The sequence below is a fragment of the Camelus dromedarius genome, unplaced genomic scaffold (assembly GCF_036321535.1).
Source record: "Camelus dromedarius isolate mCamDro1 unplaced genomic scaffold, mCamDro1.pat HAP1_SCAFFOLD_179, whole genome shotgun sequence".
In the NCBI taxonomy this organism is placed as follows: domain Eukaryota; kingdom Metazoa; phylum Chordata; class Mammalia; order Artiodactyla; family Camelidae; genus Camelus; species Camelus dromedarius.
In genome coordinates this window covers 2,669,859-2,741,947 of record NW_026989756.1, presented here as the reverse complement: position 1 = coordinate 2,741,947, position 72,089 = coordinate 2,669,859, and the positions used below count along the sequence as shown (strand labels likewise).

Genomic DNA, 72,089 nt, shown 5'->3' with positions numbered 1-72,089 from the left:
AGACTTAGCCGATGTGTGGACTGAATGTTTGCATCCCCTCAAAATCCATATGTCGAAACCCCATCTCCCAGGGTGATGGTATTGGGAGGCGGGGCCTTTGGGAGGTGATTTGTAGGATAAAATGATGTCATGAGAGTAGAGCCCTCATGAATGGGATTAGTGTTCTTATACAAGCCCCCAGAGTGCTTGCTTCTCTCTGCTCTCTGGGATATGAAGATATTGGGAAGACAGCCATCTTCGAGCTGGCAATCCTCTCAAGGATACATTGACCTTGAAAGTCTCAGCCTCCAAACCATAAGGAATATGCTGGTTGTTTAAGCCACCCGACCCACGGTAATTTGTTACAGCATCCCAGACTGACGAAGCCAGTGGAGAATGCCTCTGAGTTTGGCACTGATTGACTGGAGAATGCTGAAACCCAGGGAAGTGGGCAGCACAGACGTTTACTCATTTAATCCTGCCAACACAGTAGGAGATAGAGTCTACATATTCCTCGCTACTTAAAAGGTAAGGAAAAAGAGGCACAAATAATAACAACGACAACAAAAACAACAATAATTTGTCCAAGATTCACACAGAACCCCCTGGAGGCAGAGTGAGAATTTATACTCAGGCAGGCTGGCCCCAGAGCCCCTGCTCATAACTAATAAGTCAGATCACCTTGCTTATGTGGATCAGTTTTTTTCAACTGTGATATGAGGATACTGTGTCCAGTAACTTATAATTTCAAAATACTTCACTGTAACGGAATCATTAGTCACAGGCCTTACAAACCACAGAAACCTACACATACAAAAATAACTCGTTAGGTCAAGATAACCAATAACGTTTTTAAATATTATACCTGCTGGGCCTTTGCAATAAAATGTCTTTTTATAATTCTGTCTGGCTACAGAATAACTTCATAATCCTGCATGTTGCTGGTGGCTCCCATGTTGGACAGCACGGGCCTAGAGATTTTAAATTACTTGCCCAGACTCGCCCAGGAAGCTCGTGGTGGGATCCGAGCTATAGTCTGGGACTTTTCCTTCCTATCCAACAAGTTCCTCATGGAAGTTTAGAAGCTTCTCCTTTGGTGCCCAGCTGTCTATCCGTACTTATAACATCTTGTCAGGTGTTCCAGCCTGCTCCTGAACATCAGCCAGAACCCTCTTCTGCTCTATTTTGTCCAGGTAATACCTTCTAGCAACTTCCATTGCCTTCTTGGCATCAGTTCTTACCTGGAAGGGTAGTGGCTAGAGGTGGAAATGTGTCCACATGACAGGTTTTTCATAAACATAGCAGGAGTGGTCAAGAGAATAAAACGTCAGGAAGATGAGTAGAAGCAGGTCATTTAATATACCAAATGGGTACTTTCAATGTCTGTGTTTCCGAGTCCAGGCTTGTTCTGCTCGTGCATTACAGGCCAATAAATCAGGAGACCAGGTTTTGGGGCAAGAAATAGCGACTTTAATTTGGAAAGCCAGCTGAGAAATGGTAGAATAATGTCCTGGGGAACCATCACCCCAAGTCAGATTTCAGGCTCTTCTTATATTAAAAATGGGAAGTGGGAATGCTTGGTTGTTGCAAACTTGGTGTATGAATTCTTTGTTGTTAGAATCCTTTGTTCTTGCAGCTCTTCACCTGGGTCACATCCGTGTAAACCTCCAACAAACAAATGTTATTTTCTATTCTGTAACTTGTTATCTTTATGTGAATAGAAAAGTGTTAATATCCTTCAAAGTCAGAGCTTTGAGAATAGGTTCTCCTGTATATTTCAGGCTCTAGGCAACATTGTTTTACAAAAGGTGCAGAACCAACAAGACTAAGCCTAGGAAACAGGGCACAGGGTTAAAGTCAAAGGAACAGATCTAATATGGAGTCAGATTTTTTCTTTCCTATTTCAGTAGTGCCATGGAGAAGGCAGTTTTGGCAGCTTTTTGTAGGGTCCTGGAGGCTTTCTCTCTCAGCCTCTGTGTGCCTCTGTTGAAAACCCTTCATAGCTATCTGGCCTGCTGGAAAACCACTCCGCCTGTTTTGCCCTGAAGATGTGTTCTGTTTATAACTGATCTCTACTTCTTGGAAAACAACTCAATAAAAACTCAGTTGGTTTTCCACCAGCCGTGGGCAGGGGTGAGTAATAGCACTTTATTATTTTATAAAAAAAATAATAAAAGAAGTCTTAAAACAGCACTGGGCACATAGGAGAGAGTCAATAAATGCTTCCTGGCTAAAATCAAAATTGATGGCTCAGTGATTCCATGGCTGCTGTATTTGCTGAGCTTGCTACTCCTTTGCTCCATTACACATTTTTTTAACTGAAAAAGAAATACATGCATGTGGTTAAAAAAATTCAAACAGAGCACAAAAATACACAAGTGAAAGAAGTTTTCCCTCATCCTCTCTTCTTTCAGCCCTCCCTGGAGATGCCACTGTTTACAATCCTTTGTGTGTTTTCCAGATATGCTACGCACATTCCGACCTATGTATGTAAATTCCTTTAAAGTATTACTTATTTTTAACATAAAGGGATTTAAATCCTCAAGTGTCTTCTGCCCTGGTAATAGAAAAGAACAAATCTGACTCCATATTAGATCTTTTCCTTTGACTGTAACCCTGTGCTCTGTCTCCTAGGCTTCATCTTGCTTGTAAAACAATGTTGCCTAGAGCCTAAAATATACAGGAGAGCCTATTTTGAAGGCTCTGACCTTTAAGGATATTTAACACTTTTCCATTCATATAAAGATAACAAGTTACATAATAGAAAATAACGTTTGTTTTGTTGGAGTTTTACAGTTATCTGACCCAGGCAGATAGCTGCAAGAACAAAGGATTCTAACAACAAAGAATTACTACATCAAGAAGATTGCAAAAACCAAGCTCGTAGGAAAGAATCCTGAATTCTGACTTGGGGAGATGGTTTTCCAGGACATTAATTTGCCATCTAGGTCTACAGAAAGTTGCTACTCCATGCCCCAACACCTGGTCTCCCAACTTACTGGCCTGTCCTGCACTAAGGAGAATGAATTTGGACTCAGTAACACTCCTATCTTCCTAGCAAGCTGGGCACTGGAATTGAGGGCAGCTATCCCACACCCAGGGACATACTGTGTGCCCTTGATGGTTCCCCGAGGGTGGGGTGTGGTTTACCCAGGAAGGATGGGGACTATGCACCAACACTCAGGCAGTATGCTCCTTCTGGGATCTGACCTCGTACCTCCCGCTCCCCGCCAGCACAACACCTGGGACAGTGGAGCTAAGGCAGAGATCTTGCCTGCCTGTGTCCCAGCGTGTAAAAGGGGAATATGTAGTCTTTCCAAGGTAGTTCTGAGCGACAACACCTGCGGGTGCTTGGTTCCCAGAGCAAAAGGAAACCCAGCTCCACTTGGGGGCAACGGGTGTGATCCCCGTAGGGGTTCTGCAGACGCCTTGGGTGGAGGGCTGGACCAGGGAGGTAAAATATGAGCTGTGGGCCTTAAAGGGTTAGAGAAGTGTGCAGAGGCAGGACTGCTGCCTCCTTCAGGATGCCCCCAGAGTTAAAACTATTTCTCTCCATCTCTGCTACTCTCCTCCACCCTCCAGATCCCTGCCTTCTCTCTGCTCCTCCTGTCCATGTCTCTCCCTCCACTTTTCCCCTTCTCCCGTCCTCCTCCCATCTTCTATATCCCTCGCTTCCCCACCTTCTCTCGCAGAACTCGGAGAGGATCGCTGGCCCTCCTGCGCATGCGCAGTCGTTGCCAGCTGGAACGAGGGTTGGAAGCTCCAGCTCCGAGCCGGGGATCGGCCCCAAAGGCTGCTCAGCTCTTTCGCCCGGTAGGACTTTTGCTCCTGCCCCGGCGCCCCGGCCACAGCTATCCAGGGCCAGGTGTGCACCTGCCGCCTCTCGCCCCAGCCGGGCTCCCCTCTGTCCGTGGCTGGCGTCCCTTTCCCCTCTCCCACCCGCGAGTCCTCTCCACCCGGGCTGCCTCTCCTCGGCCGCCGGCCCGTCCCCGCCCCTGGGCGGGCTGTGTCCCGGGCGGGCGGGGTCTGCGGACCCGGATGGGGGCGGGCGGCTGGGGCTGGGGCTGGCCTCCGAGCGGGGCTACAGCCCGCGTCCCCCCCCGGCTTTCCCTGCCCCGCGACCACGGGGCTGCCCTCCTCTCCCTTTCCCGCTCCCTCAGGACCAGCTCAGTGGTGTGGGCGCTGCTCCCCGGGCTGAGAGCCTCCGGCTGTGAACCCCAGCTTCTCCTGGTGGAGTCGGGAAAAGGGAGCGTCAGTGCTGAGCGAGCTTCCGTCTCCTCCCTCAGTGTTTCTGCCCCAGGTAAGTACCTTGAACACTTTCACGTGTTATGATGGCGGTGCTTGATGATGTCACTGTTTTTATAGTGAGAGGGATTACAGTGTTGAAAGCAAGGCTTGGTTCAGTTAAAAATCAGCTGAAGGCATGAGGCTGTGACATCCTCCATCCTTCCCTCTCCCAGGGTGAAACGTGTGACCGTCGATGTTAAAAAAATAGTTACAGTCCCTAACTAGCCCAATCCAGCTAGGGTGTGTTAACAGGAACAGCACCACCAGAGGCTTTGGAGACTCAGGGACATTGCATTCCTAAAGAGCTCCTGGCAAAATTTGGTTGGTTTTGGTTTTTTTGTTCTTCTTAAATTGTGGGGCAGACTAGTTGTATAGAGGGAAAAATAATTGTCAAGAAATATTTTTTCATTTAACATCTTTATTGTGATATTGTTCACACACCATGAAGTCCACCCACTTAAATGCTACAATTCAGCAGCTTCAGCATATTCACAGTGGTGCAACCATTAATATTCCAGAACGTTTTCATCACTTCAGAAAGACCAGTGGAAATGAATGACCTATCCACCCCTTCCCAGTGCTGGTTCTAAAGAAGTTTCTTGGCTGTTCCTGACCATAAATTATCTTGTTACCCATAAAAAATCTGGTAGGAAATCTAAACAGAATTGTATTGAATCTGTCTATCAAAGCAAGAAGAATTAATGTCTTTATGGCATAAATTTCTTCTACCCATGAATATATCTCGGACCATATATTTTCATATTTCCAGAGCCTGGCCCATGTGAAGTCCTCATTAATTGTTGGGTTAGTGAATGATGAGATTCTATACATCGTTAGTTGCAACTGAAGCCTTTCACAGAAGAGAAAATAAACTCACTGAAGCCAAGTGACTCTCTGATGGTCAGAAAGAGTGACAGCCAGTGCTGGAGTGATCCAGTGGACTTGGTGTTTGTAACCAGAATTCTCCATCACCTACAGCTAAGGGGATCAGAGTATTCTTTTATTTTTTCTAAATGGCATTGCTTTTATTTTTACTTATTTTTTAAAATTATTTTTTATTGCAGTGTAGTCAATTTAGAATGTCAGTTTCAGATGTACAGCAGAGATTCAGTTATAAACATATGCATATGTATCTACATATGTTTTAGATTGTTTTTAGTACAACTCATTAAAAGAAATTGAATATAGTTCCCTGTGCTATATAGTAGGTCCTTGTCATTTATTTTATATTTATTAATGTGTATCTGTTAATCCCCCTTTTCCTGCCTGCTAACCACAGTTTGCTTTCTATGTCCATGAGTCTATTTCTAGCAGCACCATTTTTCCTAGTAATATATGCTGGTTGGCTGCTTTCAGTTTCAGTAATTCCACCTTATCTGTGGGCATTTTCCTTCTGGTGGGCCTGTGTGTGGTTTGCACACGTGATATAAGAGTTGTGTATTTGGGAGAACTCCAGGCCTCGTGTAGTGCCTGGTACAGAGCACCCACTGAGCTGATGCATGAACTGGGAAAAAAAACGTAGTAAATGTTGGAATTTCCACTATGGTTGAGACTTCCAGGTCTCTATAACCGGTTTAGCCCACCTTAATGTTGGCTGCACCCATACTGGGTAATTTGGTGGAACTTCATGGTATGGTGGTGTAGAGACGGGGCCTTGTATGCTTCTTCTCTTTCCTTTTTCTAAGACTCATTCTCCTGGGCCTTCCAGATCCTCCCCCAGAAGTGCCCAAGGCTGGCTTGGTGCTGTGCTGAGGCAATATTTGTTAATAAGGCCCTTTCCTCATCTCTTCTGAGCCTCCGTTTCCTTCTCTGCACAATGAAGACTTAGACTAGAAAAGTGCTTTTCAGTTTCTTTTAAGCCATGTTTCCTTTGAGAAACAGAAAATACAAATCTCTCCTCCCATTCAACATATATATTTTGACACATCCTCCAAGGAGTGACATAGCTCTTTGTGGAAAATTGAAGTGATTGTGATTCCAGGTGGCACAGAAAAGACTCTTCAGACATTTACTGCAGGGAGACGGCAGGAAAGGGGCAGTATATCCCACTTTCTAGTGTGAGCACTGGAACAGGGGCTTGGGTTTAAATACAGTGTCCGACGTGGCCTCTCTCTAATCTTGCACAATGTTATAAACCTCTCTCCCTCAGTTTCTTAATGCGTCAAGTTGGGGTGATAATAATTTAAGTCTTTTGTGAAACATTATACACATAAGACATTTGTTTCTTGGTAGAAACAAAACCTGCGAGAGAATCAGGGATTTCTTTAAAAAAAAAAAAAAAATCTTGTCCACAGCACTCTGTCTGTGTCTATTTTGAAGTTCCTTGAGGGTGAGGGTTGGGTCTAAAGTCCATCGTGGGACAGGTGGCCCATGGTTCTGTGTGCCGCAGATGGCCCCCTCCTCCCCAGGCCTCTTCCTCTCAGTCCAGGTTGAAGTTCCCTAGTAGATTTACACAGAGATCTTGTGGAAATGGCTTTTCATTTTATTGTTTCATGAAGAAGGGCTGCCATCATGATCTCTGTGGTCAGGTTTTGGTGACCTGAAGGCTATGCAATTACGTTTTTCTATTTAATAAAAAGAAAAAAATTACAAGTACAAAATTAGGCCTACGGTGGTGGCAGGGGCTCTTGAAAGTGGGGACCATTAGCTTTGTTAGCTTCAGGTGCAGGGGCCTCTGGCCATGAGGACACATCATCGTGCTCTGAAGTTGGAGGGACCAGTGGGCTCAGTGGGAATGTTTACTGAGTGTATCTCATGGGCTGGGCTTTGACCGATTTGTACTGTGTGTTCCTTATTTGAGACAGTGAGCTCATTTAACCTCAATAGCCTCTTTAATAAATTAGACTTTTTAATTTTGAGATATAATATAGATTCCCATGTAGTTGTAAGAGATAATATGGAGAGGGCCTACGGAATTTTTGCCCAAATTTCTTTAAAGGTTCCATCTTGTAAAGTTGGGATACAATTCAGTAATGACTCACTAACCCTTTGAGGTTTGTGTTATTGCCCTCATTTCTATTCATGATTAAACTGGGGTTAAGAGGAGCACACAGGCCTGCCCAGGTCACCCATGGTTAGTGTAGAGTCGGGTGAAACGTGGGCTTGGGATTTCCTGGCAGTATCATCATGATTCTCTGTGGCAGGGAGCAGCATTCACTTTGCTTGTTTATTCATTCATTCAACAAGCATTTATTGAGTAAACTCTGTGGGTCAGATGCTATCATAGGTTTATCTGATTCTTCAGCAGTATGGAGAATCCGGTAATGTTTCCTTCTTTTTTTAAGCTGAGAAAATTAGCTCTGAGATGTTATAAACCGCCCAAAGGAAATATAGCTCATAAATGAGGGATAGTAAATTTGTACAGTTCCTTCTTCTTATGCAGGTGGTACCCTAGGCATTTTACATTTGTAAACTTCCATAATCCAGATATATTCTTGTAAGGCAAGGATTTGTTTTTAATTGAAGTATACTCATGTTTACAATTTTGTGTCAATTGCAAGGTGTTTTTTTTTTTTCCTTGAATTTGGAATTCAAAATATTTTTTTGAGGGGGGTAAATAGGTTTATTTATTTGTTTCATTTTTTTAAAATGAGGTACTGAGGATTCAACCCAGGACCTCATACATGCTAAGCATGTGCTCTACCACTGAACTGAACCCTCCTCCCCAAAGCAAGTTTTCTTATCAAGCATTCTGCAGCTTAGGAATTCAAATAAATTGGAGTTGAAATCCAGGTCTTTTGATCCTACTGTGTTTCTTTGCATTATATCCTGCTGAGGGGTGTGGAAGCAGTTCCTTTATTCATTCCTTTATTCAGCAGTTTTGAGCACTGACTTTGCATCAGGGCCTGGCTAGGTGCTTGGAAACAGAAAACAAGAAATGACCCTTTCTGCAGAGGTCGGAAGCCTAGACCAAAAGCTGCGTAATGTGATCCGACCTGCGGTAGCCATGTGCAGATGCTGAGGACAAACTGTACCCCCGGCTTTGCTTGGGCTTTCCCTGCCTTCTGACTGGTACACACCAGGTCACCGCAACCCAGTGAGGCCCACAGCCCGCAGCACAGTATGTACCTCTGTCTCCTCTTCCCTCTAGTCAGGGCCTGCAACATGAGCATCCCTGACTACGTGCAGTGTGCTTAGGACCACCAGACTCTCCCCGTGGTGGTCCAACCCATGGGGATCATCTCAGAGGAGAATTTCTTTTGCATCTATAAGCGAATCTCCTTGGTGAGGCAGATCATCCCTTGCGGCTCGCTGTGGGCACTCTGTATCCACTACAGTCACCACTATGCACCCGAGAATGGGTGGAGCGACTTCCAGACCCACCGCAAGGTCGTGGGCCTTGTCACCATTACCGACTGCCTCTTGGCCAAGACCTTCGAGAAGCTCCACGTGCAGAGGAGCTGTATGGCACCACGCTCTATGACTCTCGGCTCTTTGTCTTTGTGCTGCATGGGGAGGTGGCCGAGCAGCCGCGCACCGACGTGGCCTTCAATTTACGAGGACTGCAGGGTGGTGGAGAAGAGGATCGAGGAATTCACTGAGTCTCTCTTCATCATGCTCAAGTCCAAGTGGCTGGACTGTGCATCCGACAAGACTGGGGACAAGATCCTCCTGCTCTACATCCTGTTTGAGAAGGAGGACTTTGTGGGATTGGACACAGAGAACAGGAAAGTCTACCTGGATGCCAGGCCACCCTGGCTGTGTGAAGGGTTGCTTCCTTACATCCAGAAAGGGATCAGCAAGGAGGAGGGCTGTCTTGTAGCCAAGGCGTGAGGGAGGTGAAACCCGCCGGTTTTCAGACGTTTAAAAGTGAATCCGCCTTTGTTTCAGAGAGATTCTTTTAGAGTTATTATGGACTCTTACTCCCGCTTTTCAGCCAATTCCCCTGGTGTGACCCCTGGAGTTGCTGTCCAATAGAGTAGCCAAAGCCACTGATGCTAGGAGAGCTGGGGAGGAGGCTGCTCTGAGCTGAGATGTGCTCTAGGTCAAATGCACATCAGACGCTGAGACTTGTCTAGTAAAAAGAATGTAAACTATCTTGTTTCTTTCTTTATTGATTACATGTCAAAATGATAGTATTTTACATACTGTAGAATAAGTAAGATATGTTCTTAAAATCAGTTTCTAGGGTTTTTTTTTGGGGGGGTTACATTTTTAAATGTGGCAACTGGGAAACTTTCTTTACATGGCTGTCATTTCATTCCTGTTGGACAGCCTGTCCTGGGACAGTCTCATCCCTTTGCTTATAGATGTCATGCTGAATCCTGAGACGCAGAATGAGGTGCTGGTTGAGCTGGGGGTGGAGCCAGTGTCTCCTGCCTCCCAGGTCCAGCACCTGCACGGCTCAGGCCCTCTCTCCCTGCCTGACAACCACCATGCCAATTTAGGACAACAGAAACACTGCCAGGGGCTTCCAAATGAGCTCCTTCCGCAGGGAAAGGCGTGTCACGGAGCATGGGGCACAGCAGTGAAAGATTCGTCCTCACTTTGTCCCTGTGATTAGGTCAACGGACCCACTTTGCCTTGGAAGTGCAGACGAGCTCTTCTGGGCTGCCTACCCCCCACCTTCTGCTCTGTTTCCCTGTGTATCTATCGAGATGTCCCTCGGGCAGAAGAAGGTGAGATGCCTTTGCCGAGAGGTGGTCCCCATTTGCTGGGGAGAGTGTGGAAATCTGTGTCCCCCCGACCTACGGCCTCGGGCCTTGAGTCTGGAGAGGGCTCATGGCATTCCCACAGGAGACGGTGGGAGGGCCTGGCACGTGCTGCCGGGCCTGATGTGGAGGAGGTTTTCTGCGATTCTCTGTGAGTCTAAAATCAGATTCTACTTTCTGGTTGTTGGTAAGTTGGAGGAGAAGATGCCAGAGAATTGATAAAAAGAAAGTCCAGACCAGTCCTGTGAGTGACAGGCACAGGAGACCCGAGTCCCACCTGCTTGTGGTGCCTGGCGGGCTCTGGATGAATTTTCACTTCCTCCCCGGACATACCTCTATATCTTAAGGAAGGGGCGAGGCATGTCGTGGCCATGACCTGTACTTGTCCTCGCAGGGCCCCGTGATCTACACGGCTTTCTCACCTTCTGCTTCTTGTAGATGAGCTGGCAGATGTAGTGGCCTGGGCAAAGCTGAGGACACAGATGCCAGCACCGTGCCACTCCCATGCTGGCTCCATTCCCGTCACCTGTCACCTCCTGCTGAGTCCCCAGGCGTCAGTCAATGTCGGTGCATTGGTGCAACGTAAGCAGGGACCACCTTCTCCCCCTGGACAAAATGGTGGGTGAGCAGTGGAAGCCTGGAGCCCTGCCCCAGCCCCCTGACCAGTGCCTCCTCTTTTGTCACAGGAGGCACTGGTGACATGTTTGCTCAGCAACTGCTTGGCTCTGAGTCTGCAGACCCACCAGAGAATGCCAGCTTGTTTTTGCCTTTTGAAGTCTGTCCTTGGGATTTGGCGGAGTAGCTGGTTGTGTGCTTAGCCCATAGTGGTTGACACTGTCACCATTGTTTACCCAGAACCTTGTGTACCAGGCATGGCTCCCGGCATCAAAATACAGCAGCGCATTAAACCTCCCTCCTGGTGGGTCTGTCTGTTTTGGTACCGTAAGGGCTCAGCCAGCATCTGAAAGTCAGTGAGATAACGCGGCCAGTGAGCTCGGGTCAAGTAAGTTCTCCTCCAGTCACTTTTACTCCATTGTTGCTTTTACTATTACACAGTCATTAATTTTTTAAACAATGCTTTGGTGCAGGAACAGAGCCTAATTCTCTCCTGTTACTCTTGGTGGGAATGAGTAAAATTGTCCAGCTTGAAATGCGACCACATTTTGTAGCTCCAAAGCTGTCTACACGCATCTAGGTGAAGTTTAGGTTTGGGGAGCTGACCACGTTGGGGTCCCCCGGCAGCGCTGCTCGCCTCAGGCCCCTGCCTTCCCTGGAACAATAGTTGAGGGTGGGTCTCACCATCCCCTCATTCCTGTCCTCACCAAACTCACTTAAATTCTTGTAATTGCTCTCAGTTATTTTTGTTCTCATGTGTTTCTAATTTTCGCTGTTCCTCTTTTCCTTTTTCTATTTCCCTTTCTATCTTGTACCGCCCTGTGAGCATGTTGTTGCGTCTGAAAAGTGGGCTGTGCACACCCTGCATTGGAAATAGCCAGATTGTCCTCCATGCTGTCCCCATCGCTTTAAAAAGCAAAAACTTAATAGTTGCCTTGATCCATATATTATCCTAGTCATCATTTTATTTTCTAGTTTTTTGGAATTTTTGCTTTGTTAGCACATCACCCACTGGTGTTTGATACCTGTTAAAATCCTTGCTTTGAGGAACCAGTTTGGTCCTCCTTATGTTTGGTGACAAATGCGCCCTTATTAAATTTGTTTGATTGTTTTGAAGAAGTGAGATGTGAATTGATTTAGGCGGCTGCTGAGGGATTTTTTTCAAGGAGTATTTAAACTTGGAGAGTCAAAATCTGCAGCATCTTCCTTGATTCTGGCTTTCACACAAACGTGCTTGGCACGCGGTTCCGGGCTGTCGCTGTGTGACGTGCGTGACGGAGCTTCCTGGCCGGTGGTCACTGGTGAGAAAGTGGCAGGCTTGGGGGTGAGCAGCTGCAGGGGATGCTGTTGGAGGAAGCAGTCACCGGTTTTTTGTTTTTTGTTTTTGCATTCACCTTCCCCGTGCCATTTACTTTACTTTGCCTTCATAGAGAGGCAGGAGCGGGTCTAAACTCCATGCCACTCTTATTTTCCCTTTACGAGGCTGGTTTTTCTGAGTATAGAACAACATGGCCTTCTCCTAAGTAGCTGGCTCACTTGGATCTTGTGGACACAGGGACCACTAAAGGGGACTGTAGCTTCCTCTCTGCTCCAGCCAGTGGGCATTCAGAGCCGGGTCTGTGGTTTGCCTCAGCAGCCATGCAGGCCTCCCTGCACCGGCCTTTACTATTAACCCATTTTGGCAGTAAATAGCTGACTCCGTGTCTGTTGCAGCTGACGTCCACCACTGACGGCCGTGTCGTTAGTTTGCGGTAGTGAGTCTCCAACACCCTAGTCAGCTGTGAAGTGACCTTGCATTCTCACCCACACCCTGGTTCATCTCACCCGGGGGAAGGGTTTGGCCACCACCGTCATGCTGGCCATGAGACCTTGTTTCTCCTTTCATGCCCTGGTCCAATTGTGGACACTTCATTCTTCACTGACTTGGTCTCGCTTGAGACAGGCCAGACTTTCTGAAAGAGCCCATCACATTCTGGGGGGGAACAGAACAGAAGAATCGCAAGTAGGAGTCTAGGCTATCTGGGTTGGCAAATGCAGGCTGGGATCTGTGAAGGCTGGGCTGTGCCCTGAACACAGGCCTTTCCCGTGGCTCCTGAGAGCCCAGGGGTCGGAGTGAGAAGAGCATTGCCTGAGTTACCCCATCCTCATCTGCTCACTGGCAGGTGTGTCTGCTAACTAGGAACTCCCCCAAACCTCGGGCCCGTCAAAGTTCAGACCACAGGAGAACCTTGAGTCCCTTCTCCTGGTCCTCCTTTGTGAGAATCCAGTGCCTTCTGAGGTCACCAGAGGCAGGAGATGCCTCTCCCTCCAGGGAGCTCTCTTCGGAGGACTGTGACGCACTGCACCTTGCTGTGAGCTTGTGGGGTTCCATCCGTGGTCCTTGCAGAACCAGACTTGAGACTGGCTTAGCAATAGAAATGACAAGACTGATTCCAGGGCAGGGCCGGGGGGAGGAACAGGGGAAATTGAATGTGACCTCAAACACCTAGGTGGGTTCTGGGTCTGTTACTAAAATCGGGAGCCTGGGAGGTACCTGCCAGGAATCGAACTCTAGAGTAAATGGTGGACATGAGGCATTTTTAAGATTCCATTTGTCATCCAAGTTAGGACTTCAAACAGGCACTCGGGTCTATGGCCCCGGGGCTCAGGTGAAGGAGCCGGACTAGAGATACACGTTGGGAGTCGTCATTCTTAGCTGGTGTTCACAGCCGTGCAGGTGGATGAGCTCATCTTGAGAGGTGCAGACTGAGGCTGAGGCGGGGCAGGGCTGTGCCTGGGTTGGAGGAAAGCCCAGACCATGCAGCTTTGGCGTGTCACACAGTGGCGTTTGGGATTTTCAGAGCAATGGCATTTATCCTTAAGGGTCTTGGGGGTGGGCAGGGCCACCCAGGAAGAAATCTGACGGGAGGGTTGTGGCCACGCGTGTGCGTCTTGGGATGATGCAGAGGCTGCATGGTCCAGGATGGGAACCTCCTCGGAAGCTGGAGTCGGAGTGGGGAGTGGGGAGAAGGTAGTCACACTCACCTGTGAGGGAGGGACAGAGGCCTAGGGAGTCTCCACCCTAGCGGACTCTCTTTCCCACGAACAAAAGGCCAGCAGACAGAAGATTTGAGGTGAGAAGGGACGGGCGCTGGGAGAGGAGCCAAAGTGGAGAATGGTGGTTGGACAGTTCTGGAATAGTCTCCCTGCAAAATAGAGTTAAAAAAACCCAGACTCTTAAGAACATTGATAGTGACGTTGGAGGAGATAGTTCTTTTTCTGGCCTCCTAAGGGTAAGGCATGTATCCGGGGATACACAGAAGAATCGGGCAGTCTGGTCCGGGGGCTTGACCCTTACCAGGGGGAACAGGGCAAGTTTAAAGGGGGAGAAGGGCAGCGGAGGGAAACTAGCCAGGTCTTGTGTCAGGTAGCAGTCGGCCTCACTACTTGCGTGTTGCATTCACATCCGTGCCTCCCAGGTGGGCGGTGGCAGCCCCCTTTTGCAGATTGGGAAGCCTTCTCAGAGGGGTTAAGGAATTGGTCCGTTTAGCAGCTAGTAAATGCAGTAGCAGGATTCAAGCAGGGCCTTGTCAGACTTCAAGGGCATGTTCTCTCTACTAATTCTGGTACCTCCCTGTTGTACGTGGATTGGTGAATTGGGTCAGTATTGGAGCCTTTCACAAAAAGTACGATTTAAGTGCCTCAGGACTGTTTCACAAAGCTCAGTGTTCTTTAATGGTTCAGAAGCACCGCAGTGCTTTTCACCCCACAGAGGTAAGGTCTTACGCCTTTGACGATGACGTGGTTGCAAATGACGTACAGGTGCAAAACCAGACTTAGCAGCTTCTGAAGGGAAACTATCCAGTTCTCCCTTGATCGGCTTTCTTCCACGGGATGTAACTCTGCTGCAGCGTAGGTCTGAGCTTTCCGTATGGAGTGAGGGTTTGATATCCAAAGTTAGCAAATAAGGGTCAGATGGAGAAAATCGACGTTAACAATTTATTTTGGGGTTTCATTAGACAAGATGCACTATCTCTTAATGGCCCATATAACGTATGTAATTGAGTACAGAACATTGCATTCCTTACTTTCTAATGAGAGCTGTCTTGCATCGTAAGGTTGTCTGCTTTGGAACTTCAGCTCAGCCAGTAGGGCACCTGTCAGTGTGTTGGTGTGATTGCATTTACACAGTGCATGTAATCTGGGCTTCCTCAGCCCCAAACACTCCAGTGCAGAATCATAGGCTGTAGCCATCACTTAGTTATACAAATACTTCTACAACTATATGATACAAAAAAAAAAAAGAGAGAGAGAGAGAGAGATTGCCTTTATCAAAGTTCCTTTGATTTTAACTGCAAACTGTTGTTGAGCAGCTCTGGTTTCCTTTGGATATGAATATGTATATTTCTTTGCATGTAACTTGGATTTTAAACTAGAACACCAACCTCTTGCTTTCCAAGAGCCACAAAAATCATAGCCAAATGACATACGTATTAAACATTTTATTCTTTTCTTCTGAGACAGAATCCTTGAATTTGGGGACTTGGGCTGTGATTTTGCTTTTTGCTCTTCCCACCCCTCTTATCGTCTCACTCCTTTTTCCCACGTGGCCTCCAAGAGTTCATGGTCTCAGAGGAGCAGGTGGACAAACACCAGTTGGTCGCCAAGCAGTCCTGCTGTAGAGGGAGCCCAGCCAAGAGCTAAAGGACATCATCAGAGAGGGCTTCCTTGAAGAAATGGGCTCTACATTCAGTTATGAGGACAGAGTAAGAGTCAGCCAAGAGAAGGAATCAAGAGGGTGACTCAGGTGGCAGGAGCAGCCCGGGTAGAGGCCTGGAGGCTTGTGGGGTGGGTACTCGGGGAGAGTGCACTGTGTGGTCCAGGGTGGAGGGTGCCCCTGCTTGGGAGGACCCTGGAGTGGGCCTAGGGATGGAGGGCTTTGGAGGAGCTTGGTTTTTTACTAGAATTGACACAGAAGAGGCAGTGAAGGGTGTCAGCAGGAAGTGACCCTCAGGAGAGGTACTCCTGGTTTTGCTTCTGATGTTCTACAGAAAGAAGTGGTCGGGGTGGGCGAGAGCAGCTCTGCCCGTCCCTTTGAGACCCACCCCTTCATTCATTTATTCATAACACATGCAATTCTGAGTGTCCAGGGGAGAGAGGGTGGACTCACAGTAGTAAGCAAAATGTATTGCTTCTTGAGAGCTTAGCATTGTCAGAAGTTGTCTTAGCGTAGAATGTTCTAGGAACACAGCAGGGGCACCTAACCCAAAGTGTAGAGTTTCGAGGGAAGGAAGGCTCCCTTGACAAACAGTCAGAATGAGCTTGGAGGCAAGTGGGAAGTAGCAGCAGGTCAGGGGGCGCCTGAGGTCATTGGGGACCTGGGTACTGAGGTGAGGCTGGGCGAGCAGCATCGGGGGTGGGGCTAGAACTCTACCAGGGAGCCTCTGAAGGGTTTGAAGTGGGGGTGATGTAATCAAATTTGTGCTTTGGGAAGGCTGTCCTGGCTCCGTGTGTGTGTGTGTGTGTGTGTGTGTGTGTGTGTGTGTGTGTGTGAAGCAGGGAAGAGGGAGAGAGTGCCACCAACTGGGAGGGTCATTAGAAGACCCTTGACATGCTGGGGGGCCACCAGTGGGAGAGGGGCTTCGGGGCTGCTTGGGGACGGCAGGGGCAGTGTGGATGCCGGATTTCCTCATGGGGAGGGCTTATTAACGGGGACCCCCTAGCGGCACCTTGTGGCTGGAAGAAAACGGATGCAGCCAGGTGGACTTTTCTCTTCTTCCCTGCCTTGTGTGATGATCTTAGCTCAGCCAACATTTGGAACAGAAGAGCTAAGTTTCAGGGTAGCCCAGGATATTGTCGAGCTCGTTCGAGTGAGATCTGATAGGATTTATTCTTGTGTTGAGATCTGCATGTTCACTTAGCTAGAAACGTCCCGTCTTTTGGATTTCCATAGGGGTATTTATTCTTGATAAAGTTTGCTTTCTTGGTGAGAGGAAATTTAATACAGCTGCTGTCTTTCTCAAAAAAAAATCTTATCTTTTAAGAAATTTAATATTCAAAAGAATAGCAAAATTTAAAAATGATAAAGTAAGGCTTTGGTGTAGTTTCTTTGGTTTCTGAGTTAATGTAGAGTTAGAGCCTTTGCATTACTTAAATAGCACATCCTTGTCAGTATTTAAAGAGCTGTTAGTGAGCACCCCAGGCCCCACTTCTCAAAGCATCATTAAATCTTGCTCTGAAATAGTGAAGTCATAAAGGTCTTGTTGGCAGAAGCCAAATAGTTGGTTTATAATTTGCAGCATAGCACCCTTTATAAAATAATAGGTTCAAAATTAAGAAAGTGGAAGATAATTGATTTTTTTAAAGCTGAAACGTAAACTTTCTTGTGTTAATGTTGCAACTGGAAATTTCGAAAAGAAAAATCCTACTGTAATATCATCTACGTGGAATACATATATGTCTATCACGTTTGCAATGTAACTGCGCAGTGGTTTTTGAAGTCAGGACCATTCCAGCTGAGTTACTGGCAGTGATGGTTGCTGGTTTTCAATGGAAGACCCTAAATTTGCCTTCTTAGCTTTATTCTTTTCTTTTCAGTTCTCTCTCTCTCTTTTTTTTTTTTTTTTTTTTTTTTTTTTTTGTAGTGAGAGGGCTCAGTATTGCTTTGCCAGCATGATTTTGGGGCAATTTGGGGGCAGATATCGTGCACAAGCAGTGAGATATTTCCATGAATTTTACTTTCCGGACATCACCATGGAACATGTGGGGGTTTGTGCCTGCAGGCCGGGATGCTGCAGGACTCCCTGGTCCATCACCGTTAGGTCTTGGAGCTGCTCCAGTCAGTGAATGACTTTCTGTGGCTTGGAGGTAAGGTGATCTGATGCAGATGATCAGATGTGTAACTAAGTACTGTTACTTGAAATAGAAAATCTATCAAAAATGGCTCTAAAATACAGGATGAGGGAGGAGAATTGGCTGAGCTGCTTGCATGGGGAATATTCTCAGGTGACTCCCTCATTGTGTCTCCTGTCACTCTCCCCCACAGCCCTGCACGGCAGTCATGGTGAAGCAAGCATGCACTTTCTCAGAAACGCGCTGAATTTCCTTGTGCCTCTGTTTGTTGGCTTTTTTTTTTTTTTGAAAGCACATCTTGCCCTTTGCTTAAATGCCATCCCTGCCTAGTCACCTCTTACACTCATTCTTCTGGACCTCGTCCATACATAGCTGCTGAATGGATGAACAGAATGTAGTATCTCCATGTAGTGGAACATTATTCAGACATAAGAGTGAATAAAAAAGAAAAAATAAATAAAGGGGAATATGAAAAATGCCACCTGCTCTGGGAAGTCCACACTGACTGCTCAACCCGCCCTTTTCCCTTTGAAACCCAATCACTTATGCTCCTCTCTACTCTTTTTGATAGTACTTACCACCTTCTAATAAACTTTAACACTTTCAAAAAAAAAAAGAGAGATGCTGATACCACTTCAACATGGAAAAGCCTTGATAACAGCACGTTAAGTGAAAGGAACCAGACACAAACGGCCACATATTGTTGAATTCAGTGATCTGAAATGCCCAGAAGAGGCACATGCAGAGGCAGAAAGCAGGTGATGGTTGCAAGGGGTTGGGTGGAGGGGGGTTGGGGAGTGATTGCTAGTGGCAGGGGTGTTCTTCTGGGATGATGAAGTGTTCTGGAAATAGATGGTGGTGAGGGCTGCACAACCGTGAGTGTGCAGAAGACTGCTGAGCGCTGTCTCTGGGAGTGCCTGTGGTTGGGGGCAGCTTTATTTTGTTCTCATCCGTGAAGAGTCATCTTGTGCTGAGGCCATTCTACTCCTGTGAGTGGTGAGGCTCAGAGACTTTGCAGAGTCATGTGTTATTTTCCCACTTGCTGAGTGCAGGCAAAAAAGGTTTAAGCCTGAGAAAGTGCTCCATCTGCAGAAACGTCTTTTAGTTTTGCATGGTGTAAAAATCTTGAGAGCTTTTTAATCGTTGAGGATAGCCTGTGGGGGGGAAACAGCCCGTGAATCTTGGGTGAGTCCCGGAAGAGCTGCGCTTCCCTCCCTGACACGGGTGGGGATTTCACCCCCGTTCAGGCAGTGAAGGGCCCAGACCCGAGAGCGGAGTTGACAGTCGTGAATATTTACATGTATCCGCTGCTTCATCTTGGATATTAATTTCAAGCTGAGTCAGTTTGTGGCGGCAGCCTCATCCTACATCAGGAATCTATAGTATCTGCTCTTTGAGGTGAAGACCTGACAGACTTGATTATTTAACAGTCTCCCTTGAATTGATATGTCAGATTCCTTTGTCAATAATAGAACAGCAGAATTATAGACGTCCTATATTGCCGATGTGACCTGGAGCAGGTTTAGTCTCTGTGCCTCAGTGGCCTTATCTTCGGTTGGGGAAGATGATAACAGTGCTTCCCTCAGAGGGTCTGGTGAGGGGGGAGTGAGAAGCACAAGTGGAGGACTTAAACGTGATGCTCATGAATGACCGAATTTAGTGCTCCCAGCCTGGTGAGGCCTCAGGGGCAGAGATGGCAGAACAGACCATTCGTAGCCGGAGCTCGATCCATGTTGGCAGCTGTTATGATCAGGATCACCCCTGTGGGTTATCAGGCAGTTTTAAGACTTGGTAATATGAATTCATGAATAATGTTAAAAGATTAGACAACTCGGATCCGGTTTACATAGTTCTCAAGATTTCCTGTGAGAAATGGATATTTTTTCCCCATCTTAAATCTGAGTTGATTCTCTAAAGAAATTCTGTATTCCTCCACCTTTTTGATTTAATTCTCCATTTCTTAAAAAAAAGTTTTTAAATGGAGTTACTGGTGTCTGAACTGAGGGCCGCATGCATGCTGAGCACATACTCTCTCAAATGAGGTATAATCTCCCCCCTGATTTTTTTTAAACTTTACTTTCTTTGTATGCAGAGGTTAGTGACCTCTAATTCTTTTTCTGGAGACTTGTCCATGAACCTGTAAATCTATAATTAGTGGACAAAATTTGATTTATTAAAAAAAATCAATTGAACATTCTGCAATCCATTCAAAAGGAAATGCTCATTGACATATAATGTTTCACCTTTATGGTGATTTCTAATTTTTGGTCTGCCTTAACTTATTAAAAGTAATCCTCATCATCATAATGACCAAGCTTGCTCTGAGTGGACACTTACCTAAGGCTAAAATGCTTTCCTCATGTTTTACTTCATAGCAGGTGTTTAAGGGTAGGTATCAGTGTCTCCTTTTCTGCAGCTGAGGGGTTGAGAGATGGGGCAGCTTGTCCCAAATCTCACGCAGCTGGCGCTGGCAGGCTGAGGGCTGGAACCCAGGCTGCACAGGATGCATTCTCAATGGCTCCTCTGATCAGCCCCAAGTTGAGTGGTTTCCCGAACTTCTGTGAGTCCATAAATGAACGATTTTAGCGATCTCAGCTTCATGAAGCCTTCAAAGGAGAGACACCAGTGAGAATGTTAGACAGTGTGGCATAAATTAAAATTGTACATTTTCACAAATGTTGCTTTCTCAGGCAATGAGTTAAAAACTTTATATTTTTTTATTTTAGTGCTCTGTAAACACTAAAAACAAAACATTAAAAATGATTATAGTGCAAAATAGGAGTGGGCTTTGAAAGTCCAACCATTGCTAATGATGTTGCTTGTTTTTCTCTAGTGGTGCTTATTGACAGAAAAATTTACAAAGACTGAATTGGTTCTATGTAGTCTTAGTATGGAGGAAAGTTTTGTCAGTGAATATTGTAAGTAAAATCTTTACTCTTTTCTTTCCTGATGATGAATATGTAAGTTGTTTTCATGGCTTAATTACATTTCCTCATTTGTGAAATTTGAGTGATGCCCTTTACCTTGTTTGACTGTGAGATGTGGACGCCTTGTATATGAAGCACCCAAGAGCTGCTTAGTAAAAATATGCTGTCACAAGGACAGATAGTTTAGAAGGATCAACTCTGAATACTAGAGGGTGGCTTGTTTCTGATGCATATTCAATATGCATATTTATGAATATATGAATATGGCTTAAAGTAACAAGGATTCAGGGTTTTGTGTGTGTGTGTGCAGTATGAAGTTTTAATGAAATCTTTATCATTCTAGTGAGACAGGGACTAGTTAAATCACCTTAAGCAGACGGCCTTGAATATTATTTACACAGAATGTGTGTTGTTACAACTCAGAATTCATGTTGCCGTGTAACCATCCACTCAGACATTTAAATTCGTAGGAATCTGACCAGAACCATTAAGTTTAGAAAAATCTACATTGATCATTTTCAGGGAATAAGCTTCTCTCTTTTGTGATTAAAGAAAATTTTGATTTATTTTTCTGCACTCTTAATAGGTTTTAAAATATCAAAACATTGATTTGACATGTCACTTTTTTTAATAGAATAAATCTCATGCTGTTTTAATGTGCAAATAAATGTTTTTGAATTTCAATACACTTGTATGCTTTCCTGGCTCTTTGAGAAGTATTTTGCAAGATACCTAGATTAATTACTTTTGGAAAAATACAGACGTGACTTTTATGAATATAGGCCTAGTACAGATCTGTTGGTTTTTGCTACAGTGCAAGACATGAGGCCTAGGAGAGATTTGCTGCTGATTGCCAGGAGGACAGATCCCAGATCTCAGTCTCCCCTCCTGTAAAATGAAGTGGCTGGACTGGATTCTTTCCTCTACTAAGAAGTTTCCATGAGCCTGTGTCTTTTGTTTATATTCAGGAGTATTAGCAATGTCAGATTAAATACTGAATACACCTCCCTTCCCCGAAGCAAAGTGCAGTATGTGCTACATAAGATTTTAGTTATCTGATTCTTCTTTCTGATCCAACAGGCAATTTTTGTGTTGCATCTTTCCCAGCAACCTGGAAGGTGTTTTTAGCCATAGGTGGTGCTGTTGCACCTTCTAACAGTCTTAATATTCCTTTTGCAAAAGAAGGTTTAACAAATGTTATTTTGTTTTGATTCCGTTGCTTAGTGCTTCAGAATAGCACAATGTCCATTATGTCTGTCTACCTGGAAAAATTATTCTGCTTATGTCTTAGACTTATTCTGTCATCTCGCTGTGAACATTTCAGACTTGCTGTGCAAACAATGGCAAAATCGGTCTTTTCTTCCAGTGTTAGCAACCAGTAAGCCGGAATTTTATAAAGCAGCTAAGAGCGGCCTCTGGAGCACCTTAAAGCTGAAAAGTGTACTGAGTTCCCTGAGTATTGACCCAGCAGCTGTGTGTCATTTGTTGGGAGGTGATTTTGTACATATAAGAAGGGGTGTAGTTTTTTGACTTGGGTTTGCGTGCACGTGCTGCCACTGAGCCACGTGAGCCTGAGTCAGTTTGCTCTGAGTTTTTCCCTCGTCTGTGAGATGGGGACGCTCGTATCTGCTTTGCAGAATTGTGAGAATTAGAAATTATGTAAAGTGTTTAGCACAGTGGGAATGTCAAAGGGCTCATAAAGTTTAGCTCCTGTTTTGTATGAAGCCATCATTTTACAGTCTTTGGCAGTTACTAAGAAACAGGAAAATAAGAAAAGCTGGTTTTATGCTGAAAGATATTTGAGGAGGTTCCATAGTTCCTATACCCATAATTTAGCATCAGCAGGGTCAGGACCGTTACACAGTCGCCCTGAACCAATGTTAAGCCACAGAATTTTTTGTTACTTCATATATATTGGGGCTTAAGGGGACCCAATACCTATACACATGTTTTCTCCAGCAGCCAACTGAGAGATGACACAGAAGAACAGGCAGGCGATAAATGTCTCCTGTATTACTGATGAAGCCACATTCTCCATGAACTTCAGGGCTGTGGGAAAATGCGTGTCATGATACTGTGCCCCAGAACTAGAGACTCATGCAGTCCCAGTTAGCTCTGGGCCACAGTGAGCCTTCTCTTAAGAGGATCTGCCCCATCATGCACAGGGCTGCCCTGCCATGGAGCTGAGCATCCCGGGTGCTTCCCAAGAGTGGCCAACACTGGAGGGAAAGGAAAGGTTTCATATGCCCTGCTTGTCTCTCCAGACTCACACCTCAATCTGTTAGTGTGAGGAGGGCTAGCCGTTGTCCAGGGGTCAGGGGTGTGAAGGGACAAACACTCTCCATGGACCAGATTGTGGAGGAGGCATCCCTTCCCTCAGTTTAAACAGGAGGTGGGATGCAACAGAAGGGTGCTCCCCAAGAGTTTATAAGAGGGGAAATAAGGATTTCCTTTGGGACTCAGACTAGCCATGAAACACAGAAGATGATTAGAAGGGAGATTTGTAAATCACTTTCTTATTAAATTCACATTTGTTGAGCACCAAAAATTTGCTACATTCTTTTCTGAGCGTTTTACAGAAATGAATCCTTCAATCTTCACAACAAGTGAGTAAGGAAGGTTTGATAGTTATCCCAGGTTTACAATGTGGAAATTGAGGCACGGAGGGAGTAAGTAAGTTGGCCAAAGTCACAGAGCTAGTAAGTGACAGAGCTGGTATTTAAACCCTGGCTGTCTGGTTTCCAGGCTCCCAGGGATGGGCTTTGGGTGTTTAGAGGTATCTGCATCCCTGGATCTCTGTACCTCTGTGCATCACTTAGCCCAGAAAGGACAGGGAAAGGAGAGTTACACAGGTGCTCACAGTCGTGTCTCAGCCACTGTCCACGGACAGTGCACCGTGATTGGCGTTAAATGTCTTCTGGGCAGCAGATCTGTTCGTATAACAGAAATTTAGTCCATTGAGTTAATCTAGAAACCCTTCCTGCTCTGCTTCTGTCCACTCTTGTCATGTGACTGCCTGCCTGTGATTGGGCTGTTGAGGAGAATCTGTACTCATTGTTGAACTCTGATATTTCAGTCTGGTTTGTAGTTTCACATCTCCTGTTACATTAATAAATTAAATTTCTGGTTTTCTTGCATCAGTCTCTCATGAGTTTGGTTAATGTGAAACCAGTCCATGGGAGCCCAGGGGTGCTGACGGTATAATTTCTGAGCACGTTGTGGCACTTCTACCTGTGCAGACCTGCGTGGAAGATTTCTGCACAGCAATGATCCAGGCACTCAACTATAAACGCTGGGCATGCTTGCTGTTAGATAGTACATTATTCCCAAAACAGGGACCTGGCTGATCTGGTGGTCTGCTTTGTAATGAAGATATCTAAAGAATTTATCTTGTTCCCCTCTCCCCATGTCTCCCCTAAAGGTAAACTAAGCCTTTTTACTCATTGCGGATTCTACAATCTCTGCCTCATCCCGTCTTTCACGAAGTTCCTCCTTACTATCACACAACTGTTAAAGACTATTTCCTTTGATTATACACAATAAATATGGGAGCATTTGAGAGGTTCTTGGAGTTGGCTCCCTAATCCCTCTCGCTTTCTTTCCTTTTTCCACAGTCTTGAGTAATTCATTCCATGTTGGTAAGACTTCTGCCAGCCAGAACCCACAGTTCCAGGTGAGAAGGATGCAGACTTTATCTCTCCTAGCCGAGGGAGAGAGAGAAGAGAATTGAGGTCTGCTTCCCCGTGGTCCCTTTCTGCCCCAGGGCCACTCATGTTCACCTGCAGCCTTCTGGCCTCTGCTCAGAAGGCCTCTGTCCCAGGACTGACTGCAGCCTTTTCTTCCCTTGTCTATATTTCCTGTGCCTTTCAGAAGTTGGTCTCTTCTCTGCAATTCAACCCTGGCAGATGTGATGGTGGTCAGCGAGCTGGTGGGCAGTCAATTGGGGACTCCCAGGAGCCATGATGATTCTCCTGAGTCTCTCATTCGGGGTTACAAAACTGTCGAGCACCGGAGGAAGCCCATTCACGTGAGGTCAACACAACATCACATCACTTTCATTTTGTTTTTGAATTTTCAGTGGAGAAAGTATTTGTAGCAAACTGTTCCAGATTTTCGGCCGCCTGCTTTCCTCACCATTATTTCCTTGTTGGCTCTGGCGCTTGTTTAAAGAACCAGGTTTCTTCTCTGGTCATTTGTAGCAGCTGGGCTTGCCGAATCCTTGATCTGCATTTGAAGCAGAATGCTTCTTCGTGATGTCAAACTGATTTTCCTTGTCATGTCTTAATAATTTGTGTACACTCAGCAACTGTTTCAAGTGAAATGCTCTTTTCCAATTTCGGTTAACTCACATTTGCTGAACTCCTGCTTTCATGCTGAGGGCAGTTTCTTTTTCCTGTAATAAAATTTAGCAATTTGCATTTACTATGTGAAGGTAACTGGCTGGAGGTGCTTTTTTTCTTACCAGTTTTAATAACAATTCACCCATTAAAATGTACGGCGGTTTTTACTCTATGCCCAGAATTGTTCATCCCAGTCAATCTTAGAACATTTTCATCCCCCCAACAGGAAGCCCCTTACGCATATGCAGACATTCCCATCTTCCCCATCCTCCCACAGCCCCAGGGAGCCACTTTTCTCTCTCTGTGGATTTGCCTGTGCTGGAAATTTCATGTAAATCTAGTTACTTCATGTAAGTGGAACCATCTATTGTGACTGACTTCTTTCACACTGAGTAACGTTTTCAATATTTGTCCAAGTTGTGGCCTGGGTCAGTACTCTATGCTTTGCTATTGCTGAATAATATTCCACTGTATGGCTGGGCCCCTCTGTTTACCCATTCATCACGTGATAGACATTTGTGTTGTTTCTGCTTTTTGGCTGTGATGAGTAATGGCACCGTGAATATTCCTGTAGGATTTTTTATGTCAACATTTGTTTTCAGTTCTCTTACGTGTGTGCTTAGGAAGCAAAATTGCCTGGTCATTCAGAAACCAAATGTTCAACTCTCTAAGGACCTGACAGGCATTTTTCCAAGTTGGCTACGCTGTGTTATATCCTCAACAGCAACGGCTGCGACCTCTGCAACTTCTGTGTCCTCATTAGTGCTTGTTACTCTTTTTTTGATTATAACCTATTGTAGTGAGTGTGAAGCGGTTTCTCCTAGTGGTTTTGACTTGATTTCCCTTACAGCTAATGATATTGAACATCGTTTCTTTGTGCTTATTGGCCATCTGTATATTTTCCTTGAAAAATATTTTTCAGATCCTCTATTCATTTTTTAATTGAGTTGCCTTTTTATTGTTGAGTTGTAGGAGGTCCTTTTTGTTTTTTTTTTTTTATAGATACAAATTCCTTATCAGATAAATGATTTGAAAAATTTTTCTCCTGTGTGTTGTTTTTTCACTTTCTGGATGGTGACATTTGAAGCAAAGTTTTAAATTTTGATGAAATCCAATTTATCTCTGTTTTCTTTTTTCCTTGTGCTTTTGGGGTAATATTTAATATCTGAGGTATTTTATTTAACTTTTTATATATAAAATAACTTAATTATTAGGACCGTTCTAGGAGACGGGTGCTGTTGTTGTCCCCAGTCTATGGATAGGAGACTGAGATTCAGAAAATTTCACTGACTTATCAGTGTCAAAGCTACACAGTGCTGTTGGAATTCAGACCCTCATGTTTGTCCCAAGCATCTGTGATCCTCACCACCATGCTCCACTCCTTCCTGGAACCATTAATGAAAAAGTCTTTACTTTTTTGATTTCTTGTTAGTTTTTGTTTTTCTCATTGGGGCCTCATCTCCTCATTTCCTTAAAGAGATCAGTGTAGGTTTATTTTAGGTCTCTTGTAGGCAGAAGCATTGCTATCAGTTAACTTCTTTATTACTCACTCCCCAGTGATGGCTTTTGCTAATTGACCTAATCAAGTCATGCTTAAGTCTTTCCTTCTCATGACACTAACAACAGAGTCATGACTTACTGAATGCTCAAAGCAGAAAGTACTTGAATGATTTTATTTTGCTAACCAATCAAACCAATCAAATAAATACCCGGTGTTGAAACATACGGTAAGCTCTCCAGAATAGGGTCACTGTCTTCCTTGTGTTTCATTTGTTTGGTCACAGTGTCTGAATAGTGCCTTTCTGTCCAGCAGTTTTGTTAGGATACGGTGCTCGTGAATCATTCTAAGGACAGAATTTTGACAACAGACTGTGTTGTTCATTTCACGAGGGAAAAGTTAATATAGAAATACTGCTCAGATCTATTTTAAAATTAAGCTTGGAATTTTGAGAAGAGTTCAAGAAACCATACAAAGATCTTTTTCACTAATTTTAGATCTATCTTAAACACATTATGGTTACATAGCAGAATAATTTATCAAGTAGATTTGACAAGAGGAGTGTATTATTGATTATTTGTTTTAGTTGAAATATTCTAGCTGGGATAAAATATTCAGTGCCCATATATGAACAAATATGTTTGTATTTCTATGCAACATGGGAGTAGACTTCATATGTTTCTATATAATATATATGACTGTGTGTTTTAATCTGTCTTTCAGTGTTTTTATAGTTTTTCAGCAATGTTGTAACTTTGGAATTCTTCTAAGAAAATCACCTCAGATTCTAGTGCAGTTTGTACTGTGTATGCTGTCTTATGCACGGGATTCCACTGTCCCCTTAGTGAGGAATTTCCTCTTCTATTGAGTTAGTATCAGGGTTAAAGGAACTGTGATTTCTAGGCCTTTGCTTTCCATGTGTTTGCACTTGGGTGTCAATCACAATTTTCCCTTTCTTGAGTTTTCATTGTTCAATTAGAATTTTTGAAAATAACAATTTGTTGCATCGGTCTCCCTAGAAACTTGATGTGTTTGTGCTTTTCAGTTTTCAATTAATGAAAAATGTAAATACATTCTTGTTTTTAAAAAGTCCTTTTTCACTAGATATTTGTTTACCTCTTTATAGTTAAAATATTTTTTTCCCAATGAGTGAATCGGTGTGTATATTTTAAAAGAAACCTTACTTTTTATTCTTTTTATTGTAACAGTTATATTCATTGTAGAGAATTTAGAAAATAAGGATAAACACAGTAATATCTTCACAATGGCCTCTAATCTCACCTGGAGATACAGTTGTAAGGATTGAAATTGAGAATTACAAGTCCTCTTAAATTGTTCTTCTTTTTCAAGTACGTTTTGGTTGCTGAGACCCTTGAATTCCCATATGAATTGAGCAGCAGCTAGTCAGTTTCTGCAGAGGAGCCCGCTGGGATTGTGATCGAGACCACGTTGAATATACGGATCGCTTTGAGGAGCACTGCCATTCCAAGAGCTCTGTCTTCTGATCCAGGAATATGCGTGGTGTGTCTGTCCAGGTATTTAGGTCTTCTTTAATTTTTTTTTCAACAATGCTTTGAGTTTACAGAGTTTTATTTTACTTTTTGTTTTTTGCCTTTATACTGAGGACAAGTGTGCAAGGTACCAGGATCAGAAGTGTATTTGAGCCCCGCCACTTGCTGCCACCATGGTTGCTGCGCTCTTGCTTTGCCCGCTCTACAATCTTGCACAGAATAGGACCTCAGTAACTCTCTCTCTCTCTTGAATGATTGTATGATGTTGGATGATGCTTGAGAGTCCTTGTGATGATTTTATTTCCCCAGCCTTTCCCCACTTCTTTACTATGCCCTTTCTCTTCCTTTCCTCCAGCCTGGGTTTCAGTCTACCTGTGGCATTGATTTTTCTTGTCTGTAGACACTTCCTTTCACTGGTTCACGATCATTTTACATGTGGGCTGTGGAAAATTGCTAGATGTCAAGAAAGAGCCAATCGATTGCATGCTAGTATTTTTAGAGTGTGTTACTGTTTTATCGATTGAAATTAAATCAGGCTGACCCCCTAAGCCCTCCCGTGAGCTGTTTTCGCCTTCCTACAGGTGATACTGCTCTGGTTGCTGAATGTGCCCTTTCCCCAGACTTGGTTTTGGAGTTAAGTCACCATCAGTGGAGCCCTCTCTTTAAAAGATGAAGAGAACATTTGCTCCTTCTCCCTGGTTGCGGACTTGGATGAGATGAGGTACCAGATAAAGAATGGAGCCCCACCTCATTCTAACACCCGCTCTTTCCATTCCTTTCTCCAGGGAAAAAGAGTACAATTCAACACTATAAACATTGATTGTGAGCTAATGAGATAGACAGGACAACCGATCATTTATTAAATATCCTTTCATGCCAGAAACAAATGTATTATACACACAAAAAGCACGCAAAGCACGGTAGTACCGTGATTACAAACGTGGGTCCGAGTTCGAGTCCTGCTCTGGAGTGACCAGTCCTGAGAGATGGAGAAATGTTAGGTCAGCTTAGCTTCTCCCGGACTTGTTTCCTGTCCTGCAAAGACGGGCTTGCTAGGCGTCCCTCCCCCTTAGAGGTGCTGTGGGGTGTAAATGGCGCGTGGGCAGCCTGAGCACAGCTGCTCATTCCTCGTAAGGGCAGGATAGCATACCTTTTGTGATTATGGCTTTATGACCGTCCCGTGTAGACTCTTAGTGCTCCGAAGGGATGCCTTGTGGTTTGGAGATGGGATTCTCACTTCTGTAAATACCCAAGGATTGTGTTATTGGGCCGTGCTGATTTGAATCTATTCTTTAGAAAGTACATATTGTAGATATATTTTTCAAGCATGCATGCTTTTCTCTTTTATTATTTATAGTTCTACCCTCTCTCTTGGTGTGACTTTTCATGGAATCCAGGAAACAGTCCTAAGCCACCTGCCTCTTCACACTTCTCCGTGGTGGTTTTCTTCCCTGACTAGAAGAGGGTTCTGCATAGGAAATTTTCTTTGTTCCCCTTTTCTTGGAGTCTCTCTGTCTGTCTGCCCATCTTTCACCTGTCCATCTGTCCATTTATCTACCCACTGAATCTTCTGACATGTTCCAAAAAGCATTTCAGGCAGCTTACAGAAGAACAGATACCAAATAAACAGGTGAGAAAATGGGGCCAAGTTCAGACAGTGAGGCTAGGAGGCAAGCCTGTGTGAGGGTTGCAGGCATGAGAGACACGCGTCTGCCCTGTGACTTATAAGATCGACAGCAACAGTGTGCCTGAGGCTCCCAGCAGACACAGGGAAACAGGGTTTGTGGGAGATGCTCACTGGCTGCGAAATAAATAAGTGGCTTAGGAGAAGCCCAGCCTTTCCAGCTACTAAGGCTTAGGAGAATATTTTGAGTTTCTTCCAAAATCAGAGTATTGCATCTTTTCTTTTTTCAGAGATCTATGTATAGTTGTTTACATTCTATACCTGGAAATTTCTCCAAAACTGCTTCCCACGTGAGTCCCATGGCTCGGGAATGGGGTGGTTCTGCTCATTGACGGGGGTTGGCCAGAAACAGAAAATGACAGCCTCAAAGGAGCCTGGGATTTGTCAGTTATGTTTTGTCAGTACTGTAGAGTTCAAACTCTTTCACAGTTCCTCTCCATCTGAGGCGGCAGCGTGCTCTCTTATCAGCATCAGGAGCTCAGGACCACAGGATGGTGCGGGCTGAATGCACTGCCGTCAAGACAGCTGTGCTAGTCACTGCAGGTGTGCTTCTTTTACATACGGCATTTCATGTTCTTTACTAGAATGTTTCAACAGGGAGTTAATTAACTGAGTCAATTCACATTTAATAAATATGATGCTTTGTTGAAAAGACAGTTATAGGCAGAATATAAGCTGTGAAGACTTTAAAAACGGTTTCATTACTGAAATTTCAGTAGGGAAGATACACAGTTTATCTTATTTATTCCTCTCTTTTAAAGTAACAAAGAAAGAAGACAGAAAAGGCAGAGGATGGTTTCTGTTCTTCCTCTCCACTTGCAGGTGCCCTCACCTCCAGTAGCATCCATCCAGACACCAGCACTGACACTGGCCGTGCTCAGAACTGCCTCAGCCCTGAAGACACAACTGACAAATAGAAAGAGGCCATGCCCTGTTACAGCAGGTGCTCTCACTTTGTGGGTCCTTATGTAACTGCACGATGTTAATCAGGATCGCCCGTTCTACATTGTGTAGTGCTGCTGCGGTGTCTCCTAGTTACTTGTTTCTGTAAGTATTCATGTATTATTCCCCAATGCGTGGTACTACACGCCTAAAAATGCTTTTTTCAGATGAAAAATAATTTGCATTTAATATAATAAGTCTGAAAAAAGGGGCAAAAGAGTCTATCCTGGTCCCGCTACTCAGAGATAATAATTAACAATTTAACATTTATTTTCTGTTCTTTTCGTCAGTGTGTATCAGCTCTGTCATAAAAACCAGTCAGCACTCTGTCCCTGTTTACTGTGCGGAGATCTCCATTTTCCATTCGGCTTATTACATGTTTTTCTACAATATTCTATCTCCCCTGGCATGATTTTTAATGACAAGTTTAGCATTCTGTCTTAAGGAATGCATCGTCCATTTTACTTCGGACTTAAATAAACTTTTAAATTCCAAGTATACTTAACTGAAATACTGAAAAGAGAACTGTGGTGGTACAGGAAGGCCCCTAACTCCCTTCCCATTATTTCCTGAGAGTAAAAGCTGTGGAAAATTTGGTATATATATTTCATGACCTTTATGCCTATGAGATACATATATACACATATGAGAAATCAATGTATAGGTGTGTGTATATATGATTTATTTAAAAATGAGACCATACTATACGTTTTTCTGCAGCTCGCTTTATTCACTCAGGGGTATATCATAGACGTCCTCCCACTCCAGACTCACTCGGTCCTTTCAGATAGATTGGAGGGGTCTCCTGATGTGCGGGTGTCGTCTCTTGTCCACGGACACATTTGGTGGGAGACTGCTGTGGACAAGACCCTGGACCACGGCGAAACGCTGGATCCCTCAGCACCCGCAGCTCACCGTGATTTACCGTAACATTGTCTTAATCGTGGACAGTTAAATTTTCTCCACTTTCCACTGTCAGAAAGAATGTTTGACTTGCATCCTTCTTGTACAGACATTCCTGTGATCTTGTATGTATATTCCTTTAGTTAAGGCTTCTGGAAATTTAGTCCCTGGATGTGACATTTACATTCATCACAGACTCCTTTCAAGTGACTCTAGAAATTCCTTCTCCATTGGGGAATGAAAAAATGCACAATAACTTATGTAACCAATTCTCTATCGCTGGATATGATTTCACTTCAGTTTTTCTTCCCACCTTTGTAAACAGTGCTGTGTAAATGCCCTGATGGATACATCTGTTTGGACTGATTTTTTTTTTTTCCTAAAGGAAACGATTCCTAGAAGTGGAGTTGAGTCAGTGTGTACGTACGTTTTTCAGAGTTTACATATCCATTGATATGTCATCCTCTGAAAAAGTCGCTCATGATTTGTTCTCCCACAGATGGACACTAACTAAAATATCTTAAAAATATTCGCCAATATGATAAGCAAAAGTGCTTTTTCATTGTTTTAGTTTGCATTTGATGACCAGTGAAGTTTTGAGCTTTTTTCACTCATTAGCCTTTTGAATTTTTTAAAATGAATGATTCATTTTGTCCTTTGCAAACATTTAAGTGAGGGAGCTTCTTGTTGCTTTGTGACAGCTCTTTGTATGTTATGAAAATTTACTTCGTGACTTCATCAACATGTATCACAGAGCTTTTTCTTGTCATTTCTTTCCTTTCATTTTGTTCAGAAAGTTTTTTATTCTTGTTGTGGCTCAAACTACTCTTAAGATAGTAAATGTCTTCCTTATGGGTTTTATCTTTGACATTCTTAGAAATACTTCCTTATAACGGAATAAATCTCTTCTGTAGTTTTTTTTAATCTCTAAGGTGGTGATTATAATAGTACTTGTTATAGTGAGGAGAAGTTGAGTTAATAAGAGCAAAGGGTTGTATTTGCTGTTATTAGTACTTTTTAATATTTACATCACTATGTGCAATTTATCTTGTGGTAATTATGACAGGAATATAATTTATTCTTTCTAGGTGATTCTGATTGTCCCAGGACAATTATTGAATTCATACTTTTCTCTTTGATTTGAAATCCCACCTGTACAAAATAATTACATACACTAGAGTCTCTTTTTGAGCTCATGGTTCCCTTCTGTCAATCTCCCTTCCTTACTCCAGCACCATATCTTACATAGTGTAAAAATTTATTTAATAACTGGCAGTCTGATTTTTTTTTGATTCTTTTCTTCCATCCCAAATTTTCTTGTCTAGTATTATGACTTTATTATTCCTGAAGAGTTCTAAAATATTTTGTTCAAGTTAAAAAAAATCAAATTGGAATTTTCATGGGAGTTTTTAGTAAGTTTTGAATTATTCTTAGGAGAACTTACATCTTTACAAAACTGCTTTCCTCCATGCAATATGTTTATGTCTCTACATTCATACCTCTTACTTTAACCCTCAGTATATTCCTAAAGATTCTCCATTAAGAACATGGGCATTATTTTTGAATTTATTCCAGTTTATTGTTTATGTTTTTGTTAATTTTGTGAGAATTTTTTGCTATTATATATTTAAATGCTTAAAACTGACATTTAGAAAGGAAGATTCGGTTTGTCAATACTCAATTTGTAACTTGTCATTTAAAATTGTAAGTATTAAGCACTTGTTCCAGAATCCTTTCTTTTCTGTTTTTAAAAATTTGTTTCCAAGATTCTCAAAATGGTCATAGCTAAGTAGTATAGGTGGGGACACAGATGGAGAGAGGTAGTGTGGCTCATGTACAGACTGTGAGCAGTTTCATGGCTGCCTTTAGGCTGGAGAAGCCGCAGAAGAGCCCAGGTTATACCGGGGGTGGCTTTGTATGCACTTGAAAGCCAGCTTTCCTGCCTGTATGGTGAAGCCCGGTGGGCGTGGCAGGTAGATGATCAAGGTCTGATGGAGTTCATTGGCTGCACAGAGCGCTGTGTCTGTGAGAACTGGCGACCATTACCATGGGAAATGCTTGGCGCCAGGAACACTGCAGGGGAGCTGGGGAGCCTGTGTGTTAAGGATTTTCCAGTCCTGGGAGTGGGAAGAGCAGACTCTGCATTCAGATCTGAGTTTGAATTCATCCTCTTTAGTTTACTGGTCCTCTGACTTTTGTCAAGTTATACATCCTCTTTGAACTCCTGTTTTCTTGTCTCTCAAAACAGGAGAATTAAGGCCTGCTGCTAGAGTGTTTGATCAGTGTAAATGACTTGTGTCTATAAGATGCCACATACAGCCACAATCTCAGTGAGAAATGGGTTGTCGCCTCTTCTTCTGCAACTCAGTGCTCGATAAGACATCGGGGGAAAGCCAGTCCCTAATTTGTTGTGATGCAATGAGGAACAAAATTAACATCTTGCCTTTCCCTAGCAGTATTCTTACTTCTTTGTTTCATTTACCTCTTTCCTCCTTTACTCTCCCCTTTCACCTCCTCCACCAAAAGAGACTGAGACTGTCTCAGAACACTAGATTCAAATTACTTTAAATGTTGGCTCATCCCCATGAAATTACAGTGACATTAAAAAAAATCTGTACACATCCCAGATGATTATATTTGATTTATACACACACACACACACACAGACACACACACAATCAGGATGCCTCCCACTTGCTGAGGGAGAAGGAACACTTTTTCTGTGTTTCCATTCACTGAGCGTGAGAACAAAGTCTCTTATGCAGACTTTCTCCCGGCTTCTTGAATGGTGTTTTTAATTGGATTTCTGCTTTGTTGCCATGGAAATATTCTCCTAATAGAAGAGAGGAAGTGGAGATATAGACATTCTGCTGAGATATTGGTTTCATCATATTTGAGTTGGAAGGTACTTAAGAGCATAGAGATGTAACTTTTTATGGGTGAGAATCCATGATGGTGTAACTTGGACAAGAACCTGGGTCTTCTGCCATCGTGTCCATGCGGGCGAAGAGGCAACTGGGCAGGGGATGGCAGGGGTCCTTCTTGCTTGAGTTTCAGGGTTTTGCTAGTTTTCATTGCTCACCTGCCTTTAGTTTATGTCCATGTGGCCTCTCATTGGAAGGCCACTCTGTCCTGGTGGACTGAGTTTCTAATCAGCAAAAAGCTCTGGATCCACTCATATTTCCCAGAGTTTTTCTGCTGACCTGCTGACACTTTATATAATGAGGCCTAAGAAACTACTGAATATAAAATCCTTATTGATATCACTTGCCCTCGAGTTCCATAGGAATGGGGTGCTGTCTCAGGCTGTCTAAGGCTAGATCTGAACAAAGATATGGTGATAGGCTCTGCTGCTAGACCCTCCACAGTCAAATGGGATTTCCACCTAGTTTTTAGAATCAGGCAGATGAGTTCAAATCTTGCGTTTACCAGTTATTAGCTTTGTGACCTTGGGGAAGAAACTGTACTTCTTTGTGTCCAATTTTCTTTGTCTGTAAGTAAGTTCAGTAAATATTTTAAGGTTTTTTTTTTTTATAGAATTGAATGAGCTAATTCCCTCATTTATACCTAAAATACTGATCATGTGGTTCTATGTTGGTGCCTTGGTAGTTGATTACTAAGGAACTCGGCAGTGAGAATGTGGGTGGTGGACCCCTGGATCATAGAGCTTTTATTCCAGGATATTCTTGTAAAAGACTGGATGTGCAGTGGATTTTTAGTAAATATCCATACCTTTCCTAATCCACATTGATTGTTTATATATCTTTACACTAATATATGAACAATTTTTTATTGAAATTTAAATATCTTTTTAGTATTTAAAATATGCAGCTATAACAAAAATACATGAAATAAATAGATTTGACTTTTATTTTCTTTTCAATAAGCAAAACAAATAAAATAGAAAAGAAAAAAGTTTTGAAGGAGTAGAAATAATTTTATTTCCATGGAATTAATTCCCTATGTTAGGTTTTTTGGTTGTGTTGCTAAACAGCATATAAAGTTTATAGGTTGTGACACATTGGAAATGAGGAAACAGTGGAGACATACTACCTCCAATGAAGTCATTTAGTTACCACGTCAAAGCTAATTCTGCTTCCTGAATGACAGGCCAGTAAATCGGGAGATGAGGTGTTAGAGCAAGGAATAGTGACTTTATTTGAAAAGCTGGCAGAACCAGAAGATGGCATACTGATATCCTGGAGAACCCTCTTCCCCAAGTCAGAATTCAGTCTCCTTTTTTACTAAAAAGGGGCGGGGGTGTGGTTGGTGGCTGCAAACTTCTTGCTGTATGAATTGATTTCCTTGGAATCCTTTGTTCTTGCAGCTGTCCATGTGGGTCAAATCACGGTGACCCTTTAAAACCTCCAAAAAAAAAAAAAAACAGGTTATTCTCTATTTTGCAACTTGCCATCTCTACATAAGTGTAGAAGAGCTAACATCCTTAAAGATCAGAGCCCGCAGAATAGGCCCTCCTGGATATTTCAGGCTAAAGGCAACTTTCTTTTACAAAAGGTGCAGAGCTAGCATGTCTGAGCCTAGAAAACAGGGCACAGGTTTAAAGCCAAAGGAACATTTCTAACATGAAGTCAAATTTTTTCTTTTCTATTACAATTCCTTTTTCCACCTCATAAATAATTTTAGTAAGGAACATGAGCAATTTTTAATTTTTCTTCTCAATAATGGATAAATGAGCCAACTACATTTTTGTGAGCAGGGATGCTGTGCGTGCCTTGGGGTCACAGCAAACTCTTGTTGGGGGTGGTCGACCCTGCAACATGTCTGATGCCCTGTGAGTGTTGGTGAGGGTCTCCCTAACCTGGGGCTCTCTTCAAGAACCAGCATATGGGCATTGACCTCTGGAGACCTCTTTTTCAGCTGCCGGAAATTTTTTGAGATACTGTGATTGAAAAATCACTCCAGCTGGGGATAAGTAGGGAATAAAGGAAGAGGAAAAGTGCTTGGAGTAAAGTAGAAGAGAAGGACAGAAGATTAAGGAGCCTGGGGGCTTGGAAGCGGGGCTTCGGGAGAGAGACGAGCAGAGGTGGGGAGGTGCCCGGCTCTGGAACCAGCTCCTACACCTGTCCGTGAGCCCAAGCCACACAGCATTTATTTGGCCCAGGACGCTATCCTGTCTGGATGTCACCCTGGGCAGAACCTTGAGAATCGAAGGTAAGGGGTGGGCAGCACTCACCTAGGGGTCACTGAAGGCTTTAGTCAAGTCCACAGTGCCTTTAATAGTCATGTGTCTTCACTTGCCCTTTATCTTAGGATCTGAGAAGCAGGAGCAAGGAACTCAGGGAGAGATCCAGGAAGACATCTGACTCTGTTAAGAGACGACAGTCACAGCGACACGAGGAGCGAAGACACTTGCAGCAAAGCAAAATGACTTCACAACGATTGCATCAGAGCTGCAGGTGTGAGAGAGCCTAAGCCTGTCTCAGAGTGCAGGGGACAAGTGGAAAGGAATGGTAAAATTTCCACTGACAATTGAAATTTTGTTAAATAGCCTGCTACTCTTAATTGTATCACTTGATTGTATGTAGGTGTATTTCTGTGAGCATTTATAGGTTCACACAACCCCACCAGCACCTCTTGCCCCCACTGGGGATGGGCTTTCTCAAGCTCAGTGCACCTCATGCTTGGGTGGGCCATGCTGCGGGTCCTCGCCTGGGGCCGGGTTGCTGCAGGGCACTGAGTCCCCGAGGCACGGACTGTGAGACACGACAGGAACATCTCAGCTCATGACTGAGGGCCTCCGTTTCCCCCTGCAGTGTAAGAATGCCGGTGACTCAGTTAGAAGCATGCTTCGAAGCTGTCCGTGTACTTGCCATCCAGAAGCAGAGCCTGGGAGCTTCCGAATTTCTCCAGAATGCGGTTTACGTTCACCTTGACAGGTGAGTGTATGTCCTTTTACAAGTGGAGGAATTACTGCCGTTTCCCTGGAACTTACTCACCACTAGTCTATCTGATTTTCCTGTGCTAGGATTCAGTATAGCCTGCTAAAAATTCTGGAGTCAGATCTTGAAACCCTGATGAAGAGGATTATTTATTTTATTTCTTTATATGATAGTATTTTACTTTCAAAATTCAGAGTTTTCAGTTCATTGAGGAATTTTTTCGGGGGTTGGAGAATCAACGTTGCTCTTACCATCTTTGTGACCTGTTGCTATATGCCTCTCACATGTCTTCTGTCACTTGTGAGGCAGTCCCATTTGTGACCCTGTGTGGGTTGTTCAAGTTATAAAATATAAAGTCTGTAAAAGTACAGTCCCTTTTACTCCGAAGACATTCCACAAGAACTACTTAAATCTGGGTGTGGTTTTTAGAAGACAGAATCATTAGAACATGTACTTGCAGGTTGCTAGTGCAAAATCCCCAAATCAATAGTCTAGCTCAACATCTAAAATCTTTCTAATCTACCTTGGATTTGTATGGATAAGTGAAGCAGTTTGCTAAGAAATCAAGACCAGGTTTAGATTACAGGCTGGTGTAGCTCAGCAGGTCCTCCCATGCTGATGCTCTGCCAGAGGGTGGGGCCAACGGGAGAGGGCGTGTCCTGCCCTCCCTGAGCTGACAGTTTGATGGCAAAGACCTTCACCAGGTGAAGAACTTGGAGTTTCTTCTAAGAAAAGTGGGTTTGAAAAGAGTCCTAAAAGCGCGGGAGTGACACAATCCCATTTGTCTCAAGTAGGGGAGAGCGGCTGTAGGGCCCATTGGGAGACTCGTGAGTCCAGGTGTGCCATGTTGGTGGCTTCCACCTGAGCGGTGGGATGGTCAGTGGGTAAAAGCGAACAGACTGGAGACATGTTTCCATGGTAAAAAGGAAAGGATTAATGCTGTCTGTGAAGTTAGAATGGAGTAAGGCCCAGGTTTCTGGGTGGATTAATGAGGTAAATGATAGTCCTGCTGTGCTGTGATGAGGGAAACCTGCAGAGGGAGTTCTGGGGAAAATCTGATGAGTTCAGCTGTGGGTAAAATGAAAGGATGTTAGATGTGTGGACTGGGAGCTCTGGTGAGAGCCAGTAGTGAGTAGGGTGAGGGGAGAGAGACTTTCAAATCAGTTTGTCTTGTGAACATACAAATAAGTATGAGCAATGACACACTTAACACCTCTATATTCTGGATTTAAAACCCAGTAACATTTTGCTTTATTGACTGCAGAGGTTCTTAATTTTTTTAACAGAAATAAAATAAATAGAAACAAAATAGTGGAGTTAATCAACATCTTAGAGTTGATGTGTGTCCTTGTATATATTTTGATACCTCATCTGTTTATAACTATAATCTATAAAAAGTTAACTTGCTTAGCATAAGAGTTAAACAGAGGGACGTGACACACACTGTTAGGGGTTGCAGCTGATCTCCTTGGGCAAATTATGCCGCCTCTCTGTTCCTTAGTTGCATCTTCTGTGACTGCCCCTGGGCCCCTCGTCACAGCTGATTTCCTAGACTTGATGTTGGGAGGGAGGCTGCTGAAGGGAGTAAGAAGTGGCAACTACTAGGGATACTGAAGAGAGAGACAAAAGCATATTAAAGCCTATAAACTTAGTACAAATACCCTCAAAAGAGAAATAATCCCACAGTGTTTTGAGCCACTTAGCGTAAGGAAAACAAAATCACGTGGACCCAATTCTCTTGAACATTTGAGTATTGTGGGTGGGAGGGTGTCATCAAAAAAGTGTTGAGAAAAGGCCTTTTGGTTTCCCTTGACATTTCCAGTAAGGGTGGGTAGCATAAGCAAAACCCCCCCGGTTCACAGTGGAAGGTGCCTTTTTGTGCAAAACTGACCAAAGGTTGGAAACCAGTCTTCAGCGGTGCTGGCAAATGAAGAGACTTCTGGATTGGGTGGGGCACTTGCTGTGACGTCCAGGTGACCTGCTGGCTGGGGACTGTGAGGCGGGCAGTAGGTTTGCAGGGAGACCCGGGCATAATCCCTGGCTCTGAGGCTGCTGGTCTGACTAGCAAACCTGGGCACCCGCAGTCCTAATGGGGCAGCTCGGGATGTGGCCTGGGACACCTGCTGTGCTGAGGGCGAGAAGAGGGCTTCCCTGAGGGGGTGTCCCTGCGGAGAGTGGAAACGTCCTCCTGCAGGGGAGGAAGAGCCTCTGAGCAGGGTGCTGGATGCACAGGCAAGACCACCCTGAGCATGGAGGGTTTGGGAAGCCGGAAGTCATACAGTGGCCCGAGCAGCCTTGTTCCTGAGAGACTGGAGGTAAAAGATGCTGAAAAGGCAGGCTAGGGTCAGACCCTGTGGTGGGTTATGAGTGACAGGAATGGACTGGTCAGGCAAGCACGAGAGAACCCTGTGGGCGTCCCAGCTGGGGCGTCACGCCGGAGGGAGGAGCAGAGTTATAGACTTTGTCACTTATTAGCTGTGTGACTTTGAGCAAGATCACCCCAGTTCTCTCTATATATATCTTCACCTGTAAAGTGACACAGTGACAAGCTCGTGTCATCAGAAGGCTTAGTTTAGCTCTGATCCTCTGTGTCCAGTCCTGTCAGTGCTGCCCTGTGAGGTTCTGCATTGGCTGCTCTTACCCTGAGATGGGAGGGCGTAGAGGGACATTGTAGCACCCGAGGGCAGGATGGGTTTGCTTTAAAAGCAGACATGTTGCCGCCTGCAGCTGCAGACCTGCAGGCAGTTTGGTTGATGGTCGTGGAGAGAACTTTGGAGGCCTTAGCATCGTCTTAAGATTTGTTTTCACTTAGGGACCGGATTTGCCTTTGCAGATTAATGTTGCAGATTTGGGCTTCTGGCAAAGCTGTTTCCAGAGATGGGTATATACGTAACATATCGTATAAAATAAAATGATTTTCTTAACGTGTGGGACTTTGCAGCTGTTGGGAACAGCTCTGTTACCCTGGTCTCCACGGAGGACACTAGGGGTCAGCAGAGCGTGCGGGAGGGCAGGCAACCCACAGTGCTTTTGCCGGCTGTTCTCCCCAGTAGGGCAGTCTGCTGAGTTGACTCTTCTCTGAGTTTGGTTACCAGATGAGCAGACAGCAAAGTAATGAGTTCTGGTGGGACTGTATAATGACAGGAAGAAAGAGGAACCAGTAGTTTTTCAAGACTAGAACACTCTTTTGGTTCCTGATCCAGTGTATTCCATTACAGAAGTGATGAGTTGTTTCTATTCTGGGACTTGATTGAAATAAATGTTTAGCCTAAAATTAAGAGTTGTGTTTCATTTAGTGGGAGGACTCGAGCCGGGATGACAGCCTCTCAGATCACTCTGAGGAACTGCTCCCAAGAGGTATGGGAAGAGCTAGGATATACAGGAGCTTTACAACAAAGACCAGGTAGTTGGAACAATAAAAGATTGCTTGTTATCTAAAGAAAGCCAGGTATCTCAAGTTCAAGTATTTAGTGGTTTTCTATGTATGGGTGGAAGCAAACATTTGGACTCACTGAATTCATACTTTAACAAGCACCTAGCTATCTAGGGCAAGTATCCTGTCCTTTCTTATTCTGAGTCTGCTCAGAGGGCACCAATATGAGTGGCTGAGAGGCTGGGCTGCAGGCCTGTCCTCGCTGGGGTGTGGCAGTGGCTGCTGATGGCTTGGCTTCAGGATTCTTTGTTTACTGACATGGTTGCAGTATTTTCTTTCACATTGTAGTACTTTCATTCACAGTGCTCCCCCTTGGTCCTAAATTCGACCAATATTTTGAGAGACGTTTCATGACCAATTTTGTCCCACAGTGCTAGGATGGCTCATTCCTAGTTCAGGTGAAGTATCTTCTGAGCTGCCATTCAAGGTGTTAGTTTTTTATCAGACCCTGTTGATACTAAAAGTTCTCTGGATCGCCTGTCTTACTAGTCTATTATGATCCAGGAATTGTTTACCCTTCGTTGCTCATTACCATAACTAGAATCACACTATTACAATTATTTTACACAGAGTTATAAATTTTATCTATTCCTTCAAGATGTTTAGCCATCATCAATTTTGTAGGCCTAGTTACACATTGGGAAATGTAACAGACAACAATTTTATTATATAGACAGGATATAAGTAATTCAGCTAGTAACGTTTATAAAGTCATGAGTAAGAATTTAATAGTCGAGAAGTTATATTTTTGGGTTAAAATTTTCCTTGTGTTCCTGATTGAGTTTGAGTGATCTTATGAGAAATTTCGTATTTATGGTCAGGGTCAGAGCAGGTATTAATTGGCCAGGTGAGGTCTCCCACCTTGTAAGATCAATAGTGGCCTAAACAGAACTATAATTTCTTTTTAGAATAACGTTTCTGAGGGCTATCTAGTTAGAGCCTTGGAGTAGGGAAACCCACCAAGGTAACACAGAAGTACTAGACATAGGTAATTTACCATAAACTTAGCAGTTGGAGTAGTTCATAATCAAAGGTAGGAGAAATTATCAAAGTAATTGGCATACAGGCCTGGTTCTGTGTCTTGGGTCTGCAGTCTTCTTCTCATCCTGACCTGGTAGATTCTTCTCCATTTGGGCATTGTTTTAAGGTGAGCAGTGCTCTATAGGCCAGTGCACTGCAGGGGCTGTTTCTGATAGGAAATGAATCTGAAAGTCCGTTTCCTTCAGCTTTGGTGTGTATGGTCTAGTTAAGAGTACCTGATAAAGGGTCCTTCCATTCAGGTTGGAGACAGTTCTTTAAGTCATGCCTGTTCCAGTATGTATAATCCCCTGGCTGCTGGTCATGGGGCATTGGAACTTTACCAAGGATAGATTACTGAGCCTCAGAAATAAACCTAGAGTATTCTTTTCATAATTCAATTAAACTTTACAGCAATGTGACATAACAGCAAGGAATGATCTGGGAAATGTCTAAGTAAATATAGACCTCAATCAACAAAACTAGAAATTAATATCCACTAAAATATAATCTTTTTTCTCTCTAAAGTTACCCTCAGTTTTCTCAAATATAGTCAAATCAAGATTAATTTATTTACAAGCTAAGTCTGTTTATTTGATTATATAGGCTTTTTTTAAATTGGCTGTGTTGGAACTTTTAATAAGGACTCTCAGGGTAGAATGTTAATAAGGTTTTCTTAGGCCCAGAATGCCTCGTCAAGGGCTTGTCATGGATTTCTGCCTTACAGATTTAGGTAAATTCTTTTCTCTTTAAAATCCTTAAAATACATTGAGATTGCTATATCTGTTAGGAGATGATCTTCCTCATTTGTCTGATAGAGCCACTGGAGACCTTAGAGTTTTTAGTCTCTTGAGGGGTCAGATAGAAAAGATAACTGTTCCAAGTCTGTGTACATAAGTATAATTTATCAAATTTCTGTGAATCATAACTAGCTTAAGGAGAAGAGTTTCTTTATGTCTGGGAAACAGGTTAAAAGCCAGTAGTATTTCAGACAAAATCAAAAATTATAACCATATTCACCAGTTTACTCAGTCCCATGTAACTAATTCTTTTACTCAGAGTTTTCATTAGACCTTTAAAATTTCTTACCCAGTTTAGTTCAGTGCTATAATTTGAAATTTATTTGAAATCAATAAATCTCCTTGAGGAGAAAGCAATTTGCAAAATCATCAGAAGGAAACAATTAACTGTATATAAATGACAAGAGATTTAAAAGCATGGTTAAACAACGTTACACTATAATCGATAAAGAAAGCTGGTCACTATAACTAGAATTATGACTGGTAACATTTCAGATATACCAGAATTTTAGGGAATCCATATAATTTCTAGAATATCTATATTAATAATATTTTCTCATACAATATAACCTAGGAAGATCTATTATTCATTTGACAATACCATGTTATTTAACATGCCAAATGAAACTTACTAGTTTAAAATCTCTCTTTGGGATGTTTCAGGGGCCCTCTGTAGCATCCCAAACTTAACTGGAGATTAAAAGAACTTTAATTAGAAATTGATATTTGGGGAGCTTGTTAAAAGTTTTCAGAACACTTGGTCAGATAAACATATAGATCACTGTAAAGCAGTTCTTTTTCATTAACAAGAAAATACGTTAAAGGTAAAAGCAGAACAGGTCAGTTATGTGGTATAAGAAGCTTTACAATTTGTTACTGAAAGTGGATTAACATTTTTAGAAAATTTTGTCATCTTAACAGAGAGAAAACCAAATCTATTCTTGTACCAGATTACTTCTAAGATTCATTTACTTTGCCCAAGTTGATTCTAAACTTAGCCAATTCTGACCACGTACAAAACTCTTTCCTCAGGGTTCCTCTTCCACAAGCGTTCCACAGCTTTCTATACTCACATTAGTGTGTCCTTTATTTTCTCTTCCATTCAGAAGTAACCAGCTTCAGAAGAAAGTCACTATTTTTTATTAACAAAATATAATTACATTCATATATCTACCTTTACACATTTATCTTACTTTCCTAGGATACTGAGATTATACCCTTAATAATAGAGATTATTTCAGGGTAGCACCAACCATTTATTAATATTTCTAATCACCTTTACTTTCTCTGTAAGGGTAAGTTAAATGTTAAATAATTCATATTTCAATCTTATTTTATCTGAAAGTGTCATAGCTATTTAATAAAATCCTATCATTTAACTTAATTTAGTACAACTCTAGAATTTAAAGATACCAAACTTTTAGAGATTATCTTAACCATACATTTTAAAAATATATTTTAAAAATTTACCCAAAGCTCTCATCTCATTTCCACTTAATTTACTTAAAATTTTACTACACCACATTACTATTGTTTTTTCTTGACAATTCTGCAACAGATATAACAGGATCTTATTTGACTTTCATTAAAACTAGGTACAGTAAAGGTATTGTACTTAATATTGATGACTTTAAAGATGTCTATATTAATTAGAACATACTTAAACTAAACAATACCAAGTGTTATCTTAATATTGAATATTTTCCAGTTCACGTGATGCTGAAAGTCAATTTGGTCAGTTTTTATTTTAAAAATACTTAATTTGTAAGCTCTTATTTTTTTACGTCAATTAAGCAGAGATCTATGACTTTGATTTATTTTTTCAGCTGTAGAAATATCTCACATCTATAATGTGTATGCAGGCTTATAAACAGACAAAAGCTAGAGATCTCATAGGTTCACTTTAAAACTTACTTATAAGATAGATATAATAATAGTTGGATTAAGCTGAATTTGCTTGCTCAAATCACTAAGGCTTACTATTTATGAAACTGACATTTAAGATTTCTTGACAAATGCTGAAGGACGCGTCAGAGTTATGAGTTCTAAAATGCCAAAAATTTCTTGGCCTTAAGTATTATCTCGTTGAGCTAATTAGGTTCAGTCCTAGGTCACTGTTTGCTGTATTTATATTTCCGATCTGCAAGACAAAGACAGATGCTTCCAGTTCCCCAGAGAACTGCTCTGTCATGCAGGTCCAATTGTATCTCCTTAATTGGCTTTTTTGTATCAGTGAGAAGAGCTGTAAACAAAGAATTCCATGTTTTATAAATTTAAGATTTACTTTAGAATGTCTTCCAAAGCTTGCATAAGGTATTTAGTGAGGTCTCTTTTCCTTGAGTTATAAGTTAAACCCAGGGTAAACCTCTTATTTTATTGTCTATTAGCCACTGAATATTAGTTTTTAATTTTAAGTTATATTGGAAGGCTCACGAAACTCTATTGGTTTCCTTTACTTTGTTCAATTAATATTTTCTAAGGGACAGATATGTGCCCAGCCTTATAATACCAAGAAGGGGAAGCGTTTTTCCATTGAAATATATCTATCCCACAATATAATTAAGCAAAAGTTTTATATAAAGCCCATTTAATATACCAATTTTACAAACTTTTATCTCAATTTTATTAAAACTTGTACCTTTAATTTTTATATTTATTAGGTTTAATCAGTAATTCCTATTTCTAGAAGGAGTGTCAGAAGCTTTTTTTTTTTTTTTTTTTTTTTTGTGCATTGTATCTAATTATATAGAAAAGTCTCTGGGATTCCCAAGTTTCAGCCAAAGAGCTTAGGCCCTTCTCAATTTTCAATTTGATTAACAGGTCTGTTGTCCCAATCATTGATCAATTATTTCAGTCTATAAATATGTATTTTTTTTAGCTCTATAAATACATATATTTTAAACTGTGCTAAAGCGGACTTGTTTGAACTTTAATGTTGGGGGGCAGTAGGTGATCTCTTTGGCCCTTTTTTTTTTTTTACTTTACATAGTGTAGTATCAAAACCTTGTATCTAAATCCAAAAATGTCCATTTTATTTATCTCATTCAAAATAACCATATAAAAATATTTATCCATTTGGGATAAGCCCCTTATCTTTTTTTTTTTTTTTGACATTTTTACAATCCTTTTTCCAGTTATTCAGCCTAATTAACATTAATTATTCTAGGTATTTATTAGCATCTCTAAAACCATTGATCGGAAAGGAAAAACACAAATGTAGGTTTTCAAACCAGTTTTTTTTTTTAACTAATTTCTTAGGTTAACCATTAGATATATTTTTCTACCTTTAAACTTGATTTTAATAGGTACCAATAAAACGGCTGTTTATACTGAGAGCTCTTTCAACTTTCACCAATTTAAAAGTTTTCCCAAATTAAAGGATCCATCATATGGCCATCAATTTATCTATATATATATAGTGATTTTAAACCAATAAGATGAAGAGGCTTTTCCACATGAGAGTGGGGGTGTTGCTTAAATAAAATTCAAAAGTTTACTTTCCAAAAGCTAAAAGCCTTTGTGGTCCAGGCTGATGCAACAACGGTTAAGATGGCAAAATATCTGAAAATTGGTACAATCAAAGGATTTTTGAGAATCCCAATTTATTTGCGTGGCCACAATATATACACAATACTTGTACCTTTTGTATGACAGAGTCCAAGGTGTCATTTAAAAAAAAAGAAACACATATATACATACGTACACACACATAAAACACCCAGAGAAAGATAAAACATTTAATTTCAAGGACACAGGAAGAGAAATCCAAGTTCCCCTTAAATGGGATTTTGTTCTTATAAGTTCAGAATTCCAAAAAATATTTTATCAGGTCTGGTTAGTTACTTTCAGGGTGAGTTTTTTTTTTCTAATTCCTAATTAATGTTGTAAGTTTTGTACGTATATAAACCTGGCTAGTGTATTAGTTGGAGGCTGGCAATCTGTCATTTCTTTTTCTTTTCTGTTCTGTGTTTTTATTTTTTTTTAAATTTTTTTTTGAAAGTTCTATTTCCCATTGTAAGTTCGGGTTCTCAGAATAAAATTGCTGGTAAGATTTCCCGCAGGGACAACACTATGGCATGAAGTCTTTGCTTCTACCATTCCTGAAAGTTTCTCCGTCACCCAAGAAAGCTGTTACCAGCCAGGAGGAGGGTCCCATTTTTGGAGTTGAAAGGTTCCTCATAAGAGTTTTACTTTTATTCTGAAAAATTTAATGGAGGTAACCAAATCGAAGACAACATTAGACCAGCCTCTTACCTAACCACTTAGTCCTGAACTCAGTGTCTTTCAACTGGGACCCACTCAGGACGTTTTCACTGGGTGAGTATTTTCCTGGTATGTTTCCACCAGCCCCACTTCAGACGTCTCCTCAAGGTGGGTGTTTCCTGTTATCTTTCAACCAGGCCCCACCCAGTATGTCTCCACTGGGTGGGTTATTCCCCCCCAGTATCTTTCAACTGGAGGGCCAGGTACCTGGATACACCGCCAAATAAAACTCAGGATCATCAACCAATATGGGAGATCCAAGAACCAGGAGAGACTCACCCAAATTCATCTGGATTCCCCAAGGAGGCAGATGGGCACAAAGTGCCAATGCTGGTACCAAGGCTCCAGTAACTTGGAGAGTTCAGCTGGAGAGAAGTCTGCTCTGGGTCCCTTCCTGGTGTCCAAAACTTTTGACTGAAATACATGTGCAGCCTAAAAGTTAAGAGTTATGTTTATTTGGCGGGAGGACTCGAGCCTGGATGACAGCCTCTCAGATCGCTCTGAGGGACTGCTCCGAAGAGGTTGGGGAGGAGCTAGGATATATAGGAGCTTTACAACAAAGACAAGGTTGTTGGAACAATAAAAGATTGCTTGTTATCTAAAGAAAGCCAGGTATCTCAAGTTCAAGAATTTAGTGCTTTTCCATGTATGGGAGGAAGCAAACATTTTGACTCACTGAATTCATTCTTTAGACAAGCACCTAGCTATCTAGGGCAAGTATCCTGTCCTTTCTTATTCTGAGTCTGCTCACAGGGCACCGTTGTGAGTGGCTGTAGAGGCTGGGCTGCAGGCCTGTCCTCGCTGGGGTGTGTTGGCAGCCACTGATGACTTGGTTTCAGCATTCTTTGTTTACTGACATGGTTTGCAGTATTTTCATTCACACTGTAGTATTTTCGGTCACAGAATGATTATGGATAATCTGCAAACTTGGAAAGCAACCGAGATGGAATTACTTCAGGTACCTTCTAATTTAATAAGCCGTGTGCAAACATAAACATGGAGGAAGCATACAAAAGGATTTGGTGGTGTAGGGAAGGTGTTCTGCACATTACAGGAGAAGGCAAGGCAGAATTCCTTTTCTTTGTGGGCAGGGACGTAAGCCCACCTTTCTTTTCTGTAGTGGTTTTGAGAACAGTTTATGGTAATTAATGAACATTGAGAAACGGTGGCAAAAATTGCATTCAAGAGCTGGCCGGCTGCAAACTTGTGTATTGGACAGGTGGATTTCATAGGCAAGTGGTCAAGTGGATGGGAGAAAGATGGAGCCCAGGCCTGGGCCCAGATACAGGTTTAAATTGCCAATTCCTCACCATGGGGCCTTGGACTAGAATGTAACCTCTCCTAACCTGTTGGTGAATCTGTGAAATGGGCATGATAATATTGGTTTCTACCTGGGATTGTTGTAAGTTGTAAAGAGTATTATAGCACACATGAAGCACTTAACACACTGGCACTTAGCAGTGTTCACTGTGTGTGGACGTCCCGCTTTGCGTGTGTCAGAGCTGTAAAGGCAGCATTTGTCTGTTGAGGATGCACTGGTAGCCCCTTGAATAGGTTGTGAATTTGGTTATTTCCTTTTATCTTGGTAAATATGTGTGCCATGGTCTGTTATTTTCATGGACAGATGAGGAATCTCAGGGTAAAGAAGACTGTGTAATTTGCCCAAAGTCAGACCATAATTTTGGGTGCAGGGGCCTCAGTTCAGCATGGGCCCCTGGGCCTCCTGCCCTCTCCTTTCAACACCTGAGCCAGATGTGTGCTCGGCTGTCTCCCAGCCCAGAATATCCAGCAGGGAGCAAGACATACCTGGCCCTGTGCTGCTTGAGCAAAACTCCGGGGTGGAGGCAGTTACAAAAAGGATAAACATAAAAACAGATGACTGCAAACTGTGATCAGCTCTGAGAAGGAAAGGAACAGGCCTGGCCGTGCAGCTCTGGGAGCTTACCCGTTAGGGCTGCTCTGGGGGCGTTCATCTCAGCTAAACAAGCTCTGCTGCTGCACCAAGGCAGGAAGGCAGGGAGCATGTGACCAGGTAGACGGCCTTGTTAGTCATACTCATTCCCCATTAAGCAGCAGCTGTCATGGGCACTTACCTAGTAAACAGATGTTGGCCATAATCATCACGCACTTTGCTTGGTAGTTTTATTGGCCCCACTTTTGAGATGAGGTCATTGAAGCTGGGGAGTTTGCTGCATGCCCGTGATCACCTTGGAAATACCCCCACTGGTCTTTCAAGCTAGACGCGTGGCTGTCATGCCCCAGCCCTGTGAATGGCATCGTGTAGCTTCTCCCAAGTGGCCCAAATGACTGATATTGATTTTCTTAATTCGTAGGAAATGGTATGTGACAGTAGGAGAAAAAGGTAGTAAGAAATTGTTTGGAAAACTAGAAAAAAATTCAATTCTTCCCAAGCTGGGGGAGTGTAAGCTCTGTCACACACTCCACTCACTGCCTGTCACCTCCTCCCTGCCGACTCTGTGTTCAGAAGCCACTCTGAGCCTTTGAAGAACATTTTGCCTCATGACACTGTTGACTAGGACCTGCGACCTCTCTGTCCCTGGTTAACAGTCTATTCAAAGCCATTTAAATTTTATGCAGGCTCCTCCACTCAGATGTAAGAATAGCCTCTTTAAACTTCTTGATGCAGCTCCTTAATGAGGATCTTGTGAAGGGAACCTAGTCAAAACCTGGGATGTATGCACACAGTGACTGCAACATCAGCACTTTGTGAAGTTCAGAATCAGATGGGTGGGAGACTCAGGAAAGGCTTTTTAATGTAGAAAGGGGAAAGTGAAAGGACGCAGGCTGTGTAAGACTGAAACATCTCGGTCCCAGCCAGCAAGGCACCTGCGTTCAGGATGGTGGGTGGGGAGTGCAGAGTTGTCACAAAGAAAGAAGTGGTGGGATGGGAGGGAGGACAGTTAGGTACTTTACTGGGGAGGGAAATAGTGGGCTGAACATTTCCTGGTTGAACAAGAGGACTGTGATATGATGTGCTTGTATTTTGGAGAGAAGGGTTTTGTGGGCACAGGCCTAGGGAGAATGCTCTGTGGCTGGGGATTCAGCACAACAAGGAAACACAGAGAACCAGGCAGACCCTAGGGCCCCTGCTGGGGGAGAGGCTGCCCGCCAATTCGAGCCCTTGGGGCTGCTTCTGTCCCTTAGCCGGGGCCTTAGAGCTCCCTTCACAACCCAGTCCTGTTGATACAAGAAAAAATAAGTGGGGCATGAGAAGGGCTGTGTCCCAGGCTTTGGTTGAGCCCCTTGGATGTGCCCTGTCAGATGTGGGTACTTGGCTTCATGCAGGAAAGTATTCAAGCGCAAGCCACTGTTGAGTAAAGGTAGATTTATTCAGAGAGATTCATTGAAATGCAAGAGAAATTCCACGATGTGTGGGGGTTGATGCTCAGATTAAAAGTAGGTACACACTCCAGAGAGTGTGGGCCTTCTCTGAAGCGGGAGAGAGAGGTGTGACCCCTAGGAGGTGCTGTGTTGCTTGTATTCATGGGCTTGGTGGTTTCATATGTTAATAAGTAGAAGGACCAGCCTAAGGGCAAGGGGCTGGAATTCCCAGGGAGTTGGCCATTTCCCACCCTTTGACCTTTTTTGGCTAGCCTTGGGACTGCCATAGTGCCTGGGGGTGTGTTATTCACCATGTTACTATTACAATGGGTGTGTAATGAAGCTCAAGATCTGCTAGAACTTAAATCTCTTCATCCTGAGCCTCAAGGCCTGTTGGGGGTTGAATCCTTCACCATTTTGATGTTAATTGCTGTGGCCTTCCTTGAATGGCTGTGCTCTGCCCCCTTCCATCCTGTCTCACTGTGATGACACAGAGAGAACAAAGGACCGGCCCTGGCTGTGCTCCTGCATTTAACAGGGGGAGGGGTGGGGTAGGCTGAGGATGACTCTGGGTGGTGTGAAGGATGTTTCAGATTTTCCCACGTGGGACATGGGGACCTGCCAGCTGCCACCGCAGATTTATCTCACGGGCATCATCGCTTGTGTCACTCATTTGTTTCTATTTTTCTTTTTTCTTTTTTTTTAGTATTTAATCTAAATTTAATATCAGGTTTTTTTAGGAAACAAATTTCTCTTTTTCTTTTCTTTGGGGCTCTTTTTGGGGGGGTAGGTAATTAGGTGTATTTATCTATTAGTGGAGGCCCTGGGGCTTGAACCCAGACCCTGTGTATGCTATACACACGCTCTAACGCTGAGCTCTACCACCCGCCCCTTCATCTTTTTCTTTTTGCTTTAGCTGCCAAAAATCTTACAGCTGAATTTCTAGTCGGCCTTTAACACTTACCCTGACTTCATGGCATCCATTTTTATGACTTTACCTCCCCCTGGTTACTTTTAATTATTGAATCTCCATTTTCTTTTCACTCTCACTTTTGTCTTTTTGTTGTTATGGTTGTTAAGCTGTGTTTAAAAAATTGTTTAAATTCTCTTTTAGCAGGAGGCTGAAAGTAAATAAATATGTAAATAAACATCACACTTAAATGCTTTTATACATTCTAAGCTGTTTAGTAGTTACTTAAAAACTGGACTGATATTAAAGTTATAACATTTTTACATTATTTTTTAATTTTTTCTAAAGGTATAGCTGATTTACAATATGATATGTTTCAGGTGTACAATACTTGCTCCATTTATAGTTATTGTAAAACATTGACTGTATTGCCTATGTTGTAAGATACATCCCTCTAGCGTGTTTACGTTACATGTAGCAACTTGTATAAGAAAGTTGGGTAACACAGAGTCTGGGGCATTGCTGTGTCTGACTCAGGTTCCAGGTCACCCTGCCTGTCAGACCCCAGGCCCTCACACCTATCTGCAGGGCAGCGAGTGGAGGCAGCTCTCATCAGCGCTGGTACCAACCTCTGAGTCGCAGTGACAACAGTGACTGTCTGTGGACGTGCAAAGTGTTGTTCCAGGAGATTTACATGCATTTCTTCATTTATTATTTAAAGCCCTCCTGTGAGGGATCGTTTTATGTTTTTAATGAATAATACACTTTATTTTTAATTTAATAGACTTCAAACTTCCAGAAAATTTACAGGAGTAGTACAATGAACACTTAGATACACTTCACCTAAAAGGACAGTATTTGTCCTATTGTGTCTGGCTTATTTCAGCATACTTTTTTAAGGTTCATCCATGTTGTAGCCTGAAACAGTAATTTATTCTTTTGGTTTAATAATATCTTTTTTCTTTTTTTTTTTTTTTGTTTTTGGTCTATTTAAAAATAGTTTCATTGAAGTCTAGTCAGTTTATAATGTTGCATCAGTTTCTTGTTTACAGCACAACACTTCAGTTATATAGGAATATACATGTATTCATTTTCATATTCTTTTTCAACATAAGTTACTATAAGACATTAAACATATTTCCCTGTACTGTACAGTATAAACTTGCTGTTTATTCTATACATAATCAGTATCTGCAAACCTTGAACTCGCAAGTTATCCCTTCCCACACCATCTCCCCTCTGGTAACCATAGTTTGGTTTCTATGTCTCTGTGTCTGTTTCTGCTCTGTAGATAAGTTTCTCTTTCTTTGTTTTTTTTTTTTTTTTAAGATTCCACATATGAGCGATCTCATATGGTATTTTTCTTTCTCTTTCTGGCTTACATCTCTTAGAATGACATTCTCCAGGTCCATTCATGTTACTGCAAATGGCATTATTTTATTATTTTTTATGCCTATGTAGTAGTCTATGGTATAAATATACTGCAACCTCTTTATCCAGTCATCTGTCAGTGGACATTTAGGTTGTTTCCATGTCTTGGCTATTGTAAATAGTGCTGCTGTGAACATTTGGGGGAAGGTGTCTTTTTGAATTAGGGTTACTTCTGGATATATGCCCAGGAGTGGGATTGCTGGGTCATAGGGGAAGTCAATTTTTTGTCTTTTGGTGAATCTCCATACAGTTTTCCACAATGGCTCCACCAAACTGCATTCCCAGCACAGTGTAGGAGGGTTCGATTTTCTCCACAGCCTCTCCAGCATTTATTGTTTGTGAACTTCTGAATGATGGCTATTCTGACTGGTGTGAGGTGATACTTGATTGTAGTTTTGATTTGCATTTCTCTGATAATGATATTGAGCATTTTTTCATGTGCCTATTGGCCATTTGTATGTTTTCATTGGAGAAAAGTTTCTTTAGCACTTCTGCCCATTTTTGGATTGAATTGTTTATTTTCTTTCTTATGAAGTGTAAAAGCTGTTTATATATTCTGGGAATAAACCCCTTGACAGTCTCATTTATTGTAAATATTTTCTCCCATTCCATAGGTTGTCTTTTTGTTTTGCTTACTGTTTCCTTTGCTGTGAAAAAGCTTGTAAGTTTAATTAAACCCCACTTGTATATTTTTGCTTGTATTTCTATTGCTTGAGTAGACTGCTCTAGGAGAACATTGCTGAGATGCATGTCAGATGTTTTGCCTACGTTTTCTTCTAAGAGGTTTGTAGTGTCTTGTCTACATGTTTAAGTCTTTAAGCCATTTTGAATTTATTTTTGTGTGTGCTGTGAGGGAGTAGTCTAACTTCATTGATTTACATGCAGCTGTCCAGTTTTCCCTACACCAATTTCTGAAGAGGCTGTCTTTACTCCATTGTATGTTCTCACCTCCTTTGTCAAAGATTCAATGACCAAAAGTTTTTGGGACTATTCTTCATAATTTTTTTACCCATTCATTGATGGATGGACATTGTTTGTAACTTTTGGCTACTCTGAATGATACTGCTATGAATATTGATGTGCATATTTTTGTGAGAATATGTTTTCATTCTGTTGGCTGTAGAGTTGGCCCGCCATATCTGTAGTTTCCACTTCATGGATCCAGATGGCTGGTTGTAAAGGGACTCGAACATCCTTGGATTATGGAATCCAGGGTGGTGGGTTCCTGAAACCAATCCCCCGAGGATACTGAGGGATGACCCTATATGTAGGAGTAGAATTGCTGAGCCATATGATAACACTAAACTTTTGAGGAAACACCAGACTTTTCCAAAGAAGCTGCACCATTGCCCCTTTCCAATGGCTGCATATTGAGGGTTCCCATTCCTCTGCCTCCTGACCGACACTTGTTATTGTCCGTGTTTTGATTATAACCATCCTAGTGGGTGTAAAATGAGATCTCATTTTGATTTTGATTTGACTAGTGATGCTGAGCATCTTTTCATATGCTTATTGGCCATTTGTGTATCTATTTAATTCCTTGGTAAATTTAAAAATTGGGTCGATTTTCTTTGTATTGGTCAGTTGTAAGCATTAGTTTTATATCCTGGATACTAGTCTCTTATTAGATATATGCTTTGCAAATTTTTTCTACTATTCTGCAGATTGTCATTCCACTTTACTTTTTTTAAACATTAAGACAATTTCTTTATAGGGGAGGTAATTAGATTTATTCATTTATTTTATTTATTTATTTATTTTTTTCCAAGCATGCACTCTATCACTTGAGCTACCCACTTCCCCTTTCATTTCACTTTCTTGATGATGTCTTTTGTAACAAGCGGTTTTAATTTTGATGAAGTCCAGTTTATCTGGTTTTTTTTAATCACTTCTGCTCTTGGTATTGTATCTAGGAAACCATAACCTATCCTAGGACCACAAAGATTTATACTATGTCTTCTTTTAGAAAGTTTATAGGTTTAGATTTTACGTTTCTGTCTGTGATCCATTTTCAATTAATTTTTATTTGTTATATACAATAGGGGGTTTCAGATTCTAAATTCATTCTTTTGCCTGCAGATACCCAGCTTTCCCTGCACCATTCGTTGAATAGACTATTCTTTCAATGGAGTGTTGTTGGCACCCTTGTTGAAAACTGACTGTAAATGTAAGTTTCCCCCCTGGAATTTTTACTGTGTCTCATAGATTTATGTATCCAAACTTATGACAGTACCATAATGACTTCAGTACTATAGATTTGTAGTAACATTTAAAGTGAGTCCTCCCACTTTGCTCTGCTTCTTCAAGATTGCTTTGGATGTCCTGGGCCCCTTGCACTTCCATATGAATTTTGGGATCAGTTTTTCAATTTTTGCAAAGAAGTCAGCTGGAATTTTGATAGCGATTCCACTGAATTTGTAGATCACTTTGGGGAGTCTTAACATTTTTAACAATATTGTCTACCATTCCATGAACATGGGATGTCTTCCATATATGTAGATCTTCTAAAATTTTTTCAGTGATACTTCAAATTGTTCAATGTACAAATCTTGTAAATTTTTGTTAAATGTATCTCCCATTTTATTTTTAATGCTGTTGTAAATGGAAAGGCTGAGCTTCTTAAGGGTGGGACTATATATCAATTTTTTTATTTCTAGGATTCCTACACATAAAATACACTAGGTTTATATTTGCTACATAAATCTATCCACAACTCTTCCCTCCCCTGTGTTATAAAAAACCAAGACCCAGGTTAAACTACCTGAACACCTATGTGGAAGTGAGAAATGAGACCCTTGGGTGGGGCTTTGTGCAGATGATACTGAGAACTTATTTAGGATGGCTTCATCTTAATTTCTTTTAAACAATCCTTTCAGTGTATATAGTCAGATACATTAAGAACATGCCCTTTTGATGTACAGAGGAGCTAAGACTATCATTTTCAAATAATTTCTAGTGAGAATGTTGTACTTGAAACCTAATTTGTATCTATCTTTGAAGATTTATGTTTCAGGAGCTTTGACTAAAGAACACCTGTCTTTATTCAATAACGACAACTAAATGCTCAAACAACATGTAAGAGTTTGAGCTGTAACTGGAGGCAGTGCTTACCTCTCCCAATACACTTGTGCTGATCTGCTCAAAGGGGTTCGTCCAACTGTTTGTCAGTAGTCTGTTGGACAAAGCCATAAAACATTGATTTAAGGTTGCTGGAATGCAACATATTCTTATTAATACTAAGTAAGCCCATATTGAGTGCTTACTGTATGTTAGGAATTGTCCCTCAGACTCACATGAATTTTATTTCTCTGAAAACCTTACATATTTCCTTGCTATTTCCACTTTACAGATAAGGAGACTGAGGATTAAGTCTTCTCTCTTTTGGGGGGAGCTCATTATCAATGACTGGAAGTTGTAAGGAAAAAGATATTGATTCATCCTGAGAAAATATTTTTCTGAGAGTCAGAAATGAAGAGGGTGACCACTGAAGAGGGTGATCATTGTTCGAGTGAGACGAGCCCCGTGTTGTACGGAGTCAGCATCCCAGTCCTGGATATGGCACTGTGCTGCGTGGTGGGTGAGGCGGCGTGGCCGCGCAGGGAACGAGGATGCCGGGCCGTTGGGCTGTGCTCAGGCCTGGTGAGGCTTTCTCTGAAGAGCAGTGAACCGTCATTGACAGATTTTAAGTAGGGGAGTGGGGTGCTCTCGTAGATCACTTTTGTGTTTGTAGAATGCTTGCAAACATTCAGTAGGCTCGGCAGAAAGTGATGTGACGAATCAGAGTAGGGTGGCTGCGAGGTGTAGCAGTGTTCAATTTTCAAGTGGTTTTCAGTCCCATGTTTGTGGCTCAGTAGATGTGTCACTTTGGATGACTCACTCAAGGAAGTGAAACAATTTATCTAATCAATTGAAGCAGTGATATACCCAATTCCCAGGACTGTTGTGGAGATCCAGTGAGATAACATTCTCACAGTGTGCAGCATGGTCCCCAGCCCAGAGTCATTGCTGAGGGAGTGCCTGTGAGTACCTGGAAGGTTAGGTGTGGGTGGTGGGGCTCGGTGACTGAGGAAATCTGAGCCCTGAAGGAGGGGTCCAGTTACATCTGTGAGTGATGGGCCTGAGCTGGGAGGGGCAGAGAGACCTTCCCTCCCAACCAGGGGCCCTGGGCAGGACGGCTATGGGAGGAGCACCGTGAAGTCAGCTCTTTGCAGGTGGAGTTCGAGTTGCCCTTGAGACATCTAAGTGCAGTGTCACGAGCTCACAGAGGAGGTCTGGGCCCGGGCTGTGCATTTTCCTATAATCTCAATCCCTGAGGACGCCGAGTTATTGATCACTGAACGTGAAGACATACTTTACAGGACAAGTGAATAGTAGTATCATCTCTGTCATCAAAGCTCACGTCTCTTTATTCATCACCCACTTTGTTAATTGGATACTTACAAGGCGGTTCTTCACCACCCTCCCCTAGGCTCAGGCTCCACAGTAAAGAGCTGGTGAGCCTCCCTCTTTTCCAGAAGAAGACACATTTAGCTGGTAGCCTTCTATACCTCGCCAGACTTAGAATTTTAACTTGTTGTTTTAATTCTAGTATCTGTTGGTCATCTCCTGACAGGAGAGACGTTTTACCTCATGGTCATGTTTCAATTAGCTGTTACTGAGAATTGCTGATCTGATCCATAGTGTATGTATTATATTAACTTTGTAGAGTACTTATCATTTTTCTTTCTTTGCCCTTAAATTTTGTTTGCCCCTTCAAGTTTCTATCCTATTTCGGGCCTTATTTTTTTTAATTAAAAAATGTGTGTTAGTAGTTAAGAAAACAAAAGCAAAGAAACAATGCACATGATACCTATATTTAGAAAATATCTATTGTGTTTTCTGTCTCGGCAATGGAGGGTTCTAGAAACTTGTGAAAACGTTCATTACACAAGTTCCTTAAAATGCTGATTAAAAAATAAATCCTTCCTTCCTCATCTTTCAAGCTGCACAGCTAATTTTCAAGAAAGTGAGGGGAAATCCTCAGAATCCAAGTCATACCAGTAAGCAGGGATTCTGGGAGATACGCGAGCCTTAGAAGCCCTGGGGTGCCGGTTGGCTCCTGAACTGAGTGTTAGTTGCCCTGGCAGGAGGGCAGGAGGTGAGCCCCAGGCCTCTCACACTGGGAGTTGGATGGCTCATCCTATGTAAGGCCAAGCACATCCTGAGAATCCTGTTTAATAAAGGGTGAATTAGAAAGAAAAATATCATTCCTCAAGGCAAGAAATTAAGGAAAGTCAATTTTTGGGGAAGCAGGGAAAAATAACAAATCCAAAGTAAGGATTTAGTTTAAAGCTTTTCTGGCATGAGAGTGACCACAATCTCCTGGCAGAAAATCACAGCTCCTCCCGGAATGAGAAGTTGTGTTTTGAATGAATCAGTGAACAGCCATTCCGAAAAATGCCTCCTGAGTCTTCTGGATCAAGATACTAGACCCAAACAGCTCTCTTCCAAGGTCTCATTTAAATAACCAGAAAGGTTTTAAAGGAAAGAAGCCATAATCATAGATCTATTTATTGACATTAGTATATGCTAGGAATTCAGAGGTGACTATGGAGATGTCTCCTCTTTTATGGACCTTACTTTCTGTTTGACATAGTTGGGGAGCTGGGTGGAGGGAGGTTTTAGTCTGTTGCAATTAGCTAGGAAAGGAAATTAAGAAAGCAGTGAAGGGTGGGTGACATTTTTAGCTGAGGACAGTCCTGTTCAGTTGGCTTTTAATTGCAGGCTTGATGAGTTTTCACTGGAGGGAATTGATCTTACAGAAGATGGACTTAACTCAGGCCTCTTCAGAATGGACAAATGAACCTGGAGAAAGACAGTCAAATCTGTGCAGACATTGAAGTTCATGTGAACGTGCTGTATCCCTAAGCCAAAGATAGGACAAGTAGGCAGCACTTCTTGAGGACAGAGGAGTGGTTTTTAAGTTTCTCCAAGAATGAATCCCAGGGAACCGGGATAGCCAGTTGTCAAACTGTGACTTTGCTCTTTGGACGGTGTGCCCACCAAAGGTGTTTTCCGTTTATTAGTTTTCATTTCTCTTAAATACATCTCAGGTGATAAGGACGTGGGCACAAGCATTGGACGCCATGTCGAGGTGACTTTGGATACCTGCCTAGAAGCACGGGCACAGCTGCGGCTGCGTCATACATCTTGCCACCCACCCCTTTGCCCGGCTCCATGATCACGGCAGGGTGGTTCCTTGATGAACTGTCCGTCTCCTTTGTGACATTGTAACCCACCAAAGACCGGAGCGTATTAGCTTGGCTTTGTTCTTTTCCATCCTTCCCTTTGAATGGACTGATAGTGGACCCAGTTATGTTAGCAGATGTTTTACAAGTAGGGCTCTCAGTACAAACCTTGTAATCCCCGCTGTGTGATCTAGAGAAGAAAGTTACATTCTTTCCAAATTGTTTTGATGCACTTATGTGGGAAAATGGTGTACGTTTGAATATGTATTTCCTCTCTGAATCATCATGGCTAGAGATGAATGTGGGCAGACATGGAATGTGTTTTCTGTATTTGAACTGTATGGTCCCCTAAATTCTCCCCAGCTTTTTAAAGTCATCACTGGAGTGCTACCTCCAGAGTGTCCCAAAGCATCCACCACTGCCTGTTCTTCAGACACTGTGAGTTTCCAAGTTGGAGAAGGCTGATAGCTGGTGAGGCATTCTCTGGCACATCTCTGGCTGGCTGATGTGGGCTTAGCACCCAAAACTTGGCAGACAGTAACTAACCACGATCACTTCCATTTCTGGGACACTCATGAAGGATTTTAGACGTATGCTAGTGGCATACGTTATTTCAATTAGTTTTCCCAACAATCATAATTAGATTTTTTCACCTGTATTAATAAGTAAACTGTCAAAGCGAGTGACGTGCAGACTTTGGACTGGAACATGGGTCTTTCTGATCCCTGTCTCTGTTCCCTCCCCGGCCTATCCTTCCAGATGGCCAGGAGAATTTCCTCAGTCTTGAGTTTCCTGCTGATATTACCACTCTCTTTGTTTCTGGAGAGGAAAACAAGTCTAAACTTACTTTCCAGTTGAAAATGGAATGGAGAGTTAACGTTGGAAGCCGGGAGAGTCTGTCCTGTGATGAAGTGGTCTCCGAGCCACTTCCACTGGGATGTCACGTCACTGTCTGGGCCCCTTGCTCAGCCTGTGCACAGGTGACAGCACAGATGTGCCGAGCAGTCCTCCCGGACAGGGCAGTGGGTTGGAAATGAGTTTGGGGATTTGGTTTCATTTCATAGGTTTCTGAGGGCCTTGGCCTGGCACTTCGAGTGGGACCATTCCCTGTCCCACATACTCGTGCTCTGGGCCCGTGCAGACCTGATGTGGCCTCAGCCTGAGGCTCAGGGCCCGTGGTGAAGTGGAGCATTTTAGTCCAGGGTCTGAGGAGGCTCTGACAATTCTGGGTCGTGGGACATTGTCCAGGATGATAATAATTCCTCCCCGAGTTTCAGATTTCCTTGCCTGTGAGCCGGGGTAGTAATAGTTTCTGAGATGATTGTAATGATTCAGTAAGGGGGGCAGCATGTGCTGGCAGGTAGCTGGTGCTTAAGGAGCAGAAGTCACAGTCACTCTGTCAGCCTCTTACTGTGTGCTCTGTGCTTTGAGAAGATGTGTGTTTGGTGAAAGTCCTGCCCAAATACTAGGGTCTAGATGAAACGTTGTTCCTTTACTTTCCCCTTCTTTTGCTCCTTCCTTTCTCTGTGTCTCATGTGTAGGGAGCAGATTCCTCTGTTTCAGGGAATACAGGCCTTTCTAGGAAAAGGACAGGATGAACGTGGATAGGTGGGGCCGGAGGGGGTCTGGAGCATCTGCACAGCGCTGCTTCCCTGCATTTATGCATCCGGTCCCATCAGTGCACGAAGTCAGCCTTCTTCTTCCTTCCTGTGTCATCAGGTCTCTGTTTTATGGGAAAACCTTTTTTACGTGTCTTTTTTCACTTACATGTTTTGTTCAGATGCTTGTTGCTTTTCTCTCTGTGCTTCAGCGTTCCTAGGAGAGAATTCAGCAGTGCAGCATCCTCTCCGAGCTCTATGAGTTGATCGGCTTCCACTGCAAGTCCGTCTTCTTCAAGTGGGTGGCCCCCGTGCTGCGCGCAGCCCCCGGCATCCCGGAGCCTGGCGGGAAGGCCTGCTACCGACTCCTTCTGCAGACGCTCCCTGGCTACAGTCTGTCACTGATTCTGCAGGACTTCAACAAAGGTTTTGGTACTAAAACATTGCTTCAGTCCGATTAACCATGCCTTGTTTGGGCCCTGCTCTCCTGTCTCATCAGGGTGAATTTTGATTCGTGTAGAACAGGACACAGCAGACTTTTTTCTGTCAAGGGCTTGGGAGTCAATATTTCAGGATCTGCAAACCTCCTGATCTCTGGTGCAGCTGCTCAGCTCTGCTGTTCAGACGCCAGAGCAGCTGGACAGTCCACACACCCACAGAGCTTTATTCACAGCAGTGGCTGGGGCTGGATTGGGTGTATGAACTGCAGTTTGTCCCCACAGCCTCCTCACTATTGACACCTGCACCTGAGCGTGCATTTGCGACAATGGGTGAACCTACACTGACACGTAATCATCACCAAAAGCCCATACTTGACACTAGGATTTACACTTGGTGGTGTGCACTCTGTGGGTTTGGACAGATGTACAATGACACGTTTCTACCATCACAGCATCATACAGAGTAGTCTGTCTTAGTGACCCTAAAAATGCTCCGTGCTGCACCTCATTCATTACTCCTTCCCCTCTAGCCTCTGACAGCAACTGATCTTTTAGTCTGTGTGGTTTTGCCTTTCCCAGAACACCATACAGTTGGAATCAGAGAGTTGCAGAACCTTCCCAGATTGGCTTCTTTCACTTAGTAATATGCATTTAAGGTTCCTCCATGTCTTTCCATGCCTTGATAACTCATTTCATTTTAACACCATAAATAGTCCATTTTCTGCCTGGACCACAGTTTATTTATCCATTCACCTACTGAAGAACAGCTTAGTTGTTTCTGAGTTCTGGTGATTATGAATAAAGCTGCTATTAACATCTGTATGCAGATTTGTGTGTGGACGTAAGTTTCCATTTTGTTCAGTAAACACCAAGGAGCACAGTTGGCAGATCATATGGTAGGAGTACGTTTAGTTTTGTAAAAAATTGCCAGACCGTCTTCCAAAGTATCTGGGCCATTTTTCATTCCCACCAGCAATGCAAGAGAATTCCTGATGCTCCACATCCTCACCAGCATTTGGTGCTGTCAGTGTTCTGAGTTTTGGCAGTTCTGACTGGTGTGCAGTGATACCTCGCTGTTTCAGTCTGCAGCCCCTTGATGACAGATGCTGTGGAGCATGTTTCCATAGATTTCTTTGGCATCTAGTTTCCATGTTGAGGTGTGTGTTTAGGCATTTTGCTCATTTTTAAAGCAGGTTATTCATTCTTCTTGTTGAGTTTAAAGAGATTTTGGTGTATTCTGGATATCAGCCCTTTATCAATGTGTCCCTGCCCTTCACCTGCAGCACCGGAGTTGTCCTTTGGGTCTCAGTGGAGTGTCAGCTCTTCAAAGAGGTTCCCTGTCTTCCCTCACCTAAATACTGTCCTTGAATTTTTCACTTTCATTGACTCACTTTGTTCTTTTTAAATAGCATTTCCCATAATTTGTAAGTACATTAAAAAAAAGGCAATGATTGAACACTGCCTCCCCCACCAGGCTGTGTGCCCTGTTAGAGCAGAGACCCTGTCCCCACTCACCATGTCCCATGACAGCACATGTCACATGTCCATGTAAATGTGTGTAACGTGGGGCCAAACCTGATGAGCAGCTATGACGACATGTGTTGGCTACCATTCATTGAATAGAGTTTGTTTCTTGATCTTAATTTTAAATCACATGAATGAAACATGTTTCTTTTGAAAAATAAAACAACAAAGCACACCTCCATGTGATTGGTAATTTCTACTTAGCCTTCTGACCCAGGAGGGGACGTTCACCATCATTTTGTGGAGGAGGTTGGGGAGGTAAAGTAGGAGAGTGAGATCAAATAAAGTAAAAATGATAACTATCAGCTGGCTTTATTTTCACTAAGACAATTGTTACTTTAAACCATATCTCAGCTGTTGTTCTGTTGTTTTAAACACTTCTCATGGAATTAAATGGAAGCCCACTAAACCCTGAAAGGGAAATTATGTGCTCAGGTCCTGAAAAGTGTTTATGTCTATTTCTTGAATTACACATTTTCCCTGCTGGTTACAGAAAGTCATGGCGGGAACACAGCCGTGAGCTGTGTGTGTCTGCCAGCTTCACGGGCTGCTCACTGTCATTTTCATTTTCTTGTGTTGCAGTGTATGAAGGTTTTCCATCAGACTGTTTGCTCAGCCCCTTCCTGAATGAGGGATTGAATTTTCCACAGGAAATCTTATGGAAGAGAGTGACAAGGCACATGGGTTTCCCAAAAAGCAATAGTTGTTGTAATAAACTCTCACATTGGTGAACTTTTTGAATACAAGCGAGTTGAAAATTTTATCACTAGGTCATATGCCACAAAACTGTCTTAAGAATAAAAAGATTCAGATTTTATAGAAGAAGCAGTTTGAATCAAGTATAAATTACAATTTGTACACTAGTTGGTGTTAGAACTTATACTCACTCTTACCATAATTGCCTGTGGTAGGAACTGGATCATTATTTATTTATTTAAAAAAAAATCCTCAAGGTTCTACTTGCCCCATTCTTGATGCGGCAGTGCTGAGGTTAGTTAAGTTGGGACATTTAGAATTCTTGGCTAGGTTTTCAGGACATTGATTTCAGCCTCTTTATCTTTTTTAGAATCTCTTCTTTGTGTCGGTCTTTGGTCTTTTGACAATGTGGAAATACTGCACAGATCTGTCTTTCCCTTTTTTCCTGTCTTTATGGGAAAAGATTTCTGTAAGACACACTACTAGGAAATTAAGGATTTTGTGTGGGGTAAGTTTGGTCGGCTCAAAGGATTTCAATTAATACGTATTAATACTTGCTATTCAGCTAATGATAAGAAAATTATAAAATAACTTAAGTATACATCAATAAATATAGTACAATAAGCCCATCACCCAGATTAAGAAATTCACAAACATTTCCATATTTCCTTTATTCAGACCTTTGTTCTTTTACTTGTCCTTTGTTGAAGTATTTGACAGCAAATTCAAGAAAACATGTCATTTTACCCTATGTACTCAAGTAGGCATGTCTGAAAAATGAGGGCCATTTCTTTGATCAGGTTTTTCCATTTGACTTATGTGCTCGTTAAGTACCAGCTGTATCAGGCATCTCACTAGGCATTAGGAATCCTTGGGGCAATGAGACAGTCTTGGCTCCCAAGGAAGTTAAGGGCTGATGGAAGAAACCAACACAGGAGCTTAGGTTCCTCACCTAAAGTCCCTGCAGGATGACACCAATTGGAAAAAATTTGTGCCCAATACAGTGGGATTCACAGAAGGGACTGGTCAGACTAGTAGTGCAGGCCGTGAGAGAGGTGGTCAGCAGGGCTACAAGAGGAGGAATCATTTGATCAGAATCTGAAATCTTTTCTGCCAACCTTCCTACCAAGCCCCTAGGGCCCATCACACACAACCCTGTGCTGTAACTGTTTTTGATTCCTGTTACCACGTCTCCTTCAAGGATTTTAAGGTGGAAAATATTTAAAATCAGTAATTGTTGCCAGAAGGGACATAGAACAAAGAACATGGAAACAACACAAATGTCCATCAGCACATGACTGGATAAAGACAAGGTGATACATATCTACAATGGAATACTACTCAGCCATAACAGATGCAATTTGCAGCAAAATGGATGGACCTGAAGACTGTCATTCTAAGTGAAGTGGGGTGAAAAGAGAAAGAAAAATGCCATATGACTTCATTTATGAGGAATCTAAAATTAATAGCAATAATAATAAGACCACAAATGAACTAATTTTTATTTTGATTTCTTGAATATGCTTAAGCACATATGACTGTCCTTTGTGATTGGATTACCATATTCTGTTTATTATTCTTTTGTAGTTGGCTTTATTCCTCTGGTAACTATGTAAGTTTAAAAATCTGAAACTCTAATCTGTTCTTAGAAACAATAATTAGTACATATATGTAACTAAAACAATGCAGTATACTTTATAAATGTATTTACATGCAATGTGTATGTGGAGTTGAACTGCAATAATTATACCTAATAATACTGAAAAAGGAAAAAAAATAAAATAATATATAAAAAAAACTAATCACCCCTCTTTAAATATTAAAACATTCAGTTCTGAGGTTCTGTGAAAGACAGCATGGAAGTAGGTTTTTTAGATTTTCTCCTTGCTCCTCGGTGAGCAGCCTGGGCTGCACATCTTGGCCGCCACAGGCACCCAGGACTTGCCGGCTTGCTCCTCACTTGTTGGGAGGAAGATTAGCTGCTTCAGGAATATTTATGCTCTTAGAAGTTGCTGAAAACCCCACAGAGCTTCTGTTTACATGGAGTGTATCTGTCAATATACCCCATTTTAGAAATTTGAACAGAAAATTTAAACCCAAGAACTGACAAGCACACGCTGCCCCAGCACGTGGTCAAAGCAGTGCTGCCACGGTGGCGTGTGTTGGTTCTAGAAAAAATGCACCATACACTCAAGAATGAGGGTGAACCCATAGATCTCATCTCAGCAATGCTATGAAGAGGTGGGACCCAAAGCCCCTAAAACAGTGCTGAAGTCCCCAGATGTCCCAGAACACACAGAGCCATGGGACCAAGAGTCCAGTGTCTCATGGATCATCAGCCGTGGAGACCGCGTCCTGGGTCAGGAGAAGCAAAAGTAGGGATACCAGGCACACAGTCCTATTACAGCAAAGCTTTAAAGGTGTTGAATTGACTAAAAGAGTGGCAAAGATTTGCATTTAGAATACTACATTTCCTCTCCTGGAGACGTTAGAATGATAACACTGATTAACAGAGGATGATTGTAATGGATTAACTATGATACTGATGACATGAGCTGCTCACACTAACCCTGCACTCAATGTAGACTAAGGCTTTTATGCACACACTTCATTAGGTCTCCACATCCCTGCAAGGTGGCATTAAGCACTCATACAACCATGAAATCAGTGACTATAAAACAGTCACAAGGCTTTCTCTGCAGCATGAGGTAGCAAAACCAGCAAGGATTTTCAATGACAAAATCCAAAATCATATATATTTGGGAAAGAAAGCAAACAAAACACAGAAGGACAATAAAACAAAAGAGCAGATGGAATGGAAACTTTTATTGAAGAAAGCAATGATTGATTCAATTACAACAGGTAATGTCCCTGGTATAATTGAACCATCAATCCAAATTTTTGGAATAGTGAGTTGTGAAATTACTGTCTCATTTAATATTGGAATTCCTAGTTGGACCAATTTGATATACATCACTGGTGTGATGTTATCTATTAGGTAAATAACAATATTCATATTTTTTAAGTTAACAGGAATCATAACACAGGACTCCAGATTTAGAGAGAGAATTCAGACAACTACTATCATACTCCATCCAGTAAGGACAAGTGTCCCTGCGTCACCAAAACAATGAGAATTTGCACACAGAAAACACATTTCTCCAGTTGTGACAAATACAAGACCGTGAACCATGAATTACGAGAAGAAGCAACTGTTTAAATGCCATGGGCAAAATTTTTTATCATCTTGAAAACATCACTGATGCACTAAGTAGGAAAAAAAAATTGTTTTACTAGCAAATCTAACTGACACAGGGGATTTTCCAAGTGAGAAGGTAATTCCAAAAATTGCAGTAAAATGAGTTAAGATGATCTGTGCAGTGACGGAGCTGATATTAGACTGACCAGCATCATGATTTCCGGTTTTACACTTGCTCTCTTCTTGTCACCTCTGACACAAGAATGCATCATATGATTTTTTTCTTTAGGGAAAAAAAGATAAATAAAAACTAACTAGAAGATGTGGTATGGAAAGCAGTAATGAAGTTGTCTAACCTAATAATGCAGCCAGTGTAATGTAGCACTTATTCGGGCACTAGAATTTTTTAAATCATGATTTATTTTATATCCTATTTCTATCCTAAAGGAGGCACTTAAAGTTTTCTACTTTATTCAACATATCTTGTGGGGGTTGTGATATATACTGGTATGGCAGTTTTCAGAGATTCAAAATCGCCTCTGTGGTTGTGGTCAGGAAAGGCAAGGCTCCCTCAGAGCTGAGACGGAGAAGGAATCCCCGGAGTCAGCCCCCGGGCAGCTTCCGAACCGCATCTGCTTGCACTTGGCACAGGACACCATCAGCAAGTGTAACTCTGACAAGGAGATTTCCCCGGGGACCTGGGAGGTGCTCTAACATTCTGAAGCCACTTGTTTCCCAGTTAGGTAAGGCTTGGAAAAAGAGTTTATTAGAAGTGACTCCCTTTGTATGTGCCTTTTGTCCTGAGAGGTCACTAATTATCATAAATATAAAATACCCCATAATATAAGAATTTAGGTACCCCATTTTTCCATCTACCTGTCTATTTGTTTATCATATTTATACTTAGGTTACACTTTCCATGATGTTCAATTCCGGGCACCAAAAAAGAAAGGTTGCAAAATATTTCTTATAAAAAGCGGGAATGGGTCTAAGGTTTAAAAACCACTACTGCTAACAATAAAAGCCAGATAATATTTTTAACCTCAATTGCATCAGACCTTCCCGAATTCCTCCCTTAAGTTCACTGTTAAAACAATAATGGAATCTCTGTCCTTCCAAGACTCGGGCCTGATCGCCACCCATCCAGATATCTTTCTGTGGGTCCCTACTTGTCCTCGAGGCCCCCAAACACAACTTATGGGTTGAAATTTCTTCAGTGTTCCTACTGTAGGGGAAACCTGGATGTCCCAGGCACTGTCCAGGAGTCACACCTACCTGCAAAAATCAAAGTCATGTGACTGAAACGGGACAACCCAGGTTGTGTGGTAGGGCTGAAAGCTTACCAAAAACAGGTTTGGGGGCCTTACCCAAGCCCTCCAGCTCCTAACATGAAGAAGGACAGGGAGGCCAAATTAACCACGAGACTGTGTGGCTTAATTACCCCATGAATAAAGGATTTGTGCCAGTGCCACCTTTAGACAGGGAACCCCAGAACCCAGACTTGGAAGCACCCTGTCCCCTACCCTCTGAACAAATATTCTCTCAAGACACATAGTGAGAGATGGGAGCCCCGGTGAGCTCTGGAATAAGATGCGACCTGAAAGACTGCTGGTAAAAAATGGTGTGCAGCTCGGGCAGCCCCCAGGGCCACCAGCCATTCTGGTACCACTGATGCCCACACTTCCATCCACAACAGTTTCTTCAGGACACTTATGCACATATAACCATCACACAAAAATGATTGCTTAGACATATTTTAAGAGAAATAACATTATGAGAATGCCAAATTCATGACATGTCAGAGTCAAGACCCCAGAGTATTTACTGGATGAGATCTCACGTGTGCCCCGCAGTGAGCTTTAAACCCTTAGGACACAGTCATGGAACAGTAGGCATTTTCTTTCTTTCCTCCAAGTTGGCTATACTGGAGAACTCCGTAGACACAGGAAGACTCTGTTTCCCACCTCTACTACTTACACAAAGGGCTCATCACGTGGTGAGGGATCAGTGCTTGTGTGACCGGCTCCAATGTGAGCACTCCAGTGCCCAGCTCCTCCAGGAGCAGAGCTCCCCCCACAGGAGCAGAGACCCCCCCAGGAGCAGAGCGCCCCCCACGGGCACTGCAGTGCCTGCAAGAATCAGGAGTCTGGTGAGTGAGCCTGGGGCGGGCAAGTCAGGAAGCAAGCACCGCTCCCTCAAGCTCTGCAGGTGATCTCTGTGTCATCTTGAATAAATACAGTCAGCATTAAAGATGTTTGACAAGAGGGTAAAAGGTAAGGCCTCTCCAAATCTCCTCACATTCCTTTAGTTGGAGACCTGGTAGAACACATGGCGACAAGAGAAGCTGGCTTTTCATGCCCACGTTGGCCTCAGGGCTACAGGGGAGGCCACGGTGCTGCCTCCGCCCCACTTCCTGCCTTCATCCTGCAGACCTCACAGGGGCCGCTGACTCGTTTCTCTGACTTTCTCTCCTTGGTTGTGCTGCACTTCCAGCTTTTAAAAGCTCACAAACTCCTCACTGGAAAATCTTTAACAATGAACCCAAGTCAAATGAAATCAACCAAAGGAACACACTGCCTTCTTCATTAATTTATATTTTAGGATGAAATTCTTGAAGATGACTCCCTGACCTGAAGGGGTAGATGGAGGAGAAAAGAAAACAAGACAAGCATTTTTGGGCCCATAAAAAATGAGAGGTAACCAGATGGTGTCTAGTCTTCATTGCACCTCTCTGCCTGCCCCAATTTCACATGCCCCTCCCAACTGAACTCATTAGAACTTGACTGAAGGAGATGGCTGTGCAAATTTATTGGAAACCAAATAAATCACTACGGAAACAGTCTCCCAAACCCAGCGAGAACACTGTAAGCTGACCAGTGCCAGGATCTGAATACGTGCAGATCAAAATTCCGACCCCCTCCCTGGTAGGTGTACTTACAGTGGGGGTGTCGCCGTGCAGTTTGTCTGCATCCAACATATAAAAATGAAAGGGACTCCAGTTTTCAACATCACAGTCCCTCTGAAACAACTGGTGGTCAATTAGCGTTTGTCTCCAGGAAACTCGATTTTCTCCCCTGCACGTGGAGGTGAACACACAGAAGAGACTGATGATCCCCGCTGCGAGTGTAGCTAAGTGTGTCTAAGCAAGCTGGCTCCATCAGCATCCTGATGAGCAGGGGAGTGTGTGAGCCGCGGGGCTCTGCAGACTAATGGCCAGGCAAGGAGGGCGCTTTCTTACATTGGGGAGAAAAAGGCTGGAGCAGCACTCGCTGGAAATAAATTCTAATTAAACCTTCAGGTGCGGTTCCTGCAGCAGAACCCACACCAATAGATGAGGCTCCCTCCGTGCTGTCCAGTCATGTGAGCCAGGCTCATTATTGTACCTGTGTGTTTGGTTTAGCAAGTGAATCATGTCTGTTTTCTGGAAATTACATGAGGGTGGAAAACCTTCCAAACATGTTCATTTATTTGCTGTGGACTTTGTTTAATCCTCTTAAGAGCATTTAGAATGACAAACTTCTTAAATTAGCATGTTTGCCCGAGTGACCTTTCCAGGCACATGGGCCGAAACCTAGGACAGCCCAGAAGCAAATTCAAAACCGTTCCAGCTGCACAGCACTGCAGAATGTGTCCAGTTTGAGAATAAGGATGTTTTCTCCACATACTTTTCCTCCTCTGCCCAAATTAATCAGCCCCTGCTGCTCTTGTGTAATGAGTATCGTATGACTCATCTTCTCTGCCTGTAAAATGGAAATGGGAAATACTTCTGCCCAATAAAATGACATAGAACTAAGCCCCAAAATTATATATATTTTAAAAAAAAACAGGGCTTTACGCTGTCCAGGGATATGAATCATTTATTTAATATATCAATTGTTACTAGAATAATCTTTTCAAAATGTAACCCCTCCTCAGAAAACTTCAACTACTATTCGATAAAAATATCACAGAAAATTTCTGAAAAGAAGTTAAAGGAAAATCATTTTTAACTGAATCATATTCTAGGCACACTGAATAAATTCTGTTTAGAGAACTACTTGTTTTTAATAAATGACCTATAAAAATACACCCAGCATTAACCAGTAAATCTTCATTCCTTATTTTAAAATTCTTAAGGCATGCTATATTTCTTAAATCAAATGAGGAGATATTTGCAAGCCAATGGACAACGGAATTACCTAAGAAGACATTATAAACAGCAAGAGCAACTAGCACTTTGCCAAGCATTCTGCCTGAGAGTCACTCGTACCATCTTATTTTGACCTGACTGCTTAGAGGTGAGCTTCATCAGCCCATTTAACACATGAAGAAACTGAGGCTATGTGTGGTCATGTTTCCAGTACTTGGTGGAGCCAGGATCCAAACTCGGATCTTTGTCTATAGAGCCTGTTCCTTTACCAGATCACACTAAATTTCTCACTCTTCAAATGCACTCAGTCCCCGAGGTAACATACCTTCCTTGCATTTCTAGGAGTTTTAGGAATTACTGAATTACAAGGACTAATCAGACATTTGTGTGAGCTAATTTTATATTTTCTGATTTTCCTGAATCAGTTCAGGCTGAATTCATTCTACTTACGAGAAGTCCTGAGGCAGAGGAGAGAGGGGAATATAAGCCAGACACAAAAAATTTCAAGAGATCCACTTCATCAAGGAAGCAAAGTATTAAGTAAGCCATTCTGCAACATGCTTGTCAATAAACCTTGGTGTCTCTGTCTCAGCCTGAAGGAGGGTAAGCCCTCCAGCCCATCTGCCTTCCAGCCACATACCCTAGATGACCTTGGTTCCCTCACCAGTGACACATGTGTTCTCCTGGGGCTCTTTGTAGAGATTAAATGATAAAACTGTATGCAAAGGGGCTACTTCATTGCCAGACAGTAGGCACTAAACAAATAATAAAATTATTTTGTTTCATGAAAATGGGAGGCAAGTCTCCCAATTAAACATTCCTGATAGAATCCCAACAAGCACTTTAATTTGTCTACAAGAAATTGTAAAATAGCATTTCTTTTTTGAAGGCCGTGTCCATTCTCCCTACTTTTTACCAATCCTGGCTGTTATCCTGAAAATCTATTCCCAGAACGTGGCATCCATCTCCCATATTTAAATCCTTTAAGTTTGAAATTATGATGAAGCTTGGGCACATAAAGATTCACACCATAATTCACAGAATAAACAAAGACCACAGGAACAGGGCCACCTCCAGACCCCATGTGCTCAGGACAGGCTCCAAACTTCACAAAATCAGAAGCATACTGTTTGAAGAGAAAGAAAATTGAATGTGATCAAGGAGGCTGACATAGAGCACTGGCCGGCTCACGAGACGACCCCGTCGCCCCCTCGTCTGACCTAAGTCATCGAACACAGTTATCCGTTGATCTCTAACTAAAACTAGAACACTGGTAGGGTTGGAAAGTAACATTTTTTCCTACAATATATACATATTGTCAACTAAAAATTGGCACTTGTCATCTGCCTCTGATTTGGTTAAGTCATGAGCCACTGCAGCTGCTGACTTTCAACACCCTCTGAAAGTAGTTAAGTGTGGAGATCAGGAATTGGGCACTCTGTGCTCTGGGAAAATGGGCAGAAGAGTCTTCAGATAGTTAGACATTTTCAGGAAATTTTATGCGCCCAAATTCTTACATCCCCTCCTATCTAGAAAAGCGCTAAAATCATTAACAGAGACACCTGCTTCTTGACTAGCAGCAGCCTCTGCCTAAACTTGTATTGGACCACACGTCCCCCTTCACTGAAATCTTATATAATTCTGAGCTCCCCCTCCTCTTCAGAGCAGTTCCTCCGAGCTCTCTGAGATGCTGTCACCTGGGCTCTGGTCCTTATTTTGCCCCAGATAAACTTTAACCAACAACTCTCACGTTTTGTGGTTTATCGACAGTACCACAAAAATTAAGCTTACATACTTGAACTCAGAGTAAACCTTCAGTATCAAATATTTCTTGACTTAAATTCCTATTTAAATGTAAATAATTATTCCATTTCTTAAATATAACATCTTTAAATATAAATTAACAGATATTTGTGAATCTTCGAAAAATATAGTCTAGAAAAAAATTTTAGCAATTAAAAAAGCTATTGTGTGGAGCTTTAGAATTTCAAAAGTAGAAGAGAATAGTATTG

General features: G+C 42.6%; 1 long non-coding RNA gene across 1 annotated transcript; it reads left to right on the top strand.

Moving 5' to 3' along the window:
- Positions 1 to 36,366: 36,366 nt before the first annotated feature.
- On the top strand, positions 36,367 to 55,776 carry LOC135320539 (uncharacterized). Its single transcript, XR_010379716.1, has 4 exons — positions 36,367 to 36,639; positions 36,943 to 37,065; positions 54,344 to 54,431; positions 55,614 to 55,776. It is a non-coding gene; the product is annotated as an uncharacterized LOC135320539 (long non-coding RNA).
- The last annotated feature ends 16,313 nt before the right edge of the window (positions 55,777 to 72,089 follow it).